Source organism: Xiphias gladius, chromosome 20 (assembly GCF_016859285.1).
Source record: "Xiphias gladius isolate SHS-SW01 ecotype Sanya breed wild chromosome 20, ASM1685928v1, whole genome shotgun sequence".
NCBI classification, from domain to species: Eukaryota; Metazoa; Chordata; class Actinopteri; order Istiophoriformes; family Xiphiidae; genus Xiphias; species Xiphias gladius.
This window is the reverse complement of record NC_053419.1, coordinates 15,783,571-15,855,659: the sequence shown is the minus strand read 5'-3', so window position 1 is coordinate 15,855,659 and position 72,089 is coordinate 15,783,571. Positions and strand designations below refer to the sequence as shown.

The 72,089-nt window shown below is 41.7% G+C and overlaps 3 protein-coding genes across 6 annotated transcripts in view; all 3 read right to left on the bottom strand.

Moving 5' to 3' along the window:
• Nucleotides 1-25,659, bottom strand: part of LOC120806015 (nucleus accumbens-associated protein 2) — a 26,066-nt gene extending 407 nt beyond the window's left edge. The window contains exons 1-8 of one of the 3 annotated variants that reach the window (XM_040156635.1): nucleotides 25,599-25,657; nucleotides 25,347-25,491; nucleotides 5,757-5,938; nucleotides 4,874-5,638; nucleotides 3,105-3,281; nucleotides 1,536-1,641; nucleotides 1,202-1,299; nucleotides 1-1,106 (exon numbers count right to left, since the gene is read on the bottom strand). The exon at nucleotides 1-1,106 is cut by the window's left edge and continues 407 nt beyond it. In XM_040156635.1, the coding sequence (XP_040012569.1) occupies nucleotides 574-1,106; nucleotides 1,202-1,299; nucleotides 1,536-1,641; nucleotides 3,105-3,281; nucleotides 4,874-5,638; nucleotides 5,757-5,868 (1,791 nt within the window). In that variant the 5' untranslated portion in view covers nucleotides 5,869-5,938; nucleotides 25,347-25,491; nucleotides 25,599-25,657 and the 3' untranslated portion in view covers nucleotides 1-573. Of the gene's footprint in view, nucleotides 1,107-1,201; nucleotides 1,300-1,535; nucleotides 1,642-3,104; nucleotides 3,282-4,873; nucleotides 5,639-5,756; nucleotides 5,939-7,129; nucleotides 7,389-25,346; nucleotides 25,492-25,598 lie in introns of those variants that run through there. The other 2 variants (XM_040156636.1, XM_040156637.1) reach the window with 2 other exon arrangements.
• Nucleotides 25,660-28,065: 2,406 nt separating this feature from the next.
• Nucleotides 28,066-30,083, bottom strand: LOC120806447 (transmembrane protein 250). 2 transcript variants are annotated; one of them, XM_040157649.1, is made up of 2 exons: nucleotides 30,009-30,083; nucleotides 28,066-29,444 (listed from the first exon to the last, which is right to left on the bottom strand). In XM_040157649.1, exon 2 carries the CDS (start codon nucleotides 29,221-29,223, stop codon nucleotides 28,804-28,806), a length of 420 nt encoding a protein of 139 aa, XP_040013583.1. In that variant the 5' UTR covers nucleotides 29,224-29,444; nucleotides 30,009-30,083; the 3' UTR covers nucleotides 28,066-28,803. The 2 variants fall into 2 exon arrangements, with proteins under 2 accessions (XP_040013583.1, XP_040013582.1); XM_040157648.1 differs by lacking the exon at nucleotides 30,009-30,083 and adding an exon at nucleotides 29,772-29,915.
• Nucleotides 30,084-62,922: 32,839 nt separating this feature from the next.
• Nucleotides 62,923-71,760, bottom strand: lhx3 (LIM homeobox 3). The gene is made up of 6 exons (XM_040158076.1): nucleotides 71,664-71,760; nucleotides 69,086-69,257; nucleotides 68,691-68,893; nucleotides 66,432-66,583; nucleotides 65,010-65,181; nucleotides 62,923-63,802 (listed from the first exon to the last, which is right to left on the bottom strand). Exons 1-6 carry the CDS (start codon nucleotides 71,758-71,760, stop codon nucleotides 63,369-63,371), a joined length of 1,230 nt encoding a protein of 409 aa, XP_040014010.1. The 3' UTR covers nucleotides 62,923-63,368.
• Between the last annotated feature and the right edge of the window lie 329 nt (nucleotides 71,761-72,089).

The following is a 72,089-nucleotide window of genomic DNA, read 5'->3' as shown; positions in this document are numbered from 1 at the left end:
TTATCATACAAGAATATGATGTAAAGTGGTCAAGAAAAATAAGATGCTTTTTAAGAGAGCTGTGTTTCTCTGATCTGTTTTTTCAAGGTTACATGGTTTATTTTCAGATGCAGCTTCCCAAGAAAACGGAATCATTTTACAACCCATTATACCACACTCCATAAACTGCCAGCAAAGCAGCTGTTGCTTTTGTATTGCACTGAAATCATGAATCATTAAAGCCATTTGTTCTGCTATCAGGCCTTTGTGATATTGCTGCAGGTGCTGAAATACTGAGTAAATACTGAATATACGAAGAAAAGGGTGGAGCAGAAATCATTGATTTTCTCAATGTGCTAATGCCATGCCTGTGTCTACTTCCATTATCAGTAAATATGCGTGTACACAAGCACACATGTGCGCATGCATGTGTGACAAATTTCTGTTAGTAAGATCAACGAGCGCAGCATTTTCTGCTGATAATTCCTGTTGAGGAAGCACACAGGAGAAGAAAGAGTGGTGGACGAGATGCAAGCAAAAGAAAATGTGGTGTTTAACAGATTTCACAATGTGAGGGGCAGCCCAAAAGGACATTTACTGTCCATTTACCCTCAAACCTTGTCCAAAACTTTCCACTTCCTGCTCAGGCGGCGTGTCACCACAACTGCCTGCCTCAGCCCCCGGGATCAAACTTGGCGCCCCCAGTGATCCATCTACACCTTCTAACCCAGCTTCATCCTCATCTTCTTCCTGTTCCTCCGGGGCGACTCCTTCACCTTCACCTTCAGCCTCTGCTCCAGCTGCCCCAGACCCAGGGCTGTCCTCTGTCAGCGGTGGGTGAGTCCTGAGAGGGTCCTTACGATCTGGATACAACCTTTGCTCTAGGGTCTTGAAGTCAGGCTCGAAGTGGAGGGGTACACCTGATTGAGGGGCACCCAGTGCCAGGCCCAGACCCACAGCAGCGCCCATTCCCATTCCTGCACGGTACACCTCCATGCCATCAGGCAGCATTGACTTGATCTTGGGCAGCCATCGCTTGCGGACACGCCTCGCATTTGTGCACATGTCAGCAGCAATCACATTCATTTCACTCTCCTTGAAGTTAGGGTTGAAATTTTGACAGTAGACTGTAAAAGAGAGAAAAACAGCACACTTCATGTAGACAAATGTGCTCTTTGGAAATTCTGTCACACATATTAAAGGATTTGGACAATAGACCTACGTTTTACAGCGTTGAGGACCCTGCTGTCCAGGGGTTTCCTACTGGGGTCACTAGTAGAAGAACGGATACCTGTCCCACAGCTATTGGCTAAAGTGTTTCTGCAAGGACACAGAGTCAACACCAGGGGGCAGAGTCAGCTACAGGCACATGCAGTAGTCGAACATGGGAACACTCAACTAACCGCACTGCACAACATGGCCACAGATGGAGTGTGAAAGTTGGTTTGTGACAACTGCGGTTGTGTTGGAGTCATACACAGATTTCAGATCTCAGAGCGTGTCCTTAACGACCAAGACAAATGTCTCTCTTTGGTAGGGCATGTCTTTATACTCACCTATCAAAGAATGTGGCTAGCAGACGGCGGAGCAAGACTTTGTGTTTGATACCGGCACATAGATGACAATTCATCAGCTGGCCTCGAGTCATGAACACCTGTGTACCTGTGTAGTAAGAAAAAAAGAGGATTTGCTGAGAAAACTGCTAATTTACAACCCATTTCCTTCTCCTTGAAGACCCTACAGCTTTGTTTTTTCTCTGTTTGCCCCTATTACAAGTTCATCTTTCAGCCTTTTGCTACATTTGAAATGTGTGTTCGAGGAGTTAAACAAAGCTTCAGCTGTCCAAAGGGGAATCAGAAATTGGGAAAGGAATTTGAAGTAGGAAGTTGAGGCCATAAAAGCAGCACACTATTAAATTACTTGGTTTCTCTTTCTTTATAATACCATCTCTTTCACATTCATGTATTGTATTCTGCGTCTTACACGCATGCTACACAACTGAATTACATGTTTCCGTTGCGTTGCATTCTGTTTTAAAATCAGTTATGATCTGACTGATCGTGAGGTGACTTGTTGAAGTCTTGTGCCTGAACATTTTGCACAACTTGCATGTGCACATATCATTGTGTTCTGCTTTGTCTGTCTGTAAAGTGCAGTGGGAAGTATTCAGACGCCATTCTTTTGTCTGAATAGATTCAATATTAAATTGATTCAACTTTCGCCATGCTCCACTGAAGGAATTATATTAGCTACATGTTGAGCAGTATCTGCTCTTTTTGAAAGTCTCTGGTCTGACAGCCAAGAGCAATATCTGGCAGTTAGACCAAAGAGTTCAGTTTTATCTCATCATACCAAAAAATCTTTTCCCTCATGCTCTCAGAGCCCTCTAAGGGCCATTTGGCAAACTCCTGGCTGTCATATGCTTTTTACTCCAAAGTGACTTCTGTCTAGTCACTCTACCATAAAGGCCTGATTGATGGCTACTGCAGAGATGGTTGCCCTTCTATCAAAGTCTTCAATCTCAGCAGAAAAAAAAAAACTCTTTTTGCATCTTTGTTTTATCCCATTCAGACTAGCAAAGTAACGTGGATCAAACCTGCTATGGGGGCTGATCTGAATGTACATCATCTGACCCTCCTCCTGGTCTGGGTTCAACATGGGTAAAAAGCTGCTTTGGTGAACAGGCTTTTAAACAGGGATAAGAATTTCACTAAATGTTATTGACAGCCAAACATAACAACTACAATGTTTTAATTACATGCTTTGGCACTGATGTACTTCATATTAGAACTAGAGTTGTGGACTCAGTTTACTGTGAATGGTGATGATCCGAGATTAACCTCTGACAGTAGTCTACTTTGGGTCAAATGCAGGTTGAACACATGTGTCTCCTGGATTAAAGGGGTATTACAGAGGTCACTGGGTTGTGGGTTATCTCCCCAATCAATGGCCTCTTTGTCCGGTTACTGATTTTGGGTAGATGGCCAGCTTGAAAATGTTCTATTTCACATTAATGGAGTTCACTAACCTGAATTTATTTGTTGAAATTAATTCAATCAGTTAAATTTAATTGAGTTTTAAATTATCTAAATGTGGACAGAGTGTAGAGATATGTGCATGCCTACCAGCTACCAATTCCAGCTTCTCCCCAGGGTCCCCCTCTGTGTAGAGCTTCGGGTGGCAGCGGTAGCCTATCTGGCTGATGAGGCTTGCAGGCAGCGCCACCAGGTCCCGGCGGATCAGCACGCAGTTGCGGTTCTCCAAGGCCAAGGGCACCGCTGCCATCTCTGGCTTGTCCTGGACTGATGAAAGCATGCAAGAACAGAAAAGGTTGAGACAAGATTTGAAAATCAAAAGGGTTTTGTGTTACACAGCAAAACAGGAACAGATGTGTATGCATGCATCCATTTATAAGACTTAAACTACAAAAACAAAGTTATGCTATCATCCATACCCTCTGTGTCCCCTATTAAGAGAGAGGCTGCAAAATTTAATTAGTAAAGCAGGTTGGTGTAATCTCACAGTTTGTTGTGTTTCATAAATGTTTTAGAGCATTGCAGCTGTATCCCAGATAAGTCATGTTGCTGCATCAGCAACTTAAGTTTTGATGGGGGACAGATCCAAAGCTGGGTGTTAGGTTCTTACTCACAAAATTGTTTCCCCTAACCTCTAAGATGAGTGTATGCACATGCACATACCTCCTGCGCACACGCGCACACAAACACACAAGTGAAAGATGTGAGAGGTTCTCAAATATCCCACAATGTCACCCTGGGGTGCTCTGACTGATTGCAGATAGAGTGGATTTCATGAATATCTGAAACTCTAGAATTTGACAAACCTGTGTGATGCCTTTGAGCTGCAGGATGCTAGGAATGATGGAAAGAGTCTTGTGTGGAAGTGTATGTGTTTGCACATGTGAATTTGAGTTTGTGACTATCCATTGGTTCACGGTCTGTGTGTTTATGTGTCATTGCAAACACATGTGAGTAACAATGCTTTTTAACTTTGAAAAATCCTGCCTGCATGTGTAGGCAAATGTACAACAGTATGAAAGTAGGGTACATACATATATATATGTGTGTGTGTGTGTGTGAGTGTGTGAGTGTGTGTGTGTGTGTGTGTGTATAGATAAATATAACAAAGCATTACAGACCAGCTGTTGTAGCTGTGATAAGGAGTGTGTTGTTGGTCACGATGCACTCCAATCATAACTCCATAAAGCTATCTTTATGCTGAGAGAACCCCCACACACACTGGAGGCATAACATCCTGCTTTTTCAAGATGCGCAGGATACATGATTTATGAAAGATTAAATAATGTAACCGGAATGAAATGAATGTACATCGGTTTTGTTTTTTTTGCCCAATACATAACAGGTCTGGACAAGAAGCAACAAAACCCCAACATTTATGTTTATATATTTCTGCAAGTCATGCCGAGTTTTACTTTTAGATTGGTCTGATATCAAATGAATTTTGTCCAACTGAGCCAAGGGCAATTGAGAAAGTAATGCACTTAGTCAGATCTTACATGACTAGAAAGATAAAATGGATGCAGGATTGCCACTGAGACTGTCTTGTTAGCATTTGCTCATCTGTCCAGTTTTTCCTTTAAAAAAATTTAAATTTACTGGAGTTAAGAAGTAAATGCTATGAGAGTTCGTGTAGTAGAATAAAATATTCTCGAGTTTGTTGTATGGTAAAAATGTAATATTTGTTTTTTTTACTACAACTGAGAAGATACTGCATTTTGATAAGTTTTTAATGATGAAAAATATTCCAGACTAAGGGCTCAGCGATGGGTAACATGCCTTTGGTGACTATTTTACAACTAAGCACTGCAACACTTCACAAATATCTCACAAAAGCATCAATATAATGTAATACTCACTCCCATAGGGGTTAGCAGAACGTCCATAGAGATGACTGTAGGCATCCTCTGTGATCCCGTCATAGGGCTCTTCCTCAAACTCCTCATCCTCATTCTGGTAGGATGTAGGACTGTCAGTGGTGGGCAAGCTGGACGCTCCAGGACTGGACCTTTCAATTCCTGCTCCTCCTCCTGTTCCACCTCCGCCGGCCCCTTGAAGGTGGTATGGAGGCAACCCGGGGATGGGGGTCCCTCCAGCCGTTGTGTAGAACAATGAACTGGCCCTCGCCAGCCGACTCCCCAACTCCGAAGATGAAATCTTGCTTTGCGTTGAGGGTATTGTCAGAGGTGTTTGGTCACCCACTTCTAGTTTTATCTTACGCTGCGGCAAGAGTAGGGATGGAGACCAGCCCGGGGTTCCCAAAAGGGTGGCCACTGCGAGGCCATTGCCATTATTAGAAGGACTCTGCGGTTCGGATCCTGTTTCCTCTAAGGACCCTGCTGTTTGCGAGTCACAGTGAGGTGAGTTGGCTTTGAACATTAGGTCCATGCCTCTTTCAACTATATGCTGAATTTGGAGGTAGCCAGCTGTGTACATGACCACCAGCTGTTCGCTAGCTGCCATCGTTAGCTTCCCTGTATAGCAGAAAGTGAGGATCTGCTCAAAGCAAGCAGGTGTGACTGAGGAGGGCAACTCAAACTGGGTCTTGGTGGAGCTGCTGAAGAGGTCACGAAAGTAGAGGCTGCTGGCAGCCAAAACGGCCCGGTGGGCTTTGAATGCCTGACCTGGTTAATAGAAATAACAGAGAGCAGATAAAAAAATTGAGAATATTGATGCAAAATTCTTGTACTGTTTCAAACTTCTGTAAATAATATAAAATCTCCAGATTTCCTGCTAACCAACCTTTGACCAGGATGGATACATCGCAGTAGTGTCCCAGCAGGCGCTGCTCATTAAGGGAGCCCAGAACTGTGGCTCCAAAGTTCGGGATCTCCACATGGAGCAGCTGGGACATGTTGGCCGCACAGGAGGAGGAAGATGGGGTTTCAGATATTCACTGCAGACTCCACCACTGAGTGAGGCATCTGTAAAAAAAAAAAAAAAAAAAAAAGAAGGCATGGAGAACACGTTGGAGAAGAGAACTACAGTGATAAAGAAGAGAGAGTGAGATTGAATAGAAAATGTGTGAAAGATGAAAAGACGTGCCAGAGGGAGGTAGGGAGGTAGAGAGGCGAGAAGGGAAAATTGAGAGAATCTTAAAAGAAGCAAAGAGCAAGAATGAAAATAGAGTTGAGATGAAGTGAGAAAATGAATACAGTTGAGGAAGAAGTGAGAGGTGTGTGAAAGAGAGATGTGGAGATGGTGGGTGAGAGAGTAGAGGCAGGAGAGAGAAAGGAGAAAGTCAGTCCACAAAAAAAAAAAAAAAAAGAAAACACAAACTGGATACAATGCCGTGCCTATTGTACATGAACATGTTGTGAAATATCTTAAGGCTATGTTGTTTTACATGATTTAAATTCCAGGCACCTTTCCAACTCATTCCATGTATTGCACTTAATGCATCAACAACAATTCTCCTGCAGACTTCGATGACCTGCAACTCAGCCATGACAACAACTTTTCTCAGCAAGGAAATCACACTGAATACAATCAGTTTTTCATGTCATAGTGTAGAGATTCTCCTTGATTTTCCTAACTCTATACCTTTGTCAGCATTTGTCCTCTTTCTAAACTCTGGCAAAACAAAAAAAAATACAACACACAATTTGATATTAAGTTCGATAGCTCCTTTTACTCTCTCTCAGTAACATTGTCCAGGCATATTTGCACCTTCTTTCCTTCCCTGAACCTTGTGTCATTGTTTTTTTTTTCTCCCCACCAACCCCCACATACACACACACACACACACACACACACACACAACATATACGCACTAGTTTCATTATTGAGCAATGCTGCAGAACAGTTTCCAGGAATACAAACTGAAAAAAAAAAAAAAAAAAATGTCACCGCCTCTCTCACAAACACACGCACACACTCTCTCTCACTCCCACTTCGTGCACTCCATACAGACAGACATGCACTCTGGCTTACTTACATAAAAGTGTGCATGCATAAACACATACCGTACAGGCTGCATAGGGAAATTACTGTGTACTCTGGCATGCAAGCACTCACCTGGTGAAACCAGCACACAACTCGCCCCTGCTAACAGTCTCTCACACATGCACAAATGCACAAAAACAGCGCTCACTCTTATCCCAGACAGTTCTGACCTGTGTAAGCCAGTCTTCTGGTTAAGACACACCATGGAGCCTTGACACACACAAACACACCAGCAGCAGCCAGGACCAGGACAGAAGAGGAGTAGTTAGAGATGGAAGGAGAGCTCTCTGATGTACTTCGTCTGGTTGACTCTCTATTTCACTTAAAGTGTCATTCCCACTGTTTTTCCCAGCCTATCTTCTATCTCTATATCCTCCAAAGCCTCTTTCTCTCCGCTCACTGTCTGTTCTAGCGCTGTCTCAAAGCCTCCCTCTGCCTCCCTGTCATTATCTCTCTCTGTTTCTCTCCCCTGTCTCTATTCTCCAAGGGCTGAATTCAACAAGTGGCGCTGTAGAGAGAGAAAGAGAGGGAGAGGGAGAGAGAGAGAGAGAGAGAGTGTGAGAGAGAGAGGGAGCCAGAGAATGGGGAGAGAGAAAGAGAGAGCAGAGCAGAGCGAATCAATGATGAAAGAAGTGGGAGGCTCAGTGTGTGAGTGTGTGTGTGCATGAGTCTGTGCGTGTGTGTCTGATCAATGCAGTATCTATACGTCGCAGGGAGTGGGAGGGAGAGAAAAACACAGGCTACAGTTACAGACGGAGACAGAGACTGGGCAGAGCTAGTGAGAAGCAAAGGAGGGAGGGAGGGGAGAGTTGAGACAGAGAGAAAGTCATTTGAGGACAGTACGAGTAGAGAAAGACAATTAGGTTGAAGCAACTTCTGCCACTTGCCCCTGGACACAGATGCCTATACGGCCTAACAGAAAGAGGAGAGTGACTAAGACAAAAGAGAAATGAAAAAAGCTCACAGAGGTCACAGCCACTATTAATTAATTAGACATAGTGAAACTTCAGAAATCCCTGTTTGACGCAAGTCTGGAGAGAATGCGTCACTGGTCATCTTGGTAGGGCAAAGCTTTACTAATTTGAAAGCTTTAATATATACAATGCAGTAATCCTCTATTCCTTCCTTCTGTAGAATTAAAAGGGTTCATCAAAAAGACAAATCTGTCATTTCAAGGTATTTCCCCTTTTTTCTTACGCTACAGACAACAGTTAAAAAAAGAGATTTTACTTTTGAGCAAGTGTTGTGTATTTTCTCTAAATCATGCAGGGACCTCTCTGCCAAACACCTACACACAAGTAGAGAGAAGCACTGTCACAGAAGACTATTTTGTATTTCTACATGAACTGATAAATTGAATGATTAATTTACGCCTCCGCTTCGGTGGCTCCGCTTATTAGGATGACATTTCTTGTGTTTTATTCCTACGTTACTTTTTTGACCAGTGCATTGAAGGCCCCCCCTAAAAGTTGCTTGATGTGGATATGGGAGGGCAGGACCCAGATGTTGCAGCCTGGGACAGGGAAGGAAAGACAAAAGACAACAGCTAGCAGAGAAGATAATTTCCAGAAAGATGTGAGGGGGTGGATAAGAATACAAAACTGCTGTGACGGATGAGTAACTGCGTTTTACAGTATGTGTGTGGATATATAAACACACATACACATGTAAATGTTATGTAATTCTTCCATGGCAGAGTAAAAACCTAAAAACACAATGTGGGAAGCGTTCTGACCTCCACGCTGCTTTTTGGGTGATGAGACATGAAGACAGTAAACATTTTGGTAGTTGATTTCAAAATATCTCCATCATTGAACCTAAGAATACACAATCTGTTAAAAAAAAAAAAAAAAAAATGTGATGCAGAGCATTATTATATCTGAGCATGTCCTCAGAAAGAATCCAGACACACTGCACTTTTTTTTTTTTTTTTTTTTTTTTTTTGTCGGAGAAAACCTCAAGTAGAGAAAGTTGTGCTAAACTGAGCAAACTTTTACTCTTCACTCACAGCGGAAATATGAAAGGGAGGATATCACAAAGCGTTGAATACAGTGAGTCAGACTTTGGTTTAGAGAGCTTTGCCCCAGCAGTGTGATATCTGCACGGCACATATAGGTACACATGAGTGAACACCCACAAAAAGCACAGTCAAACACAGGAGACACAAATCCGCAAACACACTAATGCAAACAGACATCCCCTGTTCTTTTCCACACATGCCAACACACAGTCAGGTAATCTCCCTGTGCACACTCAGCAACACACATTCTGTTTGTCTGTCTGTCCCTCTATGAACCTGCCACACCGCTTGTCCATCGGTCCGTCCATCAGTTATTGTTACTATTGTGTCCTTGCATCGCCTCTTGCTTCTCCCCTCTCCCTGTTCTCTATCCTTCCCGCCCTGCATACCACGTATCCACTGTCTCTCTGCCAATTAATGCACACAGGGCTGCATTGCAGTGAGGTTGGCGCGTGCCACGGCAGCAAGCACAGTACAGAGTCTACAGACATGCATGTACGTGCCAGCCGGGCAGAGCCAGAGGGAGGGGAGGGAGGGGAGGGGGGGATGGTTGAAAGGAGGAAAAGGGAGGGGGAGAGAAAGAGCAAAGGAGAGCAAACGAGTGAACGGAGAATATGTTGAGTCAGGCAGACAGGACGGTTGTGTGCCATGCTGCACATACACACAGAAACAGAGCCGCATGTTCATGTACATATATGCATGAATGAATATCAAACAAAGAGGCATGTACTGTAAATATACATGATGAAAATGAGTGCAGAGACAGACACACTCACACATGCGTAACAGTGCACATATACACACACAATCATGCGCACGCAAATTGCAATCTCCTCCTGCCTGCATTAAATATAGACTTTGCACATCTCTGATAAAAAAATATAAGGCATGAACTCCCTCAACTTGTTTGCCTAACAAGTGATTATATGTGTGTATGTGCGTGCCTCTCTGCTGCCTGTGTCCTCATTTCCTTCTGTGTGTTTGCATTTCCATGCCAAAGTTTCTCACATACCAAGGCGTGTTTTTATAATCATCGTTATATACCGGGCTGTGACTTTTGGCACTGTATGTCAGGCGTGTGTGGGGGTGTCGGCGTAGTTGGTGAGTTGAGATATGAGTTCTGAATGCTGTTCTGATTGTTGTTGTCTGCTTTGTTGGAATCTGTTACATCCATTTTAATCAAGGATTCATACCTACGCACAGTGTTATTAACTGTAGCAGCAGGTCCAGGCATATTTGAATAATATGAAGAAATGAGACGATTCGCCAGATGGCACGCACACGCGCGCACGCACACACACACACACACACACACACACACACACACACACAGATTTTAATCACTAGTTATACTGTAACTACCTACTGAATGACAACAGAGTAACATTCACACATAAAGCCATAAAAGTCATACGCAATTAGGATTCATGTATTCGCAATTTAGTACTTTGTGGAATAATTAAAGTAAGTTCAATCTTGAAGTAAAGTTGGTGTCACACAATGCAGATAACAAAAAGTTAACTACACTGAACATATATTAAGAAGAAAAATGCACAGAAAAGTAATAACACTAATCGTTATCTCATTTAAAGTACAGCAATCGAAGGAACTGAAAGAAAATTTTGAAGCGAGATGAACAGGAAAAGATCCATCCCCTCTTGCTTATGTTGCTTCTATACAATCTCTACATGAACTCGTTATAAATATTCAGATCCTGCAGTTGTTCTCATGTCTAAAGTGTACCAGACAACAGATTCTATCCACGTTGAGACGGCAACGCTCCCTGGCAACAGTTCTACCAATCGGGACAGAGCGGGTGTCTGCCTGAGTCTGTCTGAGTATCATTATGGGATGTCGAGAGAGAGAGAGAGAGAGAAGGAGAAAGAGTGAGAGAGGCTGCTTATCACTGTTTATAATGCAACATCATTCTCTGTATAGACCCTGCTGGGTGAAGTTGTCTGCATACAGTCAGGATCAAAATCATCTTTGCTTAAAAAAAAAAAAAAAAAAAAAAAAAAAAAAAATTCTCCAATGATTCACACAGTTATGTAACAAACAGACAACTATGAAATGATTTGTTGTGGGCTGAATATTGTCTGGTACTTGTATTCACTTAATACACGCAAATAATGTAACTCTGTGACTAGGAGAAAAAAAAAAAAAAAAAGAAAAAAAAAGGCTGAATTTCGGGCTTAACTAATGGTACAATGTTGTCTGCAATACAACAATGAAAATGTGAACGTTGGGACCTAGAACGTGTATCATCATAAATGATCACAATTAGTTTGATAACATTATATGTAACAATAAGTATTTTCTTATACATTTAGTGCCTTAATGTTTTGTTCTGGCTCACTTCTGATTTGTTTGTCCTGATTGATATAGTACGACCCCATAGAGCCTCTGGACTTTTGCACGGGACTGTAAAAAGAAATTTCGAACTCCATTTGTTACATCACCATGACAACTAATCTGAAGTTGCCTTTTAGCGTGTCACGTAAAGCAGCTACGATCAATATTTTATAATAACAATGGATCAAATGACGATGTGCGATGTGAAAGGAGTCACTATTAGTGTCAAACCCACAGAGTTATTAGTTATCAGTTACAGTTGCTACTCTGCAGTTCTTATCTATAAAGCCTTACACTCTCTTTTACTTGAGCTCTGTTCAGTTTTGGTTTTCCAGCTCACAACTTTACTGTTTTTGTTCACTCTTGCTCACTCACATAGCATCATTTTCAGCCGTAGCCGTTTTCAGCGAATAAATATCCGATAAACCCATTGTAACCTTCCCGCTCAGCATCAAATGACAGACAGACAAAATTATTGGCTATCTCGTGAACATAGTGCCGAATTTAGCAGCTAAAAGAGCCAGGGTGTTTTTCCCAGGAGCTCGTGGAGACCAAAAGCAGAGCTAAGAGAAGAGTGAATTTTGGCCAGTTGGGCAGAAACAAGACTCCAAATCAATTCTAATATCACTCCAAATCTGCTGCATGTGTAAATGAGCAACTGCATGCTAGCACGTTCGCCATATATCAACTTAAAAAATAATGCCAGTGCTGTGTTAACAGAAAGTTTCTGTTGCACCCAAAAGACCAAAAAAATCTGTTTAAAATCTGTTTTTATCTGCAGATTTAATTGAGTCGGGACACACCATGAACGGACTGAACGTCGTCAATTCTACAAAGGTAGTTTAGAATAGGCTATATGGTTTATGTGCAAATTCATTTGGTAGAATATCGGGCTGATTCTGCATTGTTCACACTTGATTTTTAAAACGTGATGGCCCCATTGGCTGTTGCAGCTAATGTCAATTTAATCAAATGACAATTACATTTTTGAAAATTGCAGTTTCAGACTTCGGTAAGAGATTCATAATGTTGGTACTCTGATTAAATTGGTTTATTGCCCAGTCCTATCACATACTACATTCCCTGCTGCTATTGTAACTAGTGGTCACTGTTTATTTCCTCCTAAAATCAAATAGTGAAAGGCTCCATTGTCATTTGTGCAAAATGAACAATAACATTTATCCATTCGTTTTAAATACCTGCCTATCCTGTGCAGTATCAAGGGGATAAACAGTAACATGCACACATGTGTACACAAATACATGTCATATTAATGTGCAGAAATTCTGTTGAGGAAGACAGCATTGAAACAAGTTAACTACCACCTCTTATTGCACCAAAAACTGACATTTCACACTGGTTAGGGATTTAATCAAACACAGAAAACTCCTCTAACAGTGGACTACCATTCTGTTTCGCTTGCAGTCATAGTGATGTGCGTGAGAGAAAACCAGACAGAGGGAAAGACAGAGGAAGAGCATGTACAGTATGTGTGTGCATGTGCGTGTGTGAGTGTGAGTGATCCTCCTGAGGCAAAGGCATTGCTAATGGACTCCAAGTGGCTGTGGGAGGTAAACAAACAAACAGTAGCAGCGGCTACTACATTACACCAAACTCCAGTGACTAGGACATCAGGTCAACTGCATACACCCAAACACACACACACACACACATAATCAATCCACACATCCTTCAACATACATGATGACCTCTGGGAGTATAGTTGAGAGTTGGAGAGATAGCGAGAGAAGAGGGAGAAAGATCGGGAGGTACACGAGGGGAGATTAAATTGAGTGAAGCGAAAAAGGAGGCATCGAGGAGAGAAGATAGACGAACAAAGGGAGGCAGGAAAGAGAGAGGGAGTGTGTGTGAAAGATGCAAATAGAAAAGAACAGGAGAGAACTTGACAAAGTGCAGTCACAGACAGAACAGAGTTAGAGAGGAAGAGGGAAATGAGGCAGAGAAAGGTAAAGCTCAAAAGGAGTTCTGGGTGAGGAGAGAAACTGTAAGAGCCAGAAGGACAAAAATACTTATAGGCTACATACACTCGACCGGTCGTACTTATCACATTTCCATTCAAAACTTCACCAGCGCGGCTATGACTTGGTATATGGTGGGATTTCATTTCAAACTGTTGCTTTTGGAGTCTGCTTTTCAGAGCAGGGCAACTGGCGAATCTTAGTGATATCAACAAACTGACACTTTGTTCTAATCAAAAGCGATTCCACCTCCACATTACTTACTCCAAAATGTCAACATCACCAAACTGGCCTCCAACACTGCCATTTCTGGGAAAGGAGATCCTGCCATGTGACAGCGGAAAAGGGAAGAGAATACAGTGTGACACGAGAACATCGTAGGTGCTAAAAGAATAAGAGACTTGGATTTTTCAGTAATACAAAGCTCATTTTGCAGAACCAGGGGAGCCTTCAGGTCGTTCCAGTTTATAGCAACACATAAGTGTGACGTTAGAGTGGCGAGGAAACTCAGGCCCAGGACTCATGCAAGACCGAGATATTTTGAACAAACACTGACACAAGACCGAAAACTCCCCAATCTCCTACTTATAAGGAAGCGACGTAAGCAGCACAGGAAGAAAAGGAGGGAAGAGAGAGACCAACAGCTCACGAAATGATTCAAGAAGCATCAGTAGAATGAATGCGCGTAAAAATGTGTTTGACTGCAGCAGCACTTAACAGCAACGGCTCTTGTTTGTGTTCACAACTTAGGTTACAGAATACTGCACCATGACTGCCATGTGATACTTCTTCTTTTGGGACAGTTTTTAAGTAATAAATCTTTAACTTCGCCATCAGCACGGTTGCCATGGGACTGGTGGGTCTGCAAAATATAACACATAACTGTACATTTTCCATGAGCCCAAGGGCTCTAATTTCATGCCGGCGTGCACTGATCTGCCAAAATAAGTATCAGTTTTGATGGGCTCAAGCTGATTTTTTTTTCCACCTTTGCCTGTTTGGTGATTTCACAGACCACCATGACAGTGCTGGAAAAGAAACGGTCGGCGGAGAGCAAACTGACGGTGGTGTCAGCTATGGAACGCACGGCATCTTTAATTGTAGTTTAATTGCACCATTTGGGAGCGTATGAAAGTTATTGTCAGAAAAAAAGGGAAAGGGGTTATGCAGTTTTTCATAACCTACCTTCATGAAGGTAGGATTTTTTTTGCAAGGCTGGTGTTCTAGACCCAATTAGTTTTAGCTAGGTATGCCTAAAAAAAACTGGCAACTGCTTTCTCGATCAAGCAGCAGAGAAAATTATAAAACTGCGCCATGGCATAGGTGTGTGCAAATATATAACTGTCTATCACCAACACAATGAAACCCACTTGAAACAAACTTCATTTGCCATTTGCATCATTCTAGGGACATTATTCTCCTGCTTTGTGATTCTGCTTTGACAAGGACACCGGTTTACTCTCGGGAGAGGCCTCTGTGGCATCTCAAATGCGCTCCCTCGTTTAAAAATTGTGACTGTGCTATGGCAGGGAGCGTGCCGTCTTAAGAGGGAGCTAATTTGCTGCAGTTGATGCCTGCCTTAAGAGCATCTTGATAATTTATTCCTGCAAGTACAATTACAAGGCAGGTGTGCCACTGCATCGCTAGCACTCGTGGCCACAAGACATCTGATACTCACGTATGCTAAAACACAGTGGATTTGTGCACTCGCTTGCACTTTGACTCACAGGGACAAGGCCTGAAAACTTCATTGATATCCCCGTTAACATGAGCTTCATTTGAGGACGACAGGGGCAAAGAGATGGTCTGCTGAGTGTCACTGACTGTCACACAAGGACTACAATTAGGTTAGATTTCACAGGAGGTCTGTATGTTTGCGAGTGTATGTGTATCAGTGATGACACACCCTATGCATTTATTCCGAACGTGATTTGATTTTCACGGTGCATGAGACAGTAGAACATGGAGGAAACAGGATGAATCAGCATGAAATGAAAGCTTATCATTGGTGATCTTGCACACAAATATACTATATACAGGAAAGTCATAAGAAAGTGAATGGAGTGGTGAGAGACTATGCAGGTTTGATTTGCATGTTTCTTTATCTACATACTGTATGCATTTAATTTTGATCTGTTGAATACACTGACATAAAATAAAATAATAATCAAGTCATAAACATGTTTCTGACAAAACCATAAATAAATGGTTTTGTTATGATTTATCGATAACTCAAAATGTCCTATTATCCCAGACTACTTACCTAAAGGTACCCCGTGGAGTTTTCTTGTACACATAGAAAAGTTCTGCTTACTACCACAACCACAAACACTCATCATTTCCTTAACCAATTCTTATAGCAGTTAAAATCTTGAGCTGTCTACATCAATGTTTGCTAGCTCGCAGTCTTCGTCTTCACTGTTGGCATGGAGTAACGTGACACCAATGGTATGTTCATCCTGGTGTATGTGCACGCTAAAAGCAAAACAAGGCCTCACTTGTAAAAACCCTGCTCCATGGCACTACTAGCGGTCACAAACTCCACAGTTTACCTTTAAAAGGTGATACTAAATGAGAAACATTTTTAATTTTTAGGTGTTTACCATACCTAACAATCTTCTTAAGCTTATCTCTTTCACTTCTACATGCTGCTGCCTTTTGTCTCCACATGTGGTTAGTGTATATGTTGGTTTTTATATCAGCACTATGGTCTTTTCCAATGAAGATTCTTAGTCACCTGGTTAAATGCTATCTAGAAATCAAAGCCAGCTGGATTTGCTGCTTTAGACTCATCCAAGGAGCTTCATTGGTTCCACTGACTGGTGGGGAGTTCCCGGCCATTTAAACCTCAAACAGCTTGATTTTTGCTGGGGGAGTTTCAAGCCGTTAAACAGAAACAAATGCATTTGTTTGAAATGTGGTTTCAAACAGTCACTGCCTGTTTAGGAAAGTTATAAAAAACAGAGCAAAAAATAAAAAAATAATTGTATTGATCAATTTCACAGCCTCATCCATCCAAACCCTTTTAACCACCAAGACTTAAGTCATCTGAAAATAAATTAACTGTAACATGGAGATTTTGGGGGGGTTGTTCCTTTGAAAGAATAACTTGCTGGCCAGCAAGATATTGGAGAATTATAACTAACATTCTTATAAGGCCGGTACTTAATTTTTATCCTTGTAGCTGCAGGGGCATAGTTCCATCCAATGGACTAAAGGTCTTTGCAAACTCTAGCCTTTTCTGATATATGCTGAAAATACTCTCCATTGAAAAACAACACGGCAGACTTGAGTTTAAACACCATTTCATGACTCTCTGTAATGGCCCATATTTAACTCTATGGACCATTTCAGGACTTCAAATATGAAGGTGTCTAACTGGGCCAAAGTTTATTTCCTATTGCAGATATATAAAAGGTCTATAGGTCCTTACCTGTTGGGAACAAATGGTATGTTGCGAAGTAAATTCACTGAAAAGGTCTATACTTTAGATGTTCACGTGTTGGAAGCGCTTGACATGTTATGAGAGTGGATTTACATTACAAGAACAAGTACAAATGGATAACAGCTTCAGCGAGTGCGTCAATCAGATAGGGGCATGCAAGATGAAAGAAATTTAAAAAAAAAAAAAAAACAAAAAAATAAAATGAGGTTGCGCTCTGATAGGATCGTCGCACCTTTAAGTGTGAAAGCATCTTTCAATTCCTCGTTAGTAAAAACGCTGCCCCCCCACAAGGCGTTTCTCTGCATAAAAAAAAAAAATTGGATTCTAGCAGGGGTTTCATAATGACAAAAAGGAAAAAAGAAAAAACTTCAATGAAAAAATGTATGTTAAAGTTTCAAGTGCATGTAACAGCGACAATGAGTGAAAGAGTGAGTTGCAGGAAGAGAATGACAGAAGCAGAGAGATAGGGGGGAGATATGGAGAGAATAAACATGCCATTTTGATCACCCTGCGCTGTTGTTTCTGAGCTGAATGTTCTACAGTGACACATGGGTGACATCAGAGCAGCCCAACATGGCTGCTAGAGGAGCCCTGTGCAATGAAAAAAATGAGGACACATCTTTCAGCATCAGTGCCCCACTGTCTACAGACAGGCATACACAAACACACGCACCCACACAGACAAAGACATACAGAGAGAGCAGTGCCCACATCGACTGAGCGCCCCATGTACATTTTTCAATTAGAGCAGACAGAATGCTTTAATTCACTGTCTTGCGAGGAAAAAAAAAAAAAAAAACGCGGCAGGGGAACAAAATGCTATTTGATATCATGATCAGGGTAGGTGAATCAAAAGAATGTCTCATGACACACAGCAAAGATTTCCCATGATAAAAACCACAATGTTGTCTAGTGTTAAAATGTATCATAAAAGATGGTTTGTTCCAGTGCACAGCATTACATACACATTTATTTTGGGTGCATGTATCCCCCAACCCCCTACCCTCACGCACACACACACACTTCACTGTGAACTACGGATCGTCCAGTCAGCACCAGTCTAGGCTATCATACATGTGCTCAAATAACATGTCACCTTGGATAACCTCATCATACTGGTAAAATACAGAGAAAGGCCCTGGCTGACCTGTGTGAACAGAGCTCGTTCATCTCTGTCTCCAGTCAGAATTGAGGAAAAAAAAAAACCATGGAAATAGACGGCACCCTCACACAGCAGAAAAATTCCACTGGGTTTTCATAGTTATTTCATATGTATAGCTGTGGGTCAGTCAGCTGAAGAACAGAAAATTATGACAGCTAAAAGATTTGGGAGTTCCTCAAAATGAACACACACACACACACGCACACACACACACACACACACACACACACACACACACACACACACACACAATTATAAGAAAGGAGTGATCCTGTACAAAGATATCATAGTTATAATATGCTTCTTTGATGATTAACCATGATCAAGATTTTTCTTATTACGTTTGTTGTTGGTCAGTTTTTCATGCAGTTACAAAGGGCCTCTTTATCAATGAAAAAAAATTATGTCAAAGCTATAGCTGTCTGACATTTTGGGAAACTTTTTTGCATTCTTGCTGATAATTCGATTAGAAGATTGATACTACTTTACTATGTTTGTACGGTAAATATGAAACCACTGGCAGCAGCCACTTATCTTAGCTTAGCATAGCATAAAGACTGGAAACAGGGGGAAAACAGCTTCCCTGGCTCTGTTGGCCGGCTGAGAGAAAAAAAAAAAAAAAAAAAAATATCAGACTACCAGAGAGGTCACTCAATAAAACGTAATATCTCATTTGTTTAATATATACAAAAGAGAAAGTATAATATCAACAAGTTGTAGTTATATGGGGGTTATGTGGGTGCGGTCATCTCCTAGTTTCTTTTGTTGTCAACATGAGGTTGCCAAGCAACTGGCATTTTTTTTGTACGGATGAAGCAACTGACATATAACTTTCCTGTCTTTATGCTAAGCTGAGCTAACTGGCTGCTGGCTGTAGCTTTATGTTGAACGGACAGGTATGAGAGTGGTATCGACCTTCTAATCTATCTCTCAGTAAGAAAGCTAATTATTTACCAAAATGCTAAACTGTTCCTTTAATATTTAGAAAAAGGTGTACAGAATCAGAGAACATCTAGAGAATATATAATAAATGGTTGCCATCTGAATAACTTCATGAAATTAAAAAATTTTAGTAATAAAACATGTTACAAACCGGGACAAAATTTCAAGTCAAAGTGGTTTTGACCTTCTACAGGGAACAAAGTTGTAATGAAAGCATCAGGTAGGTATAATGCTGTGATTTAGCAGTAATCGCTAACGCATGTTAGCTGTGGAAATGGGAGGGGGGCCTGTGTAGTGAAAACTACCCGCCTCAGATTCCTGTCTTTTTCCACTGGCCCCTGCCCGCATTCTGCCAGGCTGTTAGGACATGAGGAGCACATACAGGACAGGTCATCGCTACAGAAAAGGGGTCAGCCCATTTGCTTTCCTCACTTATTACCTTATGCAGTAATTAGCATGCTTTGTTTACTGGCAGGAGTCTTGAGAGAGGCTTGAAGTTTGCAGTAATTTAATTTTGTACAGCACACAGCAAAAGAGCATGGAAAATTGAGGTGGGCTGCAAGGATAAATGCCATCCACAGTGCTCTCTCTCTCTCTCTGGGTGTCTACCTCTGTGTGAGTGTGTGTGTGTGTGTGTGTGTGTCTGCATGATTCTGTGGGGTTTATTTATGTGTTTGTGTGTGTGAGTGTGTGTATGTTTGTGCATGGCTCCATGCGTCATCCCCGGAATTATAGGTTTGACTTTCACAGTAAGTTTAATGTCCCCTTTACTGAAAATCTAAGGATCTGGGAAAATTGTTCTAAACCAATTCGGGCAAGGTTCTTCACTCACAATGAAGCCTTTGCAAAGATATGGGGAGTTAAAAAGTTGATTCAAACCCACATATTTTTGTCTAGAGATATTTAGGTGAATGCCACTGACCTTATGATTGTAAACCCTGAGATACTGTAGATTAAACATACAGAGGGAGTTCAACCCAGGTTCCCAGAACTGGAAATCAAGTGCCAGGCAATACTAAGAATGATTACACAAGTATGAACAACTTGGAAATCTTTTTCAGCTTTTCAGAACTGCTCTTAAGGCATGTTACATTAACAAGTAAATTGGCTTTCCATATGGGTACATAACCTTCAGAATTTTTAATACACTGATGCCACAAATACCGTCAAATGAAGAAAAATAGGTTTGAATATGAAGTATGTGATGAAGTGCAAAATCTAATTTTCCATCCTGTTTGAGAATGCGATCTCATGACTATATCAGAAACACATCCTCGTCACACTTCTCAGCAGTCTATAATTCCCTGCTACGGCTATGTGCTCCTATTCATGCTGAAAATGCTTGGAACAATCAAATGTGCACATGCTCCCTTTCTTTTCTTTTTTCTACTCAAGCACAATTGCACAGACATGTACAACCAAACACACACACACACACACACACACACACACACACACACACACACACACACACACACACACACACACACACACACACACACACACACACACACACACAGACACGACATTCATGCCATGTGATCTTGCTAGGCATTATGCCAACGGCCAAACATGTCACTTACCAGAAACCTCTGAGACAGAGCAAGAGAGAGGGTGAGGGAAAGAGAGAAATTCTGCACATTTGTCATTTTGTGAGAGCTCCTTGTCAAGTTTTAAGTACAGTACATACACTGGGAACATAAAAATTTAGCTGCTACAGTTATCTGCAATATACTGTGGTGTGGGGGCAGTCGGTTCTGAGAAAAAAAGAGACACGTGATCTTTGAGATCTAATGTGGAATTGTTCTGAGGAACATGCCATGTTTACTGTTCATTGTCTAAATTCTTGGAAGGCTTCCTGAAAAGCACGTAGTGAGCCAAGGCAGTCCAAATCAGTTACATTTCAAGATTCCTAATGGCTTTTGCTGATCCTCTCTCATTTGCTCCCTCATTATTTTTCCACTTTTCTGTATCTTTGGAATATACACAGATGGACTGTACATGTGTATTTGTACGTAGTTAATGACAATAAAGATGGAAAACGTACTTTATGGTATCCGAAACTCAGATGCATAGCTACATTATTATCTTTGCTTGTACTTCAAACCACTGTGGGAATAAGAAATCATTTTTCAGGGTGCAAAAAATAAACAGACAAAAGACACATACATCCCTATGTTTTATCAGCATTTCCCATACATAGGCTCTACTTGGGGGGCCCACACCAGGTAGATTAAGATCCGCCCAGGTAGATAAAATAGCTCGGTTTCACCTTAGGTAACTCTTACATTAGAACACCTTATTTCACTCTTTTCAAACTCATTTTTGGCCACACACCAGTCTGAGTTGCGTGCTCTGCAGCAACTGAGTGGGGACTAGAGGCTTCTTCTGTCCACGGCTGCGTAGCTAGCATCTACCGACAGCCTATATATGAAGCACTTACGGTAAATTATAATGTCAAAAAATAACCTGGGTTATGACACCCCCACCCCCCCCAAACTGCAAGAGTCTCTGCATGCACACCGGTAACACCACCATGCCACCCACCACCACAAGTAACTTCTCAACCTGTGGGAAACACAGTTTATCTTATCCTCAAATCTGTTTTCCTCGAGTGAGGCTGAAAACGGGAGGGACTGACGAAGGCTAGTAGTGAATTCCAAGGCAGGAATTCTGCCACATTACATATTAAATGAGCAGCGATTCGAGGAATCGCCCAACCCTGTTTTGCAGCTCTGGCAATCACCTTTTATGCCATAAACATTCGGCTAGCAAGTGGCTTGGCTACAAAAAAATAATGTCACGTCAGATAAAATAACATTAGAAATCTTCTGATTCCAACTTTAGAAATTAGGTCTAACACATCTACTGTGTATGTACTGTATATTTTTGATTATTTTCCCTCTTCTTGACCAAACATTTTTACTATTGATTCAGGTGGGAAATGTTAGCCTGCTGGGTACCTATTGTACATAAGTTGGCAGACAGGCCAGTGGACCCTTGGTCATGTTGACCTAATTTAGTTTATCTAAGTAAATTTTTCGTTCGGCAGTGCTGCCAAATTCACTTATTTGGCAGTCCATCTGATTTGATGTGACTTCCAACTTAATTTCGGCTTTGGTGAGGAAATATGTGGACACGGCAAGATCACTGGGGCCACCGACTTTGTTTACTATTCATCTGCATTTCATGATTTTGAGAATTTATAACCCTATAAACCCATACACGCAGTTGAAAGGATATTCTTCCTCTGCATGTAACTGAGTAACGTTTGTATCTTTTAAACATTTTGGATGGTGAACATTAACATCATCTCAGATTTATGGAAATACCAGGCATTTAGGCTGGACTGCTTTCGTATTCACAGACTTATAAAGTCCAGGATGTTCCACCACAAAAGAGAACCAAGCTATCTTACTTTCCTTTCACTCCCTCCGGTAAATTAAATAGCAATGCATGTTGGCCAAAGACAACCAATCCAATACAGACCTGGAAATAGTTACGTTACAATTTGCAAGCAGATTTTAATTGTTGCCACTTCAAGGAAAAAAAACAGTTTAACACCTACATAGTCAGTTAGAAAACTACTGTGTGCTGGAGTACAGACCAGCTGATTTGTCCAGAAAATGTGGATAAAATTAGAATTAGCTTAAAGTAAAATGTCTTGCTTACATTTCTAACAACTGTGACATTATGTGATTTCTTTATGGATATCTGTGCTGGATCTCTCTAGCTTAACATTCAGTAAAAACATTTTCTTCACAGTTATCCTTAACTATTTGAATTTCATTTCCACAAACAGCAACCAACAAGCCTGAACACAGCGGCAGCAACATTTTTTTTTTTTTTTTAATCCATCAGGGTTTCTCTAGAACAGGGTCTGCGTTATGTAGGAAATACAAGACTAATGTATGAGAATATGATGTATGACTGGTGCCCTGTATCTTGTACCATCAGCAATGACTCACAACTGTCTCAGGAAGGGAAAATCATGCACACATAAACACACTCCCCACACAAGTATACACGCGTATGCGAAGAAAAGTGCACCAAGCATGGGGGCACGCACAGACACAGCAAATAAAGCAGCACCAGGGACAAACACGGTCTCCAGGTTTTAAATATTATAGTTCGGATCAATAAATGTGTTTTGATAAAGCGGGGAGAAAAATTTCCAGTTGAGATGGTTTTTAGTATCAGTAGCCTGCACTTTTAAATCTGTTTTCTGAGAGTGTTATTGTAAAATACAGTTAAGACTAATGCTTGTCCTCAAATATTTGCCGGCAAAGAAATAACAGAGGGGATCACCTTTAGGCGGTTTTTCTCCAACTGCTCGGCATATTTATCAAGTGATGATGAATGCTACCTTATATCTCTTACAAAGCTCCGCAGAGATTTTACAGAGGTTGTAACCTGACTATGCTTTGTTTTTTTTTTTGTAAAGAGTGTATCTTTCCATGTGTTGAGACAACCTCGACTTTTCATTTTTGGGTCTAACAAGAGATGAGGCAAGACCCTCAGTGATGCAAGAGTCTCACAGTTTTACTCCTCACCCCTTTTTTTCTGTCAGTATCCACATCAGTTATATTTGAAACAGTGTTGCCGTTCTCTCTCTCCTTGACACTCCCCACTTACAGACAGCCCCGGGCCCCCTTGTGGAATGTTGTACAGTATAGTGTGAGGCCTATGGAGGAAGGGCATCCCAGGACACAGTGAGAGCACATATACACACACACACACACACACACACACACACACTCACACACACACAGACAAATACAGCTGTTGAGAGCCATCACAACCCTTTGGCAGACGTCCAAGTCAAAGACGAGTGGTGTTGGAAGGCCTCCGTTTAGAGAGAAAGAGAAAAAAAAAAAAAAAAGTCCCACATTTTCCATGTATGTTGTGTTAAACACTGAAGATAGAAACTTGGCAGTACATAACCACATTACCCCGAACTGATTTCCCCGTATTGGGAGGAGAAATATATAAACCACCTTGATAAAAGCTGTCTCTGTTTTGCCTCAGGGCGAGCAGGTACGCCTATGGATACATACTGATCCAGTTATTTAAAAGAGAAGTACAATAATCATTATCAGCCATGATCTTTTTACATAAGAGAAGCAGAAGCAGATGGTCACTAAAAACGCTCAAACACTCTGAAGTGGGATTCAAAACCGTAAAAATTGTGAGGGATGTGTTTTTAAACAAGCTGTGAACTTCACACTACACCCATTAAACGATTCCTATGAATCTACAGAGCGGGGCTTTAGGGTGGGATCCATTCCAACCGGTGAGACACCTGTCGGGGACCAGGATGCAAGCCACACTGTAAGTTACGCACTTAGTCCGGGTTGTTACCACAAAACAGAGATAAGACACAGCCCATAACGAACCGGCAAATATTTGGGGCTTTCTTTTTTCATAGTCATCCCGAGAACAAACACGTAACTTGAACGTGGACTAGACATTAAGAATGAGAGCAGGGTGACAGAGAGAAAGAATGTGTGTGAGAGGAAAGGAAAGTGACAGGAAATGAAGAAAAGTGCCACAAGCTACATGTCGGCTAGCCTCACACTGCACCTATGTACACACATGGGGGGGGGGTTAATGTAGTACACTCAGATGGCTCCTAAAGGGTTCAGGTGAGGTAATCAGAGCCAAAACTGACAGATCTGAAACAACAGCAGGTAAAAGCAAAGCGCATAAGGGGAAGTTGTTCTTTCAACTTTTTTTTTAAATTTAAATAATTTAACTCATTTCGCAATGACTTTCACCCTCCTAAACATATTAACATAATGAATGCAAGTGTCTTGATCCATTTTGGTTCACAATCCTCACAGCCCAACGTTTTTACAGCCCGCATAATGTAATTTTGTTCATGATTATAAACGTTACAGACAGTTTAATATTACGTCTCTTGTGCTAAGAAGGGGTTTTTTTTTTGTTTGTTTGTTTTTTTAAACACACAAATCCGTAATCTAAACATGCAAATGTCTTGAACTAACAAGTGCTGACAGGTTACATGCTTAGGACTGGGGATTTGAGAGGCCAGCTGTATTGGGTCATATAGGACTTTTTTCGGTGTTGAAATAATGCCCCCCCCAAAAAAAAAAAACACACACACACACACACCAGCAACCTCGGCTGATCTGTGTTAAGTATCATGCAACATACAGCCACATAATGGATGCATTAGGGCTGAAGATTTTTTTTTTGTTTTGACTTCACCGTGACGCAAGACCTCTAATATCATACCACTTTCTCCACTCACACGGTTGAGACTAATGTCAATACTATTTCCTGTGGTTCCGTGTTTTAAAGTCCCGTCCAACATTACTGTGAGACTATTTTTTTTTTTTTTTTTTTGCGGAGGGTGAAAAAACAAAACAAAACCAAAAAAAAAAAAAACCCTACAAATGTCATATGTCTAATTAAATTCCTCCAGTGGCGTGCGGTAGGCTACACTTCTGCGGGATTTACCTACCGTCCTCCGCGTAAAATCTCCACGTTTCGTGGCGTTGCTTCGCGAAAGTTTAAGAGTCTAACTTAGTTTAGCTGTCGGTTCATCAGAATTAACTCTCCCGGTGTAATGTCAGCAGGCTGTCGGGGTATGCAGCCGCCTATTGTACCTATGAAGAGGGAGAAGCGAGGGAATAATGCATGGCAAAACCTATGCGTCACACAAATCAGGCTCTGTAAACATCAAGCCAAGACAGAGGGGGGGATATATATTTACCCGATATGTCGCTATTCCATAAACTGCGGCTATCGGCTGGCGCAGATGTGGCAGTCTTTCTCTCCGGATAACCTATAAAGTTTGCGGGGTGTTTTAAAAAAAAAAAAAAAAAAAAAAAAACCCAAAAAAAAAAAAAAAAAAGGCAGGCCCCGGTTTCCCCTCGTCCGCTGGCTCTCTCTCCCATCTAGTCCTATCTTGGCCGCTCGTCCCCCATCTCTCTCTCTCTCTCTCTCTCTCCCTATCCCACTCTCTCTTTCGCTCTCTGCCCGCGCCCGTCCCCCTTTGCAGGAAGTGAACGCCGCTCACGCGAACGGTATACGGACAGCAGGCAGCCTGACATCATGCACCCGTCGGTATAGACTTCTTTTTAAAGACACAGACATTTTTTTTTTTTTTTTTTTTCTTTTCTTTTTTTCGGTTAGGTGGGACCTGCCCGAGTGGCCGTGGGCAACGCCGTCCGACTGCGGTCTGCGCGGAGAGCGGACCGTCGAACGGTGCTCGGTCATACGGTCGCCCCCTTTACGGACACACGAACTCGGTGCACTCTGCGGGCTTAAAGGTGTAGACTACTGTACCGTAGGTGCAGTGTATAATTAACTCGCCGGCCGAATGGCAAACGCCGGGTGCAACGTGCTCGGTGCACAAGGCTACGTGTCGGGGCATATTTTTTTGTTTTGAGGGGGGGGGCTGCGAGCGGGACGGCGGGGCGCCTCGCCGCGCTCCTACAGAAAAATGTACATGTGTGGTCAACTCACGTGTCCTTTTGTGATGACAGCCCGGGCTGCACGATGCGCATGTGTGCTGCTCCCGTAAAATTTCTAAGCGCCAACTGCCGGCGGCGTGATCTCAAGTCAACTTTCCCTCACCGCAGGCACCAACCTGCACACGCTTCACCGCGCTGGCCGCGCTCCAGCCTGCCCGACTGATAATTGTTATCACATCCGACGTCGCTGTTTTATCTCTCCTCTCGGGACCGGCGACGAATTATCTCTCCTTTCTCTCGTTAGTTTTCATTTGTAACTCCCTGCGCCGCTCCTGTCTTCTCGGCGTGTGAAAGTGCGTCTACGCGTTTTTCCACCCGAGGCTCTGTCCCCGCTTGTACCACGATGAGACCCAACTCTGCACAGAAAGTCCTGCGATATTTCCACACGAGCTTACGAGTGGGTTGATGGTTTAGCGGTTTACAGTGTGCCTTATTGTACCTCCTGCTTTTTTTTAAAAAAGAATATATGGTAGCACTGTGACATTCCTATAGGGACTGCCATGTGTCTGTGTTGTTCAACAGTGGGTTTATAATGACCTTATTGTGCTCAGGCATATGCCATTGCCACAGTTGTGTCCGCGTTAATGTTTGCAAGGAAATCAAAAGATTGTTTCATTATGGCTCATTGTTCAGCTAAACCAGTGAAAGCTGTAACTGTAGCCTAATAAAATGACATCTGATTGCGTTAGCTGGAATAGATTGTGGTCTGGTAACTATATAGTGGGTCAAACTTGGTTTTGAGCCGTCTGTAACAGTGGGATGAATGAATTTGACAGGGTATGATACACTTCATTTTACTGCAAGCAAGTAATTGTTTAAAGTCACCAGTCACCAGAGCAGCCCCCCCACACACACACACACACACACACACACACACACACACACAAGCTGGCAAGTCATTCAGACTAAGCAACTTCAGTTTTTGAAACAAAAAGAAGAAATGAAAATGAGTAGGCAATGACCTGGTCGGTGAAGCACTACACTGACACCACAAGACAACTCATGTTCTCCAGTTCTCTCCTCTGGTGTAGCTGCGCTGTCGGAATCGACCCCGCTCAGAGTACGAGGCATATGATGTGTTGATCCTCGGAACAAAAGCTTATTGTTGCCCCCTGATTATCCATTTACAGCCCGAGGCCATGCCAGTCTCAAGCATGTCCCAGTCAGGCCACCAGCCACTGTGTCAAAAGTTCACATCTAAACATGGCCTTCTGGCGGCTTCCAGCCTCTTTTGCTTTGTTTCCTGTGCTAGGGAAAGATAAACAAGGAAATCTGAGCTGGTGCTTGTACTTGACAGAAAATATTTCGTACAGATACTTAGATTTATACCAGGTTAAGTGTTAAAAGGCTTATTTCAATGTCCTCATTAGTTCCTGTAAGCGTACTTCATGCTATGTGAAAACGTTGGCTATATAAGGTGATTGGGACACAGCCATTTCCATTGTTATGCTTGGCAGAAACAGCGGGGTCGAGACGTGGTTGGTGTTTGTGCGCTGAGGGAGGCTAAACAGAGAAGTCTGTCAGATCAGGTCTGAAACCATGTGAAGAGCGACTGACGGAACACTTGACCCCTAAGCCCTTCTCAATTTGAACTGTCACACACTCTTATGACACAGCCCGAGGCAAGCCGTCATGGGTCTTAGACAGCACAGTAAAAACATTCACTCGAACACGGAGTTGACTACACCAAACAATTCATCAACAGTAAATTTATTAATTAACTTTACAGAAAAAGTTGATGTTTATCACTTATACGGGGCCCTTTGCCAGACTCTGCCCCACCCTTCCCACAACACATTGTACACACCGTCGTTGACAACGTCACTTGTTTTGGTCACTTTATCAACCACAATCTACGACATATCAGCTTCATTTCTGTGACATAAGTATATTTACATGATATTGTGTTTAGACACGACATAACCTTTGATATCACCCCCGGCACCATTGTACACTTTTGCGTTGCGGGCCCGACTTGTGTTATTTTGGCACGCATGACTGCCTTGCCTCACACAGCCTTGATGCACATCAGTCATTTATTACATCACCTTTTTCGTGCCACATTGACTTTGACAGTCACATTTTCCATTATTGTAAACAAAAGAGATTCTACTCAAGATGCCCTTTTGAAAGTCGTGAAAAATGGTTTACAAATGGCCCGAAAACACAATAAAAATGTAGTAGAAATACTCTTTCATCCACTGGCTTAAGGTTCACAGATCTGATGTTGCACAGATTCTTATTGGATTCTATCATGTCTGAAACTAAACCAATAAGATTTAATGAGTTTAAGGGTCTTTTTTGACTAGAGCTGAGTGATACGGAGCAGTCCTACGGGACATGCTAAAGGTGTGCGTTGGCCCACGAAACCGCAGAACGCTGACATTACAATGTGACACATTCGCATCGTACACTACAGCTCCTGCGTTGCTCACGCCGCGGCTACATGTCCACAAACACCATGAAGCACCAGCCCAGCCCCCCCACCAGAAACATGGTGATCTGCATGCTGTAGATGATCAGGTCGTTGACCACCCCAAAGTCCAGGCGCCGGTGCCCCAACAAAAGCAGGATGACGGACAGCTTGTACTGCAGCCGTAGGAGCACGCGCACGCTGACGTACTGCAGGAAGAAGAGAGCAGAGAGCGCCACCCAGAGCAGAGAGGTCAGCAGGCTGCAGCCAAAGTAGAGGAGGAAACGGAGAAAGCTGTACATGCAGCGCGAGCGCAAGTAGAGGTCAAAGTTGTTGTACTTGGTGCGCACTAGCTTGGACGCGTGTGTCGACCCACAGGCCGAGTGCATGCAGGTGGTGTGGGGGCCATGGAAGCTGCGCACCCGCCGTGGGATGGGGATCACAGGCATGGGTGGGCTACTGGAGCCCAGGACAGTGCACGGGAGTCCCGGGTACGGGTGGATACCTCTGTGAGAGCAGCTTCCGGGGAGGCAGTTAGCCTCATTTGGTTGTGGCGCCCGGAGAGGCTCTTACAGGAGCCCAGGGATGAGATGTGGCAGCCGGTGGAGCCTGTGCGCTGAGAGTTGCTGTCCGGTCAGCAAGGTCTCCTGCCTTCAAATGCAACCGGGGTCTGTGAAGAAATTACATTGTTACTGAATGTTTTTTGGACATATTGTCGAGACACACTCGCACAAATTGCTGCAAACCCAACACAAGAAAAAGCAGGCCTGCGCACACTTCGTTTTCTTAGGCTGAAAACCACAGATGCATCTCAAGTCACGGGTCTACGCCTATGTCTGAGCCTAAAGCTACTGGTTATGTTTGAATGGTTTGGTCGTAGCTAGCACACAGTGTCCTATCCACAAGAAAAAAAAAGAAAAGAAAGAAAAAAAAAGGACCTTTCATCCATATTCTGGTCTAGAAATAAGTGATCGTGCAGAACCAATGGTGATCTTACATGCAACACTACGGCGCCTTCCTCCTCAATAAAAAAAAAAAAAGACGACTGGTGTTTGATTCTCAGGCGAGTTGTGCATTGTATCACATTATAAACATTTGGCTGTAAGATAAACACACAGGATTTGTTTTCGTCCCCCCTCTCTCTCTCTCTCTCACTCTCTTCTCTCTCTCTCTCTCTCTCACTCTCTTTCTCTCCCCCCCCTCCACCCTCCACCAAGGATGAGCTGTTTTATACCAGCGGAGAGATAAGGCAGAGACGGCGAGCCGGTGCTTGTACGTCCTGTCGCAAAATGTACGAGTCACCCTGCTGTGACGACAGCTGCCCAGTTAAAGGGGAAGTGCTCCCCCGGAGAAAAGTGCTCGCCTCGGACTCCGGCGTGCGATAAAAACGCATTTAGTGCATAACTTTCTGTTGGCCTGCCCGGATTGCTTAACTATTCCTTCACTAACCACATAGTTAGCAGACATTACGGGGTGAGTATTGCCTGCACTGCGGCCAGTGTGTGTGTGTGTGTGTGTGTGTGTGTGTGTGTGTGCGCGCCTGCGCGCGCGCGTTTTGCTTGTGTAACTGTGATTCAATATCTTGGAAAAACAAAATGAGTGATTTCCTCCGCAACTTGACAAACTGAAGGAGAATGTAAGTTCGGTGACACAACCACCCACAAAATGACACGATCCTCCCCAAGCGCCGCATGTTCTGAGGGTATTACCTGTGACTCGAGGCGACTACAACGTCAAAAAGATGTAATGGGAACCTATTTCCAGCCAAACAGCTTTTAATAAATTCCAAATATATCCACATTTTACATATTTCACTGTTGCTTTGAATTACTAGTAAATGCGTAACAAGTAAAGTTGGAAAAAAAACAACATTATTCATCAAGATTTTAAAACAAAAGCTCATCTCCTGACATCATCTGTTCCCACCGGATTCCCACCCACTAAAAGTCACTGAGAAGAGTTCATTTAACACAAAACATAGAGAAAACACTCAAAACTCTTCGAGCTTTGGCAGAATGTGGAGTGTTCACCTAAAACCTCACTGCTCAAAGTAAGACACTGGTTGGAAAAAAAAAGGTTTTCAGGGCCTTTAATCGGTATTATTAACGTGACCCTTTTTCCTGCAACATGTATGTTGGCGGGTTGGGTACCTTTCCCTCTTTAATGCCACAAACGTGTCATGCTTGTACCTGCCAACGTCATTTCTTAGTTCTCAAACTCGCGACCTGTCTGCACTGTACGCGCAGCAGTTTAGCGAAGAGACGTTGATAAGTGCATGCGTGCATTGGTCGTCATGTGTCTGTGAGCCTCACAAGGTTGCACGGCGTGACCACATGCACGTCCTCAGGCGTGTAGGGGGTGACATAAATGTGTGCTAGCCTCTCGCTTCTCGTATATCAAGTAACCTTCACCGGGCAGATTTATGGTTTGGCTGAATGATTACGTCTCAGCTATCTGTAAGCAAGCCAGATGGCAGCAGGTGACCATACAGCATAACAAATACAGGCTTTTTCTTTTTTTTTTTAAAGAGTTTATCACAGTTGTTAATAGTGTGCTGAATCACTTTGCTGGGAATTTAAAGGTGTATTATGCAAAATTAGAAAAACAAACCTTATGATATTTAATTAAACATACATAAAGCTGTCACTGGGGCGGAATATATTTATCCATGTACTCTGCTTTCACATTATGATTGAGCTTAGTAATGAAATCCATAGCATAATAATTTGAGTGGCAGCCAAAATCTGAAGTCAGCTCTGGCCATACAAACTAAAATGGCTGTATTTATTAGAATGGAGGGTGTTTTCTATGTCCACAAGAGAGCGCTCACTGTCGCCGAATGTCTTCAAAGTGCTTGTCATTATGAGCCACAGTTTAATTGAAAATCTTCTAACACCTAAAAAAACGAGACAGTAAGTTCACACTTATCACACACTTATCAGTAGATTCTAATGTTCTGTGCCATAAAGGCCTGAAATGTGCAGGAGATGTCTTTGAATCCTAATTCCCAGACACTCTGGTCATCATATCTCATCTTCCTTAATTCAAAACAAAATGCCAGAAGTGCAATCTGCCACCTCAGTCATCATCAAAGCAATGACAAAACTCATGTATTGGCCCGAGGCAACTGTCTCCAGCCTTCAAATTCAATTCTCAGCAGCCATCTATATTTAGGGAGTTGTAGACAGTATAACCGAATTTTCCGTTTACATAAATGGCTTGTTTTTCTGAATTATTTTCCATGAAGTCTTGCTGATAAAGGGTTTGTAAAGCTTACGGTCATGTCGGCACATGTCTTGAATTCATTGGAAGAGCTGCCTTCACTGGTCTCTTTCATCATCACTTGCTCATGCAATCTTGTTTCTTCTGCATAAACTTGATCTTTGGCTTATCAATGCCAAACCTGGACAAACCCTTAACCAAGTCTTGCTTTAGAAAAAGAGAAGCCTTAACTTTCAGTATTAATAGACAAATGTTACATCAGGGTATTTGTTATAGGGATCCTATTTAATTCACATTCATTTTCGCTTCTCACTGACCCGAGGCCTCACCCTTACCTTATTCAGTTTAAGGCAGAAGCTTAAAATCCATCTCTGTTTATCCATCCCAGCTTATGCATGGGCTACTAGTCAACCTTATTACTATTCTATTATGCACCAGAGAAATCAACACTACTTGTGCCTGTAAACGTCTGTATGGTTCCTGTCTGCCAAGTGAGAGCTGATTACTGGATTTCTTTCATCAGTTATATCAGAAAAAAACTTGCAAAGAAAACATATAAAGGACATAGAAACCTCAGAAAAAGTCCCTAGGTCAGAAGAAATGCTGAAGGTTTAATTTGGTTACACTTTAGTTTTGTGTAAGTCAAATCGTGTACTCTATAAAATCTTGTCAAAATTGTTCTTCAGCCTACTGTTATTCAATGTAGATCAGCTGTTTCTTTTTAATTAGTCTTAATCACATGAGTTGACCTATTTCCAAGGCTCACTGATCAAACAGAACAAAGAAATGTTTGAATTTAGTTGCGTTGCCAAGTCCCAAATTGGTGTTTCATAATGTCAGATCAGATCTAATCTGCTCAAAGGAACACAGGCCTCCAACAGGAGAAGTTTGTAAGATTTATCTTTATAAATGTTAATCATACAGTGCTTAAGTTGAATGAAATGCATTTGCAGATAGCCACGTTTTTTCTTGATTCATATTTGTTTGTATTTTCTAAAGCATTCAGTTGCATTATCATTTATTCGTGAGAAACAGTTGGATGAGATGTTCTTTGTTGGATTGTGGTCTAGAAAAGCACACAGGAGAGACAACATTTAGATTTTCCACCACTGGGGGGTGCTGTTTGTCAAGGTTTCACTGCGTCTACCAATGCTTTAAAATCCAGCGAGGAACACCACGTCCAAGGGCATGGCACCAGGCTATCTCTCTTCCTTCCTACACCCTTGAACAAAATCCAGCTCCTGCATTATTGCGTTCTTTGATAAATGGACATACACAGCACCATTACAGCTGCGAGCGGCACTAAATGGTGCCAGGTCTAGATGCCGCCTTTCCCCTACATCTGGTTAATAACTGCATCCATGCCGAGGAAGCTCCATTGTCTCGTACCATTACCAAGAAAAATGATGTCAGCAAAGTAGACGCTAGTGATTTAGGCATCCGAGTGCTCTTGTAAAGGATGTATACTGGTCCTAATCATGCATTATGGCAATATTACTGACTCATAATTTCCTCTCTCAAAACATGAAGACTTTTAAGTCAGGTTGGCCGGGGAAAGCGTTAGCAGTGGGTACATTCTGTGGAGGTTTCAAGTTTTTTTTCTTTCCAAGTTTGAAAGTAGCCAAAGAATGGCACTTTTAAAATGTCATTGCCAAGGCTATTCCTTCATTCACTGACAAACTGCAGAAGGACAAAGCTACTCTGCACTTGTAGACTTGTGGAGTGGCAATTTCAATCCACAGCTAAAGCTTCACTCCCCGCCCCCCCCAAAACCTTTGCCAATACATTTGCCATCATGTCCCAAATAGTGTCCAGAGTAAGCAAGATTAAAGGGGCAACATGTCAAAATCCCCTTTGACTCCTCCAAATGCACTTGGGCTAAATCAATTAATTCATTAACTAAGTCGAGGTCACAGCCAATAGTTCAGCTAAGACAAATTAAATCAATTATTCAGGCTAATAAGATGAGGGAGACTTTAATTAGTAAAAGTTTAATGAAAGCCAGGTTTGCGCTGTGCAGTATTATAAAGCTGCTCAATGGATCTCCTATAAAAAGATCCGTCAGGCCTGTGAGACAAAACTTTGGCCACATATATCTGGTTTTATACTCTGTTTTATGCTCTTGTTTATTATTTTCATTTTAGTAATCGGAGCTTCTGTCCACTTTTATTTTTTCCCAAAGGAATGTGGCACACGTGGTTGCTAGTTTGTTCCTCAGCCTGAGCGTGCGTTTCTGTTGAGGAATCAAATTACTCATAAAAAAACTTTTTAAAAAGTTAAATAAATAAAATGAAAAAGATGAGAAAAGGGCCTAACGCTGATCCACTTCCAAGACAGTTAGGTGCGGGGAGGATGCCAAGCCTCGGAGAGCAAATTAAGTACCCAATTAAACTAATTAAAATAAAACATGATGCAAGCAGTTGGGTCAGACAGTGGCTTCCAAGTTTCTTTGCCATATAAAGTTGAATTATGAAGGAAATAGCTCCAAGTCTGTTCAAACACTTTCTATCCTCTTTAGTGTTTTTTCTTATGGATTCACCATCTCACTTGCATGTGTTTCTGTTAAGTGCACGCGCCTGTGTGAGTTTCATAATCCCGTCAAGCCATCTGTTGTCATTAAAACCTGCTTCTATTGCACCATAGTTCCCAAGTATTCATCTGGCCACATGTCGATTTGAACAACTGTATCCCAAAGTTTTGCAGGTTGCTTTGCACAGCCTCTACAATTTTGAACAGTTTCGTCCGATTTCGTCCAAACGTGTTGAAAAGACACAAGATCACATACGTCAGTAGTGGTTTTCTGTTACTCTGAGAAGAGTTAACCTTGGGGAAATGAGTATTAGCATGTTTTCCATTATCTTAATTTCAAGATTGCTTTTGCCCTGTAAAATTATTGAATAAAACACAGAGCAGTTCCCTGGTGTCATTGATGAAGATCCCTTTTGGCCTGTCTTGTCCGTCTTTCCTGTTTAGTGTTAATCCTTGGCATATGGGGGCTAGGCTGGATTATTGACTGATGTGGAAATATCTGTAAGGGCAGATGAGAGGGTTGTGCAGCCTGGACCTAGGAATGGAAGCGGGGGCTGTCTGTGGTGGACTGTGATCTGGGGAGCGCATTGAGATGCCAGCAGGAGCGAGGCTGCCGTCAGAGGTACAGTATGCCCGGAGACGAGAGGGATAGTGAAAGTCAGAATGTGATATTTCCCTGGTTTTGTAAATTAAATAGTTGCACTGGCAAAAAAAATAAAAGCATGATTGAATGCAGACTTTGTGCACTTTCATGCACATGTATCTAAGGTTCTAAAGTCCCTAAATTACTCTGAGGGCATTAAAAGACTGGTATTCAGTAACAAAATATTTTTGCTAGATATTTAAAGTCTTTTTTTGAATGTAACTTTACTGTCAGTTTGCCAGCACACAGAGCTGTTTAAAAATCTGTATACGTTCCTTCTCTTCTTGTTCATTATGAGCCTCCAAAGAGATCAGGGCCTTGGTTTTTGCATATTTTGCATATAGACCTATTTCTATCTGGTAGTGATGCATAGAGCCATTAATATGCAGGGATGATTTAGAGGGAAGGGGAGACTGGGGGATTAGGCCTGTTTCAGTCAGGGGGGAGTTTGAGGAAGGAGGAGGTTTACATCAACAAGCCCTGATTTACGTTGGTGAACAGATGGGCAGAGAAATTGCTCTGTTTGGAAAAGATGTGCAATTTATTTCAGTTGATTTTGTGGAGAGAGAGACAGAGAGAGTGAGAGGATTGATCGTTTCAAAGAAAGGGGGCTGGTGGAATGAACTTAACTCTCTGTACAATGAAAAACAGGTGAAGCTGGAAGCTTTTCTGATTTGCTATAAAAGACAAGTGCTCTTCTAGCAGGGCTTTACAGTCTGTTGCAGTAATAACTCTTCAGGCAAACTCACCGCTTTCTGCGGCTGTGTCAGTACCTTTCCACAACCAAAGCACTGCAGAACTCTTACTGTGAAGCCGGGACGTGGGACCACCCCCGCTACTTCCTTCGCAAAAAACAGACATGTAAATTGGTGAGATGAAGTGGTGAAGGTAAATTGCACGTTGTGTTAAACTTAAACACCCGTGTGATAAAGATGTGCAGCACCTGTTCGAATCCGGTCGTGTCAATACAGGCTTGGTGCTGTGCCCACGTACCAGGCTGGGGTCAAGTTTGATCATAGCTCGACAGAGAGCAGATACTGCTATAAGAAATCCACCCATGGCTGCAAATTTGTGTCCTTTTGGCAAAATTTTACATCGCAGATGAAAAATATGGCACCGGTGTAGCTCGTTTAGATCCTAAGAGTTACGAAGCGAGGGTAAGCCCTGTTGTTTTCGGTGATTGCAGCTTGAAATGTGGATGTTTCGCTGTTTCAAGATAGTCTTGTCCAGTGAGGAGGCTAATATTAACTTCGGCATGTTGGTCACTGTACCTTGACTAATACGTCTGTCTATGGCACGTTCGGTGTGTGCTCTGGGTGTTGTTATTATACGTGACGCTGAAGGGACGGAGTTTGCCAGCCTTCCTCAGGCGTAGCAGTAAAAGGGTTGAGGAAGAAAGAGTGGCAAAAAAAGAACATGGGCACGGATCACGAAGTGAAAACGGGCAACTATAAACTTGGTACAGGCCACTTTATCTCACTTGAGTTTGCACGCCTGTCCACCACGTGATGTCTGGAATGGACACGCCTGATGTATACCCTCTTGTCAATTAAGGATCCATACACTACCATTACATCAAATAAGTGGAAACATGATACAGTTACCACATACTGGATCAGATCGATACAGCCCCCAATGCCACATCCCATCTACAGACACACACAGTCCAAGAATTTTACAATTTCATTGATTTGTGGAGATCCAGCCTGCAGAAACATATTGATCCACATGACGTAGTTTGGATGGAATATGGTGATTCTGCATTTTTATGATTAATATGGACAAGTGCTCCCAAATGTATTTGGTACATTTTACACAAGACCAGGAACTAACAAAACGTTTGTCGTGATTCCAAAACAGGTTTAGGCTCCCAGTCCTCTTGTGTTACTGCACCATAAAGTGACCTGATCTAAGGACTGTTGATTTTAACAAGCATGCCGGGAGAGAAAGGTCACTGCTAACAAGAGTCCCTCAGTGAAGGGTGTGCCGATACAGGCAGTTAAAATTGAGATGGGTTAGAAACCCAGGGTGTGGGATAGGACTGGATGTCAGTTTGTGTTTGTTTATGTGTGTGTATGTGGACACGCGAATAACTGGTGCGAGTGAAAGGATACTAGTGCGCTAAAGCTCAAACCACTAGCCACCATTAGCCTGATTGGCCTGAGAGGTCAGCAGGGGTCAATTGATGGGTCAATCACCTTGTCGATTTGATGATCCGGCCACATTGGTTTGGCAAATAGAGGGCTGGATGCTGGACACGCTCGCTCTCCCTCCTCTCGTTTGAGTTATTGTGCATGCCGGGGCTACGTTACATTAACACAGAAAAATCTATCCGATCACTTATGCTGATTTACGTTTGGCCTGCACTGCCCCGTCAACCCTCTTGACCAGCTCAAGAGAACATTTTTAATGCAAGAAGATTTATACCGCAAATTACTTCACAGTGGTAAAATATGAGTGCATGAAATCTGTGTTGGACTTTTCAAACCAGCTAGACGCAGTAAATGCATATAAAAATGACAAATAAAGAAATCTGCTGTTTTGTTTGTGATATTTTTAAGATCTCATCCTTAAAACACTTTCACTTCACTTATAAATCACTATTGTCATAACTGTTTTCACTCATGTATCAAGTGCAGCCATCAATTTAAAATAAAGAGCAACAACTACATGTGAGTTGAACCAAAACGTGGCCTAGACAGAAAGCACAAGATTAACGCTCCGGTTTTCGAAGCCTGTCTCCTAAGCTGTAGCAAAGTGCTCGGACATCTACGCATCTTAATCGGTACCCCGTTAATGATGCAGCAATTACGAAAGTACCTCAGGTTGGCTACCGCTCTTCCTTTAACCTGCCCCATCCAGATCCACTAGCTACTAGAAAGAAAATTCCTGCACACGCCGCTCCCAGCGACATGATGTCAGAGGTCAAAAGGTTACGGGTCAGGAAAGCAGGTGACGTCACTTCATTGCATCAACGCCACCAACACAGTAAAGAAAGTATTTAAGGGTAAACATGTTTACCTAAATTCCTCCTGCCGTTTTTTTTTTATTTTCTGTCTGCATAGAGAGCTACAAGTCAAACTGGGACTTCTAGCTTCCGTTCCAGAAGTAAGAAAACGTGAATCAAAATCACATTGACTTGTTTAATTACAGAAGTGACTAAGAATGCGGCCTTGGAACAAAGCCTTATTCAACAGCTTGGACGGGCCTAGATAAGGACAGTACATTTTTCATATGTCGTTGTTTATTTAAAATTTCGGTTTTATGCAGTCTTTAAAAGCATTTTCTAGAAGCCCCAGATTATTGCAGGTTAAACATTGTCAGAAGAAGTGAGTCCACGGGCTAGTTGATCACTGCGGCTAATGCAGAAATGTCATTTGACAGCAGAATAGAGAGGGCCTAATGGCGTACACTTAGCGGAGCTTAAAGCTAAAATTCTGGAAAATATTGAGTATAACTGCTCACAAAGGCTTCAACTTTTAACATCAAGTGTTGTAGTAGCTATTGAGTTATCTTAGAATATGGATAATAAATCCCAGAAATGTTGTATGAGAGCTAGTGAAACAGCAGATAGCTCAGGGGTTACATCAAGGCCTTGTCTCTCTGTACCTTCTCTGTGTCTTGTGTAACCCATGTTTTGCTTTTCGTCTCTCACTTTTAACAGCATTGCATTTATTACTGCTCCCTCGTCCCTCACTGAACACCTGACTCATTCTAGTGGCTCCCCACCTGGTAGCGAAGGTTTATTTTCTGCTTACCCATCCGCACCGTTCTCCTACATTTCCCTTCTCCATATCTTGCTCTTGTACCTCATATTTCCTCGCAGCAGTATACCAGTGTCAGCTAGTGTTTATGGGATTCCCGAAACCCGCTTAACAACCCGCCCCTCATTGGAAAAAAGAAGTACAGTATTTACTAGCTTTTTTTTCCTTTGCATACTTGTCATTGTTGCTATTTCACATTCAAATATTTCACATAAAGAAAAAATCCAATATTAGGAACAGAAAAACATGAGCACTTTTATATCTAAACCCTCTAGCAGACATAAAATGGATCAATGAGTGTTGCAAATAGAACAAAAATCAGCGTAGGTATATCAGTCTTCCAGGGCTGCCTTTTTTTACAATAGCTGTGTTCAGCAGTGCTGTAGATCATGTGTCCAGCTTCGCCCCAGGTTTGCAGGTTTGCGGTTACCTCGAACTCCTCCAATATTAAACACAGACGTAAAGTGCAACTGGTCTCCTTTTACACTGGGACACATGCGGAGACACAGATACGTGTGCGTACACAAGCATTTGCTTTTACATGTGCACAAATGCTTTGTGTGGTCGTGTTGCGTGCATGAGTGTGCATGCGTGTGAACTAAGGACAATGGATAGATTCACAATGAAATATTTAGAAAAGGGCTTTACAATAGCCTGTAAGGTGTATAAAGGTCACATCACCAGTAGAAGGAGGAAGAAGCAGGTAACATCAAACATTGCGGTTATCGGCTTAGAACTGAAATGGTCCTGGCAACCTGTCCCTTCCTGTAGAGTGCCCGGTCCCTGCTGCTGTCGACCACCTTGTTGGTAGCGATGGCTTTTAGCACATGTACTGTAGTTTGATATTTATATGTCCATTCTCTCTTAATTTCTCTTATACAGTAAATGTGCAACCAATTGTGGAAACCCGTCTTCACTTGAAAAGCTTTGTGATTTTGTAAATTTTGAAATCAGTCTATGTTTAACCTGTTTCCTCAGACTCAAATATTCTACACTTGCCCCTTAAATTCATAAATAACATAAATAGCTATTTTCTTGTTTTCTTTTCCTTGTAAAAGCTAACGTGGTCCAACTCTGTCTCTCTGCGATAAGAGGTTGGAACCGAACAAGTTTTCTTTTTTGTTCTAAAGCCACATTTCCATCCCAAAAGACGATTCCTAACATGATAATTAGTTCCTCCACAATTCCTAGCATGTAACAACATTTTCATGCTACAAGAGCAGACTTGCTGCAGAGCTTGTGGTGGCTTATCCTGCCCAGGTGGGGTTTTGTGCCAGTCAGCTCGCTACAAAGAGCGTTTAGCCTCTCCTGAATAATCCAATGAGAGCATCCGGCAGATGGAGACCCTGGGGTTCGAAACCTGAGATCGACATCTGACACATACACGCAGAGGCGACCTGCGGACTGGATGACTTGGGGTAGTTGGTGGTAGTGTGGCTTCTGGACGTGTCACCTAACCCACAGCTCTTTCTGCTTCCCTCCCTCTGCTCCCTTGTCGATGCTTAAATGGGACAGAGTGGGTATTGGTTGGAATAAGCACACTCTTTCACCTGGCCTTGAAGGGTCCAGTTTCCACCAGAGAGTCTGGTCTGATTTGGATATTTGGATGTCTTTATATGGTCTGGTTTGATTTTTTTCCTCTACTGTGCGTGTGCATCAGTATTTAATTTTCAGACAGAGAACAGAAGAGACAGTGACTTTCTTAATATTACGTCATGTAAAATTAATAATAATTTTAAAAAAAATGCAAATAGCTAGCTGAGAAAACTAATGATTACACACAGGTATTTGAGAAAGGCGATGTTGCACCTTTTTCATACATTTTCCACCAGATTACGTCATGTCGATGTTCAGGACGTCACAGAGGTTCATGTCCCAGCTGTCAAGCAATCACAATTACTGTATATTTGTGGCCGACCTCTACAACTCGCCCTGAATGCGGTGCTCAGTAACTTATCGCCCCGTCCCTAACCTTTCTGGGCAGAGGGAGCATCCATCATCTTAAAGTGCGATCTATTCCGGTCCACCTTCAGTCAGGGGAGGAAAGGCCTGAGCCAGCGTGTGTGTGTGTGTGTGTGTGTGTGTGTGTGTGTGTGTGTGTGTGTGTGTGTGTGTGTGTGTGTGTGTGTGTCGGCACAACTTATTGGCTGTCAGCAGAAAGTGCAGAGCCTTGCCGTAAACTGACAACAACTGAATGACTGACAGTGACATTACACCATTATGTTCTCTGTATGTGTGTGTGCATGTTTGTGTGCTTGCTGTGTATAATCATGCACATTAAACCTCCCTTCACTTATATTTCTCTCTTTCTCCTAAAGGATTTTTTCATGCTACTCTTCATGTAGCGACGAAGATGCACAGAATCACCACTTATCATTATGATGGCTTCATCACTGTCACCTGGGAATGTGACAGATGGCAAATTAGTACGAGCCCTCTGTGCTCATTGCTACAGTAATGGCATTCATTCATTCCCAAAACTGCTCTCTCTCTCTCTCTCGAAATATTTATATTTATATATATATATATATATGTGTGTGTGTATAAAATTTACATCTTAATGTACCTCTAAACATTTACATATCTTATGCCCAAAAACATATTATTGTTCATCTTGGTGACACCAATACCTGTAAACAAGTTAAAATTCTGCAGTTATCTTGCTGCTTTAACATTGCAACTCTGTCTCTTCACTTCTCAGTGCAGCTCTTATTCTCAGATTTTCTCCTACATGACTCCTCCTCCTTCATTTCTCCTTTTTTTTACCCAGTTTGTCTCGCTTTCAAATTTTCTCACTTCTTTTTCTACTTCCTCTCTGTACCATGTGATTCCTCCCCCACCCCGCCCCACCCGGCCGACTCTCTTCTTTCCCATCAGCACCCAGGGGCTGATGAATGCATGGCCTCCTATTGATCGCGATGGGTGATGGATGATGGCTGGGAGATGAGTGATGGGGTGCAGGCAAAGGTGCCAATAAGGGGGCAGCCAGAGGGTGGGGTCTCCCCTACCGGCGCTAATGGGAGAAGACTAGGGGAGACGGCCGCCGTGGCAACCCGCTCAGCCCCGCCCTCTCAGGCCCAACCACGCGAGGTTCTGCGTTTCAGCTCTGCTTTGCATTTTCTTCCCACACGCAGCACCCATGGGTCACACATTTATGTCCTGTTTGAGACAGGTATCACAATGCATCAAGTGCCTGTCTGTGCATGCATGCTTGTAACTGCGTGAGGTAACAGAAAGTTTTCATGCGTTCTTGTATGTATGACCATGGGAGTGGGAGGAAAACAGAGGGTAAGGGTTTGTATGTCTGCATGTGTGAGGGTGCTGCAGAGCGTGTGTGTGTGTGGGGGGGGGGCGGTTAGTGGTGGTTAGTACGAAAAGATGATGGATGATGGGGCAGGAGGGGAAGACTGCCTCGCAGCTCCAAATTGATATACCAGCAAATGTTTTTGTCTGCTGTGAAAAATGGTGCCGCAACTCTCATCTCCACCGCCCCCCTCCTCCCCCTCTTTGGTCTCTCTTTGGGCTTCTCTCTCTGCAGTGAATCATGCCCTGCAATCTATTTCCAACACCCGAAGCTTTACTTCCCGCTCCCCCAGTATTCTGACAGCACCTGATCACAGCGCTGGCCTCCTGGCTTTCTGCTCACATTGTATACCTGGCTCTCATTTCCTTGTTGCCATAGAAACCTGCCCTGGATTATTGCTCATCACCCCTCATCCTTTATCTCTTTCTTTGCCCCTGCCCCTCCTGGAACGGCATTTAGAGAAAAACTACCTATCAGAGCGGACTATCAATTTTAGGTTATTGCTGTAGCTATTGGGGGTTGGAGCGGCGGAAAAAAAAAAAGTTCTCAAGGGAGGGGTTGCCGATTCTGATGCGGAAGTTTAGTAATAGACGCACACAGTTAAAAAAGGCTATGCTGTGCAGGTTTTTCCATTGTACGCTTTGAAATAAAAAGTGAATAAAGTAGATTGATAGGAGTAAAGAAACACATTAGACACTTTTTAGGTTAACCAGTGGCCTCATTAACATTGATCACAAAACATCAAGTATATATAATCAGGAGATTTCATATAATGATCTGGTCAGTCAGTCAGAAGAAAATAAATTACATGAATTTAAAAGAGCATATCAGTGTGTTACAAGTTTTAGCTCTTATGGTTCCACAGTTCACAGCTTTTTTTTGACCATTTTTGACTGCTATGCAGTTCTAGATTTTCACATGTATTTCCCAGCTATTCCAGGTAGCCACTGTCTTCCAGTCATCTCTGTACAGTACGAAAATCAATTATCAGACTCATGAAACTTTTCCAGGTTGTGTAATCCATAACAATGAACACCAAGTCTAGTCTGCATTAGCTCTGCAATGCTGGATCATTACTGACATTTCAGGTGTGCTTATACTTCATTATTATTCTTCATTATTGTCTCCAAATAAAGTGGTTAAGATATTCTGATCAACCGTGGGCTCGTTTACAACCTGACTGCTCATCTGACCACGCGTGTCTTGCCCTATGGGGACTTCGCTGTAACAATGTCACCATGTTCTTAGATCTCAGCGATTGGTTTGGTGAGTACAGTGTAATGGTACCTGAAACTTAAGATGGCAAAATCTACAAAAATATGACCTAAATGTAATAAACCAGATTTTTCTTATCTATTTACTAGTTTATTTAGGTTTTACATGTGTGCCAGATCCCTCGTTATTCCCAGTCTTTGTGGATTTAAAGAAAAGCAGGAAGTAGGGCTGATAAACTCACACACTCACACACTCCAATGGCATATTTGAAAGTGTTCTATGTTGTATAGGTCTGGGGAAAATCAAGTGTTCGGGATGAGAAATGAGGGAGTAATGTTGGGAGAAAGGGATGAGAGAGTTGAGAGATAACAGGGGGATAACAGTAGAGATAGGGATGAGCTCACTTCTTTTGCGGTGCTTAAGGAGAGAACCATCTGCAGGAGAGATTGTGCCTCAGATTAGGAGTGAGGCGAAGCTCCAGTGGAGAGGATTACGGCTGCGAAACAGAAGCAACTCTAATAGAGGACATTCCAGCTGCCTGGAACGAGCTCTGCCACCCACCCATGAAGTCACATCAGCAAAAGAAAAGAGAGAAAGAAATACAGACACAGAGATATACACATAAACTCCACACTTAAAAACACACCTCAAAAGTGGAGATCGTTAGCATTCCTGGGTGCAGCAGCAATGAGGCAATGGGCCAAGAGATGTATTTGCAAGGCAAGTGATAAATATTTATCTGTACACACGTCATAAATCAGGCTCATTATTCCTCATCCTGACTGTTCTCTAACTGGAACACCGTGTTAATTTGTCTTTTATTTTGGGGACAGTGTTCTAGTACTGTCATCACAGAACATAACATTGACAAGTTTGTCATTAAGTAAGTAGGGTGTGAAAATGTCAGCAAATGCCTTGAAATTATGACAGACAGTAGAGGTTTTCTTATACTTGCAGAATTCAAATCAGAGGTTAGAGTCCGGCAATGTTTGGCTCCAGGAAATGTCGTAACTAATCTTAGTTCACTAACTGGGCTGCCCAGTCAAGGGGCAAAGAAGACTACTCCCATAAGACCAATCTCTCTAACATCTGGGCCTCTGCCTTTCTCTGGGCTTCAGACAGATGTTGGATGATTGTTAAGCTCCCAGGATTCTTAGGGGAAGGAGAAGTGAGAGTTTCCCATGGTTTAACAGTGGGTATAAAATAGCTCTGTGTCAATCAGGCGTGTTAAGTATGACAAGATGTGCGTAGATACTGTAGATGTCTTAGCATCTGTACTTTGATGGCCTGTTGAAAGATTATATGGGAAACCTGGTTTTGGGAATATTTTAAAAATTATGTTTCAATATGCCCATCGGCTCATGAGCTAAGGACTGTAGCTTCCTGTGAGGGTGCTGAGATCATGTAGTCAGCATTTCTTTTTCCCTTACAGTAAACTGAGGTCCATGAAATTTACTTAATAAAGTTACCTATGGTGTTTTTTTAAAGGCACCTATAAGTCACGCTGTTTTGGTTTAATCTGTCCTATGTTTGCTGTTCACTGATCCAGTGACCTTTCTTCTGGCACCACTTTGAGGTTGACAGTTGTGGTTTTGAGTGAAATGTCTCGGCAGCCACTGGATGCGTTGCCACGGAATTTGGTGCAGACATTCATGTCCCCCTCAGGACCGAATTGGAATAATTCGGGTGACCTCTGACTTTTCAGCTAGCTGCATCATCAGATCAAAATGTTAATGTTTAGCACCTGCTAAACATCATCATGTTAACACTGTTATTGCGAACATGTTAAAGGCTGATATTAGAATTTAGTTGAAAGCACCACTGTGCCTAAGTACAGCCTCACAGAGCTGCTAGCACGGCTGCTAGTCTTGTTTTTACAGGTTTTGGCTCCAGTTAAAACCCCAAAGGCCTTTTTCCTTCCTTCCTTTCTTTCTTTCTTTCTTCTTTTTTTTTTTTTTTTTTTTACCAATTCCTCTCAATATATCTTAGATATAGTTTGCTGTTAGTACATTGCTCTGTACATATGGTAAAACATTAGCTTATTATTTAGGGATTTAATTAGTTCAGTGGACAAAGGTCACGTTGTGCATGTTAGCGCTAGAAGAGGCAAAGGCCATGCAGGAGTTCAGGTTAGAAAAACCTTCTCTGCTGCATCACCAGATCTGACTTGACATCAGTTGGCTGTTTTCTAACCACAGAGTGACCTACTGCGTAAGACATTCAGTCAATGTAAATGTGCTAAAACTCCTATCAGAATCGTTTTCCTGCCTCTGCTAACTTTAGCACGCTCCTCAGATTTACAGCTGGGGGTCAGATCTCTTGTTATTCTCAGACTGCACAGATTGATGGACTTTGGGTGAGTCTCTCTGGTAAGCCAGTACTGAAATAATTAACAAATCACTCAAAATAGACAAACACACAGACAATTATCGCAATAAATTGTATGTATGTGTATAATTAAAATAAATTGACACGCACAATGAAGCTGCAAAACAGCGAGCTGTGTATTTTAGAACTGAAATAATGTACACATTAGTGCAACACATGACGTACTCTATAAGCACTGAATCATGCATACTTTTGCAGGGCTGGGAATGTCTAAACTATGCAGATAGAATAATATGGAAAACACACACAGCAAAGACAGAGCCTAACTGACGGTAGAGCTTGGGCCTCCCACAACCTCCGACTCTGAACAAAACACAAGGCAGGCTCACCACTGAATAACGTTAGCAAACCAGCCACGAAATCATACCACAGACATCGGACAACTTCGGAGTAACAGGGAGTCGCAGTCCTCCTCTTCTGGTCGAAGCTCGCCTTCCCTCCCCTCCAGCTTTTTCACCAAGCATGTTCTGCACTTTTGTATGGAAGTCTGGTCTCCGTGTGTTTCCTGTACTGTTCTCCTCCTGTGATTGAACATTAGGGCTTAGGTTAGGGTGTGGTTGGGCATGGTAGAGATAACTAGTCGGGAATGGAGATACATTTGGGTACAGGTTAAGGTAAAGGGATACACGGACTAATGGGGGAAACAGACTTTGAGACAACGCACACCACTATCTCCACTGAACTGACGCTGTTGTCAACCCTACTGTTAAAAAAATTCAAAGTAACAGAGCGTAACTGGGGTTAGTAACTGTAATATAATTACATAAGTAGTATAATCCCCCACACTGCTTGCTACTAAAAAAAAAAGTAATCAGACTAATACGTTACTGCTCAACACTGGCCATGATTCCACAATACAGTTTTGTTATTTCTATTTGATTTGCACATGTGGCAATCCTGTGGGCCTGGCTGATACATTCTGAATGCCTCATACTGTAGTAGGCTAAAAGATGCTAAACTGTGAAATCACCTCGTTCACCCCATAATGTCCAGTTGTCACTCTATAACGGGCATGATATAGTTTGATTGGTGGATTAAACACTTATCCCTCCCCTCAGTCCGCCTTATTGATTTTCCCTCCATCCCCCTACCTTTCCCAGCCCCCCCCCTTAAAGGTGAGGTGGACTCATGGCCTGATAAATGGCAGAGGATTGATTCCTATTTAATTAACAATTTGCTGGAGACTCTCTCTCCCTCCCTGCTCTACTCCCCATCCCACCCTTCTCTTCTTCTCTCTATAAGGTCTCAGAGCGCTTGTGAGACACGCACTGGGGAGAGGAGAGGTGATGCATGAGTAATTTATAGTCTGATCGATAAGTCCTGGCCTAACATCTACACGGCCTGGGTACGAGGGCTGGAAAGACTGTCAGGGTCCACAAACGGGTAAGAAGGTGAACACTGAAAGAGGAAAGACTGACAGCAAGGGAAGGACTGAGAGAAGCAGACAGGGACACAGGTGAGGACAGAGGCACAGAGAGCACATTATGGAAATCATATTTTCAAAGATTGAAAACATAATGAAAATGACACGGGGAGAAAGGCTAATGCAGTTTTCAGTGGACACAAGTACATGCAGCTGAAAATGTGCCTGGTGTACAATAAAGAGGAACGACATGAATACCGAAAGAAAATTTAAAACAAGATAAACAAAATCATTAATATGTCAGTTAAAGAGGGACAGAGTTAAGATTAATTAAGGACTAATTCCACAGAGAAGCTGTCAGTCTTTGTACAACTCCTTTTCTCTTGGCATAAGACATTAAATGACAAAAATTACACAATCCAAATACTGGAAGGAAAAGTAACTAATCACTGTTGTGTAGCAGCTTTTTGGATAAATAAAACACAATACATTTGAAATCTTGGAGGCACTGTGGTCAATTTGAACAACTGCATTAAGAGCAAACCGCCTTTTTTTTTTTTAAGAGTTTCTAATTCTTATACAAAAAAAGTTATAAAACAGTACTTTAGTTTTCAGCTGAGGCAATCCATCAGTTTATTGATTAGTTGATTGACAGAAAATTAATCTGCAATTATTTTTTTAAATTGTTTAAATTTTTTTAAACATTGCCTGGCTCTTTCTCTCACTGAATAGTGAATTGAATATCTTTGGGGCTTTGACTGTTGCTTGGACAAAACAGGTCATTTTAAGACGTCACCTTGGCCTTGAAGTAATTGTGATTTTTCATTATTTTATACACATATATTTATACACCAAATTATTCATATTTTAATCATGAAAATAACTAACAGATTGATCAATAATGAAATAATTGTTGGTTGCTGCCCTGTCTTAGTTATGTAACACCTTATACTGTACATCAGGGTGCTGTTATTCTGTGACTCAGCCATCAGGGGGCAATGCTGAGTCCGTGTGCTCCTGTGCTCCCCTAACAGCCCGCATACACTCACAGCCCAGAAAAGCAGAGCATGAGAAACACCTCTTGAAAGCAACTTGAAAAGCCCATCGATGTGTCGTCTGTCTGCGCGGCAAAATGAAGGGCTCATTACGATGAAACGCCTCAAGAGAGAACAGGTACTCATCAAAGTGATGATGCTCAGCCGTCGTCCCACAACAGGGCACGTCCGCATAGGTCCAAGTGTTTACGTGACCTCAGAGAGGGAACACATTCAGTCACGCAGAAAAAAACCCTGTACCAAAGTGGGAACAAATGTCTCTGTCCCCCCCCCCGCCGCCCGCACTTGGGATCACTGGATCTGGACACCGGACACCATCCCCTCCCCGATCACACACGTGCACACACACACACACATAGACAAAATGGGCCACTGAGTGGGCACAGTGTGGGATGAGACCGCAGCATTTACAGCCCTCCCCATAAAAATGTTTTATCACATATCTTGTAATGCAACACATTAAGGGCTGCTGTTGTTATTTCCAGCAAGGTCATTTTCACCCCCTTCCCCTGCATCATACAGTCTACTCCACTGTCTCTCTCACTCTCTCTCTCTCTCTCTCTCAGCTTCTCCTCTTTGCTCTTCTTAGCACGCCGCGACACCAAGGCATGATAGCATTATTATACTCATAAAGATCCGAACATGGGGAAAATATACACATGTAGGCATAGGTGAGCTCTGCCCCGTGACAAGGTTATCTTGCTGCTTGTTGGTAGTCTTGTAGCATCTGCCCCACATTCACAGGCAACGGTTTATCTGCGTGTTTGTGTTTGTGTACCGTCTGCGATACATTTTTTTCCCTTTCGTTCGGTTGATATGCACATTTCTTTGTTGGGGAGCTTATGTGAGATGTGTGTGCACTAAGTTTCTGCTCACCACGTGTAGTCATTCGTGTTTGTGCAACTGTCTTCTGTGTCATTGTTGAACTGCTTTTGAGCTTATCTTGGGATTATTATTCTGTGCCAGACCTACTTTTACCTTTTATCAGTATTTTTAGCCCTTCTTTTATTCAGGTTTTTCATTCAGTCATCATCTTAATGAATACATATATGTATTTTTTATTATTCCTCCCTTCATATTTAAGTCCACAGGCTTTTCTGGTAATCCTATCAGTTCAGTTTTACCCCCTAACCCCACAACTCTCCTCCAGATCCAGCAGTAATAAAAGAAAAGCATAATCCAGTGTTTAGAAATATGAGATTTGCTTGTTGGAATCCGGCGAGCCACGTCGGATTAAGGATGGCCTAGCCTGGCCCAGAGGCAGTGGCTCTATGCCCTCTGGTGAGAATGGCTCTGGGTGAATGGAAAGACAGGGAGGGAAAGTGTGAGAAACACAAGTTTGGATAGTGTATGAGTACCAGTCGGGGAAGCTGTTCACTCATCAAAATGAAAATGTGTCTTTATCTTTAGCAGTGATTAGATCCTGGCAAAAGTAAGTGCATATATAAACAAAATAACTTTTTTTTTTTTTTTTTTGCAAATAACTTGGTTCAGAAATGCTAATGTGTTTTTGTACCTCATGTCAAAAACAGAACGGGAAAATTACCCTGTGCACAGATGTGTTTTTGATTTTTTTTTTTTTTCCTGTGCAAGTCTGTGTAGGCCTATACGGGTGACCGAGAGAGAAAGTGGGTGTGTGTTCGGGTTATTTATGGCTGCCAGGATTTGAGATGATAGAACAGGAAATTGGGCCGCTTTTTCATTTTTTCTCCTTCCTATTTTACTGCACCCCGCTCATTTCTTTAATACCCTCTAAAATGTAAATCCGTATGCACACATGGATCCTGGACAATGTCCCCAATGTGAATTTTATGTAAAACGTACCCATAACTCTAGTCGACGATGTAACATATGACTCTATGTAATTTCATTACGTAAAAGGGTTTTGTGTTTGTTGGAGAGCCGGAGCTATGTGTATGGGTGTGTGTGTGTGTGTGTTTGTGTCTGTGAGTGTGTGTGAGAGTGTGTGTGTGCGTGTCTTCCTGGGGTGTGTGTGTGTGTGTGTGCGCATGGGCACGTGTATGTGGCTGGAGGGGTTAAGAAGATAGAAGAAGTGATTATTAGTAAAGCCTTATGTTTGTGTCATGCCTGTACGTGCTGGGTAGGGTCGAGGGTGAATGTGTGTCAGCATCAAGATCTCAGAAATGCAAAGTGGGCAGAGGCATTAAATAAAAAGGAGAGCTTTTCATTGACATTAGAATAATCCAAGCAGTTTTTTGTTTAGAGATTTTATTGTGCATTTATTTAGGTAGGCAATCTACATATGGGACTGAATTGAAAAGGTCTGATCACAGTAATTTCTAATATTCTGAGTAATGTAAGACAGAGGCTGTTCTCAACTTCAATATACCTCATAAATGCAGATTAAAAATCTGCTTTTTTTGTTACAGTAAGTAAATGTTATTATGGGATTTAAAACCAGCATTTAAGTTTATGGGAATCCCATACAACCACAGGTATTGTAAAACATACCATTTTATGTTTTTTCCGAGACCATATTTTTGTGCTTTGCTTACCATGATTATGCTCATTTTCATGAAGTTTTTATATATGACATGTAGTGCATGTCATAACAAAACAAAGATGAATCATAAATTACATGGCACTAAAATAGGATCTAAAAAATAATGCATAGTGTAAGAAATCAGTAAGAAAGTGGCCAAAACTATGTAGACAAATTTAAATCATATTTGTGTTTTTGAAACATTGATTTGGATGTATGAAATCCATTTAATCACGTTCATTCAAAATTTTCATTAATCCAGCTCAAAACCAAGAAATCACTATTATTGTTGTTGTTGTTGTTGTTGTTGTTGTTGTTGTTGTTGTTGTTGTTGTTGTGCATTATCCATCTTGGTCACTTTCTGACTTCATGACTACAACTTTTTCCAGTAAATAAATGGAAAGCTCATGATCACCTCAAATGTAACACACTGCGCATATGTGCAAACACTTCATATGTGTTTGTGTATTGCAATATTTCACTGTGTGTTTATCACTCCGCCTGTCCTTGTGAGTGCATATTATTATCTCTTCATGCAACTCTGTTTATGCTATAATTCTCATATATATGTTCTTGTGTGCATTTCATCCAATTAGTGTAATTAGGGGTTGAGTGGGACAGGGCATTATATCTTTTCCTGCATTATCTTTTTTTTTTTTTTACCCATTAACCTTTTTCTTTTCTCCACACATGCATGTGTGTGAAGCAGCCTGCTCTTTGAGGTGTGACACGCTGAGCTGTTTCAGGATTGTAAGAAAAGAATCCTTCCATCTATATATTGAGAAATACAGACCCAATAAGTGTTTGCATGTTTTTGGGGTGTGGGGGTGGTTGGGGGTCAACCACCCCCAACCACTTATTATTATTATTATTATTATTATTATTTTATTATTGTTGTTGTTATTGTTATTATCTCCTGTTGTGCATTATCCATCTTGGTCACTTTCTGACTTCATGACCACAATTCTTTCCAAAGAAGCCTTGTAATGAAACTGCAGTTATATCACTCTCCTTCTTTTCAGTATCTTTTACCTCCTTATTCTCTCTATGAATACACAAGTATACGCTGCACACACGTGTGCTCATACACAGATACACACCTTTTCTTTTATTAAGCCAATCTATAATGTGGAAATCATGCTCTGCTGATATTGACTGAGGAAGGAAGGGGCGGTGGGCTGTTTAGTAGCAATGGCAGCAAGACCATGAGTGTATTTGTACATTTGTATTTGTGTGGTGTGTGTGTTTTTATGTGTGTGTGTGTGTGTGTGTGTGTGTGTGTGTGTGTGTGTGTGTGTAAGCTGTACCAGACACTCCAGTCTATTGGATTGAGATTCATTCGCTGTTTAAGGGTCAGGGTTCGGGCCGCGTGTGCGCTGCATGCCTCACTGATCAATACTGCTGCCACACACCCTGTCTGACCCCAGCATTTTGTCACCGTAAATCCCCGAGCTCCCTTTTCTCCCGTTTGCCACCCCCTCCTCCTCAGCCACCTTTTTTGCTTCTTAAGTCATTTAAAGAAGTGATGGAGTCAAGGGGGAGCACTTTGTAAGATCTAAATACATTTAATGTAACTGGGGATGGCCCTTTGATGGCTAATGCTCAGAGACTCAAGTGATGGTCTTGTCTCAGGAGGGATGTGCTGAGGAAGGAACTTTGAGTTGCTCACATGACAATGACTCAGTTTGTGCGAGGAGAAAGTTCACAAAGGGTTTTGATGTTGAAATCGGTGGGGTGATGCGGCTTTTACACTCAACCATGACCAAAACCGTACCCTATAAGGTTTTACTTTCCCCGGTGGTTAAGGCAAGCGTGGTGATATACCTTATTCTTAACCAATACGCTGTAACTTTACCCAAATCTTGACCAGAATAATTTATACTAATGTTGCACCCTACAAAATGAACCAACTATCAACCTAACCTAACAAAAACGAACTGAGGATGCAATATCACCGTTGTTGATTTCGCCATTTGATCGAATTCAAATTTTTAGTAATGTAAAAAAAAAATGAGGCTGTAATATTTCATAGGATATGATACTAAGATTAGCAATTTACTTTGCATTTATATGAAATAAAGTTAATGGCAACCTGGTCTGTTCCAAGCTGCACAGAGCAGTGTTACCGTTTAGAAATTTCTAGGCCTCTTTTTTCAGCCTCTTTCGAAACCACGCGCACACGCACACGCACACACACACACACACACACACACACACACACACACACACACACACACACACACACACACACACACACACACACACACACACACACACACACACACATCCACATGGAGGCATACAAATACACACACATATGCAAAAATAAAAACACACTGCACATTTGCTCTTAGTGTCCTTCACACATCCTTCAGCTTGCTGCTCATTCCATACAAAATGCAAACGCAGCGCCCCTTCACCTCCCATCACTTCTACTCTACATACCTCCCTCCCTCCAACTCTCCTTCCTGCCTTCCCTCCATCCTTCCTTCTATCTCTGGGCCAACTGTGGCAGCCGTCACACTGTGCAGACATGTCTGCCTGTCTGCTTTGATATAGTGGCGTAAGGTTTGCCTGATCACCAAGGTCAGGGACGAACAATCTATTCAATCCACTCATTACTATTAGGGGTATAAATAAATTTGGATGGGAGACTGCACCTTGAACTTTGAACCTTTACCCTCAGCTGAAATTTATCTTTTTACCATTTTTTTCCCTGTTGCTTGGTGACAAAAGGTGTCTCTTTCTCAACCTCTCTTGTGGTGTTTGATCCTTATGTGCAACAAATCCATTAACCGAATGAGATGGATGCTGCCACTCTACATATGCACTATTCAGACATATACTTTCCGTAGACAAAATTGAAAACATCTTGTTCCTCTATAGAGTTTGACAGATGCATCCATTTACCTATGAAGAGCACACAAAAAAAAGTGATTTAAAGGATTAAAAAATGTTTTTGTTACATTTTCATGAAATTCTTATTGTTATTCTTTAGTCAAACCGAACACACTGGCAAGAGACACTGTATACCTTTAACCATCAGTATAAACCTCCAAAAACCCAGAGGACATTTATTGTTATTTGTGGTCGGCCAGGATGCGCAGTATAGATTCTGTGTTGTTTATGAAATAAAAAAAAACCAACATAAACAGGATTGCTGGGTGGTACAAGTACTGTGATACATCCACAATCTGCAAAGTCAGTGAAACACTACACAGAAACACTGAGCAGAGGGTGAGAGCTATTAATAATGTCCTATACCACCAAGGTTTGGTAAGAACATGTCAAATGAGAAGCTGCTGTGATTTAAGCTGACTATGGAAGAGGTTCCTTTCAGTATCACTGAAACATGTATGGCAGGTAGGATTAATGTGTGTACATTTGTCTTTGTCTTTGTGTGTGTTGTTCTCCAAGTTGCACCTTGCAAAGCATAAACCATTTCAGATGAAGTACTTAAGCTTAAAAAAAACAACCTGGAAGTAACTGTGGCGTATTCATGCCCCTGCGTTAACAATAGTTCACAGCTCCCTCTTGTTTTTGTCCCTGATCCTTCCCCACCCTCCCTACCCCCAGAAAACCAAATTATAAAATCATCGAGAGCATGATGAGATTGCTGCTCGGTTATTAATCTTCAATAAATACATCTTGACCTAGGGATTAAGTGTATGCCCTCTCCACCCCCTTGTCCTCTCCATCCACTGCCCCCCTCCTACCCCAACACACACCGCCCTCACTCATCTCTTCAGAGATCCTTTGACATGAATTATGAAAAAAAAAAAAAGGAAAGAAAACAACAAGCAAAGGGTTGAGGGTAGAGAGGGGCTGGAACAAATGTTCCAACCTGGATTGAGTGTTGGCGACTGATGGTGGCGACCTTGGGGCGCCCTCGGACTGAGGCGGGATTACTTCTTCTCCCTGGGAAAGACAAATAGCATGCTTTTGGCTTGAAACACACTCAAATAGAATATGTCCAGGATGGATAAAACAATTGGATTTACAGTGTGCTATTTTTGAGATTTTTACAACATACATACATGTATATCACGTAAATTTGAGAAATAAAAACATAACAATCCTAAAATTACAGAATCAGAACATATTATTTTAATTGCACCTTGTTTTAAATAAAACTATACTCTATATAAAATTTTAATTATAACTAATTCTGAGACTTTAAGAAGAAATTTGCCCAAAATAACGCGGTGATGGTATGTGATCATCGTTTCATGTAGTATAGCGTCACTTGGAGTACATTAATGCTAATTTCAAAAAGTTTCATTATAAACACTTCTAAGCAGTTTTTAGCTAAGCTATGACAAAAAAGCTTAAAGAAGTAGTTTGACATTTTGTGAAATATGCTTATTTGCTTTTTTGATGAGAGGACTGATACCACTCTCATATCTGTCTATGAAATTAGCAACCGAGCTTTTGATCAGCCGAAGTGTAAAAATGACATACTGTATTGGGGTTTTACAAGGGGCTACAGTGCAGGAATATTTCTTGGCTAGGTGCAGTTTTACACTTTGTTTTTTTGTTTTGTTTTTTTACAGATATAATGAGTTAATTATAAATTAAAGGTGCTGGTAGCTAGCTGTCTCTCCCTGCCTCCAGTCTTTAAGCTAAGCTAATCCTCGCCTTGCTGTAGCTTCATATTTAATGAGCAGACATGAGAGTGGTACACATCCTGAAAGAAACCCAAAAAAGCAAACTCCAATGAGTCTAACAACTTAAACAACCTTATAGGTCACTTGTCCCTGCCCCCGGATAATAACCGTAGGAGCATACCAGTGGCAGGCGTACTGAACCTTTGTTGTTATGATATCAATAAAAACAGTGATGATTTGGTTCAGTTTGTTAGATTTGTTAGGTTTAGGCAAAACGAAACAACACTGACTTGGTTTCACATTGGAAAACAAACGGCAGTCTCGCGTGAGAAAGTCCTGTCTTTTGTTGACCCATTAAAACCACCCCATCCTCCTCCGCTGTATGTACTATGTCACCTAACTTCCTCCTTTGCTCCCGTCACACTACTACGGCCGCTAGAGGTCGCCTAACAATAAACATAACTTTGGGTTGTAATAAGCTGCGTGCAGAGACGAGCAGTGGCATCAGTGGTTTTCACAGAAGGACAATCTCATTTCTTCAACAGTTTATCCAGGTTCTAAAATAAAAATAAAATGTAGCATAATATAGGTGAACTTCAGAAGTTATGGATGTATCCCATTCTCCTTTCTTTCTCCCCCAAGTGAAGCAATTTTGAAATTAAAACCCCACCAAGCAAGCATGCAGGGCTTGCCCTCCGTGTCCGTCCTCCCTCCTCCCCTCCCTCCATCTCATACAGTAGCTGGCAACAAATGTGAGCCATGAGTGCTCCGGCTACCCTCTGCTTCCTTTGCCACTTCAACTGCTGGCTTCAAAAGCAACAATTATACTAAGTGATTTATCGGTTCCTTCAGCCAGAGATCAGAGCAGCCTCGGTACCAGGAAGACCCTCTTTGATGGTCACGGCAGACGTATTACAGCTGCTTTGCTGTCATGCAGGGTATTGCCGGTTGGATACCTGTTAGGAAGCAATGATGATATGTATGCCTTCCCCAATATATTGAAATCTCTTCTTTGGCTTTCCCAAATTTTGGATGCAGGAATTCTCTGTCCCCCGTCCCTCTCTGGCTCCCCTCCTCTCCCCCATGTCACTAAGCGATGACAGCTGAGCAATGGCTTTTCCCCTGGCGTAGTGATAATTGAAAAGCACGATGGCTGGCTGCTGGTATAGCAACCATCTGTGAGTCTGAGTGGTTTGGTGAGTGTTGTGCTTGTGGGTGGGGAGGTCGAGGGTTATGTGAGAGCCAGACAGCCGACCGTGGGGAGCTGTTAACACCTCTTAGATGCCAAAAGGCCCCGAGACGGCCCTTTGCAGAGCCAAGGCTCCTAATGAGAAAAAGGGTGATTATCCCACTGTGAGGCAACTATAAGCACGTGCTGTTATGAATCCTGACAAAAGTAATAAGGAGGCAAAACACAGCAGAAATATGGTAAAGCATCAGTTTTTAAAATGATCAGAAATGCCTGCCAGTGCTTATACAAATGTAGGTTTTCCACAGCAACGGGCTACTTCATTGTTGTTATAATCTACCAGGGAATTTGATTGTGATAAACCAACAGAACTGTAGATGGAAGATTAATAACCTATAAAAAAACAATTAATGCTGAAATGATTACTCAATTACTCAGATGATCCACAGAAAATTAATTAAATCCAGATTCAATAATTAGACGTTTTAGTCATTTATCAAAACAGTTTCAATATGCAAAAGAGCTAGTTGCTTTTCTTCGTTTTTTATTATCAAAAATGTTATGCTTTTTTTGAATGTTGGTCAGAATAAGGTAGTAGAAGGTGTTTTCTATTGTTTTGTTTTTTTGGCATTTTATCCACTCTGAATAATTGTAAAAAGGTAGATCAATTAATAAAGAGTAATGTCAACTTTTCATGCAATTTTTCAGATACCGCTGAGTTAACACACAGCTCAAATGAAACTGTAAAGTTGTTGTTAATGATGATACTTGACGAAACATGCTATCTGAAAATCACTATGTGTCTCGTGTACACACTCGGTGGTTAATGTCCGTATGAAGTGCTCTGAAGATTGCATAAAAAATGATGAACATCTAGATGCAGCAATGAGAAGAAGTCAGCTGGGTGATACATTCACCCATACATTTTCTATATGAATGCTCCTGAATGCATTTCAGTCAACCATTGCAGACAGATTACCAGATATCGCAATCCCGTCTAAGAATGAAATGAAGAGATAATTATGCAGCCGGCGGGTAATGGAGAGGTGGAGCCGTGATAGATTTGATTAAGATTGTCAGTGAAAACACACGCTAATGACCGTGTTGATTAGTTAGATTGCTTTAATGCTGCTGCTGCCATTAATGTAGAGCATAAACAAAAGTATCCTGTTGGTCAGCGCTGTGTTTGCAGTTTGTTTGCTTCCGTGTGCACCATCATGAAGACACACTGCTTTGTATTTGTGTTTTCTCCATATACATTAAGATTAAAGCAGTTTTACGTTGAGGTTTTTGTGTTACTACTTGGAAATTGGAATATATAAACAGAAAACACTCTCTTGTCTATATAAAATACGTTTAAAGCATTGAATTGAAACCATTTTCCAGTTTATTACTCTTGAAATCTCGTTTTAAATTTTTTGAGAGAACAAAACCCCAAATCATATCTTCTAACGACGCACAACTAATCTTCCTTCCCTCTTAGTTCTCTGTATCTACCTCTTAATTCACAGGACCTCTACCTTCCCATCTCTGCCTCTACGCAACCACAAAGCCCTAACCACTGGAGGAAGTTATTCATTAACACGTCTTAATTGATTGATATCTGTACCACGGATAATCCACTGCCCCCCCCCAGTCTCTTCAGCCTTCCCCTCCTCCAGAGGTCCCAAAATGAAAAAGAGCACACCGCTGCTACCATGCATCCATGCATACATTTGCACACACACACATGCACGCACAAAGCGGCCTCCCCTCCGTTGCTGCTCCATTAGGTCTGAATTGTAGCTATGATGCGTGGGACCCAAGGGAGGTGTTATTGTCAGACCTGATTTACTCAGCACCATCTGACACAGGGCTGGGGGGGCTTATGTGTGTGTGTGTGTGTGTATGTGTGTGTGTGCGTGTGTGTTTGCATGTATGAGGCATACTGCCAGGCTTAGAGTCCTTTACATAAAGGACAGTTAAAAGCAACAGTTTAAAAGTCGCTGCAAAGCAATAGGCAACCTTAACAGTCATTGGGATATGAATTTATATTTCAAAATGTACACATTATAGTTTATATTTTATAATTGTTATACCGCCAGCACTGGTGACTTTGTGAGGTATATCATTTTTTTTGTTTTGTGATATGATAACGTAAAAATCCCCATGAACATGATGGGTGTATGAATACATCCCTGGTACACCCGAAGACGTAATGTAAAAGATGAAAATTTAAATCTTGAAGTACTAAGAGGTTAAATATTTGAAATAAAAAGGTCTATCTCTGAAATTGCATTATGTTGCCCCATACAATCACTAACTCTATGGACCAAACAAAATCTTCTTTTCATGCGAGGGTTTTCTAATGTCGTCTGAAAGAGGTGTATTAATGGTGTGACGAAACCTGAAAGTAGTTTTAATGGGGTTATTTCTCTTCATGCACCAATCCCCCACAGTATATGAGCGGATATGAGACTCAAAATTACAAGATATCTAAGAACATTTTTGTGACACACTAATTTGCCATATATAATAAGTAAAAATGCACCTCGCACTCAAGTATAAATTATATAATTATTTCAAGAGCCAGGCACTTTGTTTTCAGTACATGTGCAGTTACAGTGCTTTAGACAGAGAGAAAAAATGAGTTAGGAAAAAGATTTCCTCCGGACCAGGCGTCATGAATGACATGAGCAGGACATTAAGGTCAACTTAATTTGGGCGAAAGTAGAGGCAAAGACACACTGTTCAGCATAAAAGTGAAAATAGGAATGTTTTGTAACGTGTTTTAATAGTTTAGTTTGCTTTGAATGTAGTGTAATTGCTATGTTTTTCTTCCTTGATAATTTCATTTATCACTAAAGGATAAACTAATGAGTTAGACGAGAGGACTGATACCACTCTCATCATCCGTCTGTTAAATACTGTTTGAAGCTACCCCTAGAAGACAGTTTGCTTAGCTTAGCATAAAGACTGTAAACAGGGGGAAACAGCTAGCCAGGCCAAGACATAGTCCACCACATAACCCCCCATGAACCACAACTTGTCTTTGGTTGTTGTACAAATCAATCAAAGCAGAAATATAACATGTTAATAAGTGAGCTTTAGAGGCACTGTTTGGCAGATTTTGTTCACTTTGGAAAGAGCCAGGTTGGATGTATGTCCCTGTTTTGAATCTTGATGCTAGGCTAACTGGCTGCTGGCCGTCGCTTCAAATTTAACAGAGTAGTATTATCAGTCTCCTCATCTAACTCTCAGTCTGAAAGTGAATAAATGTTTTTCCAAAAATGCTGAACATTTCCTTAACCACCTCCACAACCAGGCAGTTTCAAGTTCACAGAAATTTGTTTTATTTTTGATTTCTTTCCCATACTTTTTCTTCTGACTTGTTGCCTGCACATGTAATAGCCACCAGTTGCCTTTGCACATGCCATTACCAGATAACTCATGTGGTTGTATCTTGTTTTTCTCAGCATCATCGTCTTTAGCAGCTTTACACTTCATCCCCGAGAAGGAGTGTTAACAAAGCCAGCCTTTTTCTGAAAAGAATGAGTTTCAATTACCTGTCACACCAGTCATTCTTTCACTTCCGTGCACACAAACCCACAACGTCTCTTTCCCTCTATTTCTTTTCCCTCACATTATGTTCCCAGCATTTACCTACGTACCGTGAAGCTACCTGCATTCATATTGTTAATGCTAACACCTCACTGAAAACTCCTTTTTTTCTCACCTTCTGTCAGTCTTATACCACCCATCTCACAAATTGCATACCTAACTTAATCTAATTCAGAAAATGGTGGATTTCCAACTCAATCTGGAAGAGTGGGGTGGGATAATCCCAGTTATATGCGTTGAAGAGTTCATCCCATGGTCACCAAAATTTCACACCTGCTGTGTGACAAAGCTATGATAAAGCTGAGAAGTGAGGGTGAAGGCAAGTGCAACCATTTACTGAGAAACTGTTGGACCACAAATGCCATGCGGTCAACAAATTCAAAGACCTTTTAGAGTTCTACACGTACATGTGGGTTTAGCATAAATGGCCACTTGCTAAACTCCGGTAAACAGAACCAAAATGAACATTTTAGACTTTTAAGCCAAGTACTTCCTGTTTGCTCTGAGCCTGCGATAAATCAGTCCAACAAACCCCAAATACAAACAGGCGAGTAAACTGACCAAGGCAGGTATTGTAGGAGGTTAAGACAGCCTTTGACACACTACTCTCTCCCCCTTCCTGTCTTTTCAAAACACTCTTTGGGTCAGGTTACACACCTGTCGCTTTTGTGAGGCAAAAGTGATACCTGCCAGTCAGCTGGAAGGATTCAGCTGAATATCCTGTCTGCTGATCCTTTTCTTGTTCGGGGAAACTGAGGAGCAGAGTGGCCAGCCATCAATGGTGGAGGAAGTTGGAGGTTCTTAGACAAAAGGTTTGAGGACAGCTGGCTATCACCTTCATGCATGTCATGCTTTACAGGTCTGCACAAACACACATACACAGACACAAAGCTACACAATCATGCAGACAGACACTCTTGCATACACAATAAGCATACAACAGTATTTGCTTTGAATGCCTTGTGGTTCTAAAAAGAGTAACTATAGTATAGCATAAATCATTTGACAGTATGACTATTGTTATTTTAAGTAGAGGAAAAAATACTCAGATCCTTTACTTAAGTAAAAGTACAAGTACAACAGTGTAAAAATATGTTTTTCACTTAGGTAAAAGTACAAAAGTACTATAATCAAAATATAGTTAAAGTATCAAAAGTTTAAAAACATATAGAGAGTATATATATATATAATTATTAAAACATTACACATATAATATATATACATACATATATATATATATATATATATATATATATATGTCTGTCTTATATATGATATATATATATATATATATATATATATACATATATATATATGATATATATGATATATTATTTTATATATATGTATATATATATATATATATATATACACATATAATATATATACATACATATATATATGTAATACACTTCAAACCTGCACTTAAATACAGTACTTGAGTAAATGTTCGTAGCTACTTTAAACCATTGGTTATCCAAAAAAAACCAAATTTGAACTACATATTTAGGATGATTCAGTTGAAACTGAAGTTCGGTCAGTTAAGTATCTTTAGCAACACTTCACAAATTGCTTAGAGGTTTTGAGAGAGCAAATCCATAAATAAATAAATAAATGTTGCTAATGAAAGCAGAAGGTTTAAATGTGACAAATGATATAAGGCACAGATGAAAACTTTAAGTCTCTGTATCATATTACAAACCATTTGAGATCCAAATGCATAAACATGCAATTTTACACGCACACACTCACATGCACACACTCACACACAGTTTACAGTTTAATCTATTTAATTGAACCTGACTTTGAATAACTAAACAAATGAGGAAATTCACAAGGGGCACTTGATCCCTTCTCAGCTAATGGATTGGAGATTCCTTTCCCATAGCGGCGTTTGGGCAAACAAGACCCAGTAATCTCTGAATTGATGAGCTGACTCTCTGTCTGCATCAAATTTCTCCACTAAAGAGCTGTTGAACTCCTGATACAGTGTTGGTAGTTAGCCAAGGACTCAATTTGCAGTCACAGGCAGAACTTTGGGCTTGCTTTGGTATCACTGTCAGTGCTGCGTTATGCTATAGATATGCAAGATATATGTATAGGATAGATTCTGCATAAGAAATATTAATATCATATATTATTTTCATATAGGCTCTAATCTGATTTTTCTAACTTCCAATGCTTCAAAATATATTCTTTAAAAACTGTACTCAATAATTTTAAGGACACTTGTGACGTATTTTGTCTCATATGGTGCACAATTTTCTAGGCCAACCAAAAAGGATAGAACTCCATCTTGATTTAGGTGACAAATTTATTAAAGTCCTGTCATTTAATCAGGAATCATCATCATTATCATTACCAGAAGGAATAAATAAGACATAAAACATTTTCCACATAAACAAACATATACATCACACCCCGGGTGCTTTAGTAGTCCTTACTTGGGGTTGTTTTCAGTAGAACAAAATGAACAAGACACATCTGAGAACACACAAATGCATAGAAGTAATTGGACCCCTAGGTACCATTTAAGACAATATCTACATTTTTGCCTATATCCCTGTTTAAGAATGTACAAAGTCCTCACATTTGGATTCTTATTCATGTCCAAGAAGGGGTTTGTATAAAAATAAAGTCTCCACAATGATAAACCATTATACATACATACATACATACATATATATATATATGTATATGTATGTATGTATATATATATATAGACATTTGGCAACAACCAGACATTTAAAGACTCTGAACGTTGAACAGAATTATGCACCTGAACACACTGTAGAAAACAGATAGCATTGCGAGGAGATGAGAATATATGGGGAGTCTGTGAAATTCCAAATGATTGATGTCTAAACTTTCTGAGTCTCTATTTGTGGTCTATACATTGTTCTAAAAAAGCTTATAGTGGTATCTGAAAACTGAAAATTTTTTAACAGATTCCTTGCTTTACACACAGTTTTACTAGCGAAGAACAACTGTTAGTCCAAGTGCTTTAAAGGAAGGGCATTTTTCTCCTTCCTTCCATCCAGATCGAAGATACTGAATGGACCTGTTAATCAGATATTGGAGAGATCCAAGCCAAGGATATAAGTCTAGTCCTTTACACAATCACTGTCCAGTTCCTAAAATCCAACAGAAGACACAGAAAACCAAAAAAAAAGAAAAGAAATACAATCGTCCAAGTTTTTGTCGATCACCAATCAAAACTGCCCGTGGTCCACTTCATCTAACCAGGAAGCCGGACTGGCAGGAAAGTCTGGGTATCCTCCGCTGCTGCCCGTGGAGAGGTCTGAGCTGGGGCCGTTGGCTGCCCCCATGGAGACCCTCACGGCAGGGTTGATCCCGGGCCCGCTGCCCTGGGTCATGATAGAAAGGCCTGAGTCAGGGTAGACCAGGCTGGAGATGAGAGGCTGGTGTCTGGGTAGCGCCTGAAGTGACCCTGGCGACTGAGGAAGGCCGTAGGGGCTGTTGGAGCGGATGTCGTGGAACTGGTCTTGAGAGGGCAGGACACCGTGCTCAAGAGGGAAGGAACTGTGGTTGTTGCCCCCTTGGCGGCCCCCCATGGCTGGAGAGGACTCACTGAGGCTGCTATAGATGCTGTTAGTGTGGCCAAGCTCTGACATGGGTGGTTCATCTGTGCAACAAGAACAAGAAGACAAAGGTGGTACTTGTAATTTTCCACAATGAACAAGATTAATCTTATGTGTATTTCTTTTATTCCGGCCACCACACCACTAATTACAAAAGCAACATTTTGCATTAAAAAAATCTTTTATTTCAACGGAGTCACTGCAATCAGTGGATTCGCTTATGGGGGCAAAGTAAATCTGCACAAATTTCTCACAGCAGGATCAGCTGGGCGCTTCAACCAAAATGGAGGAAGCATCCACTTTAGTCATCCACTTTAACTTAACCTTCTGCTGTCAAGAGTATAAAATACTTCATGTAAGACACATAGTTTTTAGATTGTTATGAGACAGGAGTCAGTGATACAAATATGCCTTTTGAATACACTTTTTGAACCTATTGTCTTGTTAGCGACAAAGCTAACATGCTTGCTTCCCTTGCTTGAAGAGCTTTTCCCCTCCTCGGTCACTCTCTACGAAATGAAATGATGTACAAACCTGAGAATGAATGCCAGGGCTGAGTAAATGGCACCGGACAGAAAACATTTAAAAAAGCTCGGGGAGCTATTGTGATAGCAGAATGCTAGCATGCTGATCAACCATTTCGATATTATATTATTTGGAACCATGTAAAACATGTCTTTTCATCTTTAACATCCTTAATTAAAAAGCCATGGTCTCTGTTATGCCTGTTAGTTAACAAATGTATTCTCTAGTCTGAATAAGTACTGTATTAAGTAGTTTCCCATTGATATTCTATAGCCCTCTATAACACCAAACGTTTTAGCGCAGGTCTAACTAAGAACGATAATGATGGCTATGTCCCATCTAGCTACCCCAGTAAGCCATGACCGTGAGTCAGCATGCACTTTACAAGGCACTGACACATCTCAGTTGATCAGTCGTGATGCGTGTTATTTATTAAACCTGTGCTTTTTCTGCCTATAGGCCTTTATTCACGAAAGACATTTTGACATGTCACAGCACTGGTGTAAATAATAAAATGAATGATGGCTGAATTCCATTTAGCTGCTTAAGTTTCAGGGTCCTGGTATCATGCTTTTTGGCTCACTGTCACACTGTCATGGCTTACTGGGACACTCGAATAAAGAAAAGACATCATTAATGTTATTACCCGTGGTTTCCTCCTATGACAATCAAAATGTCTGCTGTGAAAAATGCCTATTCTGTTCATTTTTGTGTGGTGGACTCTACCTGTGAAGGACACCTCTGCGTCACTGTCCATGCCCTCCTCCTGGATGCTGTCCTTGTCGGATTTGGAGCTTCCTCGCGACCGCTTCATGTTGCGGAAGTACTGGCCCCACCTCTGCCGACCAGCGTCTTTCTTCAGCCGTTTCTCTTTAGCTCGCCTGTTCTGAAACCAAACCTGGAGGGGAAAAATACAAGATTTCTTATTTGGTCCTGGCTTTTGAGACTTATCTGAAATACATTTGACTATTTAGAACAATGTCTAAAATTTCCATCAGAAAAATTAGGCCTGGGCATTAAAAAAAAAAGAGAAAACTGTTTTTTTTTTTATGTTCAAAACTACAGCCTCAACGTGTTCATTTTGTAAAACAAAACAACTGCTCTCTTACACAATTTAACTTACATTAATTTGCTTAGTTTACATAATCCTCTCAGTCTTGAGGACCATACATAACCTGTAATGTTTTTTAGTCATCAAACCTCTCATAGACAAAGTCCGCTACATCCACTGTCCTCCTTCCTTGGTGCACATATTATGCCTTCAAGCATTAAAACAAAATTAATTTTCAAGGTCTGTCCAGAAACCACTTCAGGCTTTGATGAGCCCAAGTGGGGAACTAAAACAGTGACACTGAATAGTTATCCTGGGACCAGAGCCCCTACACCAAATTTATCACGCATTTAATTAACTTCACGACAGCTACAAGTTGTCATCACCCCAGGGAGCAGACAGGTTAGCGTGCCACTGACTTAAATTATTCAAATTTTTTCTATCTCCATGTTTGAGCTGATCCTTAAAGTTTTTGCTTGCGCTTTAGAAAACGTGCAATACACATGCGGTGTACGGTCTAAATCTAAACCGTCTAAGATTTCACATCTTGCAAATGTTTATGAAGTCTGAGGATATCTGATGATACATAATGAATAAATGCCCCATTTCTTATTAATTTTAGCTTACACACAAAATTAATCCATTGCAGTCACAAGCACAAAAAGCAGTTTTACATTCTCCTTAATGATATTCCGCCCTGAGGTAACCCCCCCTTTCACCCCTTCCCTTTCACTGAATAATGAGGAGCATTTTAGTGGCTTCTCTCTACTTTTGTCCTTGCAAATAAAACAATATATATGACCGCCACCTAGCAACCAGTGTGAAGCCCCTCGGCAGCGGACAATATGCGAGGGGCCCTCTTAGCATTGTTAACGAGCTTGCACTTAAACCATGCTGACTTTCATGTGGACTTCATTTTACTCAATCTTGCCGTAAATCCCCGCCAACACACACACACACACACACACACACACACACACACACACACACACACTTGATCGTACAGTAGGCTCGTGCCAGTCCAGCCACCATTGTCCCTTGATAATGAAGTCAGGACACTAATGGAATAGCCCTTAATGGATAATAATATACTTTACCTGCACAACCCGCATATCCAGGCCCGTCTCTGATGATAGCTGCTCTCGAACATGGCGGGCAGGTTTGGGAGAGTTATTGTAAGCGTTCTTAAGTGTTTCCAGCTGTTTAGCGGTGATGGTTGTCCGTGGCCTTTTTGCAGTTGAGTCTGCTTCTGAAAAGTCAGTGGAAAACACACATAAGTAAGCCAATGCTGGGATAGAAGATACCAGGTATTCAGTTAATATGTGGATCTCAAACTTGTCAGTTTTTCTTTTTTGTCAACAATGAATATAGTAAGTATACACTAATAGTCTAATGGTGATTTTACTCTGCAATTTTACTTCTGTGTTTAAATTAATTGTCTCTAATACGTAACACAAAAATGATTTATGATAATACAAGTTTGAGTATAAAAAAAGAAAGCTTCCCATGTAAAGACAGATCCTTGGATTTTGTGTATTCTGGGTCAAAAACATAAAAATCTCCATAGCAACTGATTGCATAGAACAGCCTCTATAATATACAACTTTGTAATTTAACATGAATGGATAAAATCTCTTCTGCCTATAAACCAAAATCTGGCATCCTGTGCGTAATTGCATGGTGTCTGCACATCTGTTGGCCAGCACAGCAAAATACAAAAAACCATCACCCAAATGGATGCTGCCCAAGTAATTGCGCCCTCTCATTAGTAAAATAAACGTGTGTGTTTTTTGTGAAAACTTGCGGCAACTCGTTGCATAAATCAGCACTTGGTGTCGGGCAGTAAATTCAAACAAACAGATGGGTAGATAAAACCTGACCAAGGCCAGTCTGTCCTACGAGGGACAGAGCCTGCTTGGGGTTTTCAGTCATCTTAATGTGGTGTTGGTAGGCTTTTGATATTAAAAAAAAGGTATCTAATGAAAATGTTTTTGGGCGTATAAACAGTGTTTGGCAAAAAGCTGAAAAGCTATCAACTATGTAATGACAACACCCGTTCAAGTGTATTGAATTACTACAAATCAGCTATCTAGAAGCAATACACATGAGGCAGCCCATAAATTGTGCATCTATACCAATAATCATAGTCCAGTTGTAAAAGCCCATATGAATGTTTACGATTTCTTGTCAAGGAACAAAAAAATGATAAAATTTTACTATACTGTAGGGAGGTAGGTCCATGAATTATATGTTTTTGTTAATAATGTCTTCGATAATCTAATAATTTTTACAAACTGTAGTAAAATAAAATATTGTCCCTATAAGAAATGATCTCCAAATGTATATTTTGTGTATTCATTGATAAGCAAATTGGCCAATGGTTTGAAAAAGGTTCATGGATAGGATAACATAAATTCTTTTTGGGTATAGAGATGCAATAATTAACAACCCATTAACATGAGCATTATTGTTCTGATTGATTTTCAGTGGTGTGTTTTGTTTGTTTGTATAGTTAGTTAAATGTTAATATGCCTCTTCCTGGCAAATTCAAAGGGGCAACTGTTTTTGAGTCATTCAGTGCATGAAAACTTTCTCTTCGTGTTCCGACTCCTGCTGACTATCTAATGCACATGGATTCGAGGAGCTGGATATGCCTCAAACCATGAATGCCCCAAAATGTGAATTTGCTGCAAATGTAGGATTTCAAGAAAATGTGCCTACCATTTAATTCAGTTGCATTTTTAATTTGAAAACACTTAGATATCCAATAGCTGAACATTTGCTGCAGCTATAACAGGAATAGACATAATAATATATTATTCTTATCGTGTAAATAATAAGGACCACTGCACATAAGGACACAGGCACAGAGACTGTCTGCATCCACGACTTACTGAGCTTACAGCCTCTCTCTCATACACACACACACACACACACACACACACACACACACACACACACACACACACACACACTCTTCCCGTACGCACACACGATCTCCGGCACGATGATAAGAGTTATTGAAAACGGATTCCTTCGAGTGCAGAGTTCACGCATAGGCCTCCGGGCCTCCCCTTTAACGCAAGTTGGCCATCGATTGGGTTGCGGGCAACGATGCAATTAGCGCAGGTGGGTCAAAGTTTACGGGTGACCTCACTGTCACGTCGGACTCAGCAGCTCAGAGCAGGTGATTAAAAACAGGTCGAGGGGCCAGGTGTCGCAATAACGAGACGCAGTCGCAGGGCGTGCAGGCCCGTGTCTGTGTAAAACGGTGCGCACGTTTTTCGTTTTTTTTTTTTTTTTTTTTAATCGGGCCTGTCGTAGAAACATCACTACGGTCATTTCAGATCGCTCACCTCGCTGTTTGGCGGTCTCGTAGTCGGCCTTGCACACCAGCCTGCTGTCCTCCATCAGGTAGTACTCGTCCCCCGTGGCCAGTTGCCTCTTGCACACGATGCAGGCGAAACAGTGCAGGTGATAGACGAAGTCCTGCGCTCTCCTCACCACCTGCGTGGGCGGTATCCCCTGCTGACAGGCGGCGCACTTGGTCCCGAATCTCCTTTTGGAAAATTAGAGGGGTTCCCCCATCAGTGACTGTTTAAGCGGCACTGGTCGAAGTGCCATTGCAAGCAGCCCAGATGTTTTTCATTGAAGAAATTAACGAAAAAGATTGCCCAAAATATTAAAAAATAAATAAAAATAAAAAACAAACAAAGAAAAAGCTCTGAGGCATTTACTGAAAGCTACTCACTTGAAAAAATCCTCCTTGCAGTAGACGCTGTCGCCCCTGCTGAAGCACTTGTCCGCCAGCTGGGCCTGGCAGTCGCTGCATTTCAGGCACTTGCTGTGCCAGTGGCGGTCCAGCACTTTGAGGATAAAGCGGTCCACGATGTGTTGACTGCAGCCCGCGCACACCGGGATCTCTGCGGGGAGGCACGAGGGGAATCGCAGCGGTCAGTTCAGTGGGCATGGGATGCAGAATGACGAGCTTGAGTGGGCTCAATATGTGCACGCTCAACATGCTTCAAATAATCACCTGTTAGTGGTTACACCTCTTCCATTATTTAAGCCTCTCAATAAGGAGACATCACACTTTATAGCTGAAATATAAGCCATGTGGCAGGAAATATTTCACCTCAACTGAACATATTTGTCCATATATTTGCTTTACTTTTAAAAAAATGGTTCAGTATTTGGTCATTTTATTTTATTATTTTGCTATTTTGATTTCGATTTTATAAAACAGTCTATAAAATAACACACACTTTTCACCGGGAGGGCAAATTAAACCGACTGGTGTTTAATGAACTGGCGCTGTAAATCCCTCTCTCCCTTCGCCATCACTGCATCATCATCATCATCACTCCTTACCACTTGGCTATGAATGTTATCAACACGCAGTCATGTCTGTCTCGATGTTTCACCAAAACGCAGCACAACGGTGCAAGGGGCAGCACCGTCCGGTTCGCTCAACGGCCCAGGCCACACGTTTTTGACGGAAAAGAGGGTCCGTTCGCAGAGACAATGAAGCAGACGCTTTAGTAGCCATGTGCAGTATCGGGCCACGGTTGATAAACATATTTGCTTTGCACGGTAAAAAAAAAAAAAACATAAACAAAGAAAGACAAACAATTTCTTTGTTTTGATCCATTTTAAACTATCTTACATTCGTCTATAGCTTCGTGTGATCGAGAAAGAAAAAAAAAAGTCCAGTTCCAGTCACCTAGTCACCACAAGCCTGGAATATATATGTGTATGAAACAAATAGATTATGTTACTTTTCAGTTTTTAGGGGGCAGTTGTCGTTGGGGTGGAAAGGGAAGTTTCATGAGCTCGAAATCAGACTCCGAGAAAGGCTTTCTTACTCATTGAACGACCGTGTTTGACTTGAAACCACTGCTGTATTTAGGCTCGTGTGTCCGGCTGATGACAGGGTCATTAAGGAACTCACACTCCAAAATGTCAGGGATGTGTTTTATAAAACCATTAGAAGTAAACATGGATTTTCTGTGCGTAACGATGCAAACAACCGACGCGGTATTCAGACATTATTTGAAGGATGTAAATGAAATCCACGCGTTTGTTGGGCATAAATCCTGATTCTTTAAAAAAGAAAAAAAAAAAATTATGAGAGGCATTGCAAATCTCTCAAGCTCCATTTCAGGCATCGTAACAATGTTCCCTAAAAGCAACGACGACCGAGAAATTTTAATATGAAAAAAACAAAACAAAACAACAATAGTAAAAATAAGGACTACTGAAATGCCAAGCAAGACGTTATCGGGCCTCCTTACTGCTCATCAGAAGAGGCTCAACCACTTCATATACCATCCGCGCAAGGAATCCCATTCCTATTGTTTTTGCTGTGTTTTTACAATTCATGAAACATTCACGAGCCGTTTCTTCTGGCACCACCAGTGCAAGTGGGAGCGGGGGCAGCGTCAAGAACAGGTGTGTCCAGGTCATCATTAATTCAAGGCGCCCTGTAAGACTAGAAAGCCGCGGCCTGTGGTCTCACGGCACGAGAAGCCATAAGGCGCCCGAGCAATTTGCTCCCCTCGATGGTCCCACTCGGAATATTGAAATTACAGACGCTTGCGGATCCCAGTCGGAATCTCTGACACCTAAACTCACAATGTCTAACTTTGGAGCAGGCCACTCCGGTAACCTCAGTGTGTCCGTAACGAAAAGGCGGAGGCATGGTCGGTAACATACAACCATTTAACAAATTCATAGAAAAACAAAAAACAAAAACACTTGTTACACGTGGTTGCTACTGTGTTATTAAACACGCACAACCTCCTGACTCTTTAGAACAAAGGTTTATTCCAGAGACAAAAATGCGTAGAACCCATTTTCATATTAAAGTGGTGGGGGGGGGGAGCAGAATTGAGCCGGATTCATCCCCCACCAAAGACAATGTGCTAAATATCGAGATATATCGGAACGTGAACGTGCATGGGGATGAATCAAAGGTTAAAACCCGATGCCTGAAAGTTGCGCTGCCGAGATCTGGAGCAGCGAGAATGGCGCGCACCCTCTGCCCCAGCTGCCGCAGGACTGATCCGCGTGACTGGACGACTTCCCAACACCAACACAACTGCACGGCTGTAGCATCAATAATCCATACCCCGGTGATGATAGCCTACGCACACTCTTATTGAACGCGGTGGAAAGACGATCAACAGACCGCGAAGAGCCCGACAGCCGACACTTCAAGGCCGATTTGAAAAGTCCAATGTGTGTGGCTGCGCGCTATGCACACTAACACGTGTAATATAAACGGTGCGAAAACGAAGAAATAGATCATATTTTTGTCTTGCGGTTACCTTTCCGTAGCTCCTCGCTGTGCGACAGCAGAGCGAGGAGCATCTCCGTGCTAGTTTGTGCCTCTTTTGGAGAGTTGCGCTCACCATGTCCATCCATCGCTCATGGTTTACGCTCACGTGAATGCGGGTCTGTCCTGTGCGTTACCTGTCCGCACTCGTGCACCGGACGGGCTCTGTCAAATGTGTGCGGCGCGAGCGCGGGCGCGCGAGTTCGCGCTGGAGTTTGCTCTTGCGCGTCGCTGTGTTGAAGCCTGTGGGAGGATTACGCCGCGCCGTTTCCTGGGCGACAGGGGGATAGATTAACATCACCGAGCACCTTACCCGGAAGAAGAAGCGCGTGTGCGTGTGTGTGTGTGTGTGTGTGTGTGTGTGTGAGTGTGTGTTGGGGGGGGTCTCTACATTATATTGTTGTAGCGTATTACTTGA

Bases quoted from the DNA above. Each gene is read 5' to 3' on its own strand.
- LOC120806447 (XM_040157649.1), bottom strand. From the start codon at position 29,223: ATGCCTGTGATCCCCATCCCACGGCGGGTGCGCAGCTTCCATGGCCCC.
- lhx3 (XM_040158076.1), bottom strand. From the start codon at position 71,760: ATGGATGGACATGGTGAGCGCAACTCTCCAAAAGAGGCACAAACTAGC. The intron at 69,258-71,663 runs GTAACCGCAAGA...GCCTCCCCGCAG, and splicing joins CAGCGAGGAGCTACGGAAAG to AGATCCCGGTGTGCGCGGGC. The intron at 63,803-65,009 runs GTAGAGTCCACC...CTTGTTGCACAG, and splicing joins CGCAGAGGTGTCCTTCACAG to ATGAACCACCCATGTCAGAG.